The following is a 66,889-nucleotide window of genomic DNA, read 5'->3' as shown; positions in this document are numbered from 1 at the left end:
TCTAAGGAGCTTGTCTTCCTCAAGAATGTCATTTCAAAGAACATTTTATAAATTCATCAAAGTTTAATGATGAAAAAATATAGTAAGTGTTATTCAATTTATTGGAGAGACAAGGGTACTTTGGAAGTGAATGCCAAAGATTAAAATCCAGAGCAGGCCACGATCATGAAATGGCTTACAAACTTTTAGGTGAATAAAAAAAATAAAAGCATATCCAGTTTCCTGCAACAATTCATTTCTTCTGAGTTTCAGGTATAGTTTTAGTTACCCTATGATAGGAAGATCACCATTTTGGGGGAAGAAAGAAAAACAAGAAAGGAAAGAATGAAGGGAGAGAGGAAGAAGAGAGGGAGAAATGAAAGTAAACAGGAAAGAAATAGAAGAAATAGAAAAAGGAAAGAAAAACCATAGGAAGAAAAACTGAAGGAAATAAACTGACACTTTGTCAAAGAAAGAAAGAAAGAAAGAAAGGAAGAAAGAAAGAAAGAAAGGAAGGAAGGAAGAAAGAAAGAAGGAAAGAAAGAAAGAAAGAAAGACTGTAAGACAGTTCATCACAGTGTGACTGTCTAACCTAACAGCTAATGTCTGCTTTGACAGTGTTTCTTGTAAATGATAAAACTGAGAAGAGATGTCTCCAATCTCACCAAAACAGAATGGTGTCACATACGTGTGCTTTAGGCTAACTGCACAGTAATTCCTTACTTAATGTTGTCAATAGGTGCTGGTAATTTAATTGAAATGATGTATAACAAAACCAGTTTTATTACGGGTTCATTGATACAAATATGAGTCAAGTTCCTATGTCATTTCATCAATGTTATAATGAAATGACATTAAATGAAGCAATGGCATTCAAGGATCTGGTGTATAGCATATAACTTCTTTATTCTCTAAATTACTTTTCTAAAATCAACAAGACCAATTAAGTCTTATGATATACAAAAGCATTCTAGACATTTGCACAAGTATTTTTTCTTCAAATGCAAAATCCCTAAAATGTAAGAAATAAGGTTTACAGGGTCCTGTTGGATTTCCATCCAGATCCCCTTTGCCAGCTGCTATACCCAGCTGCACCCATCCCCAGATGCTCTGAGTGTTGGCTGACAGGCTTGCTGCTTCCCCTCCTTCTTAAAATGTTCCTGAGCTCTATGGGCCACAGCATCCTGCATCCAGGAGGTTATCCTCTCTATCGTCCTCCGTAATAAGCAATAAGCAGCCAGACTTGTTGCCTCCAGGTGGGACCAACTCTGTGATGCAATTTGAGCTCCACGGTCACACTTAGGATGAGACTGAAGGTGGGGCTCCAGCTGCAGCCACACTCCTGCTTAGCTCCCTGTCTGGTCCTATCCTGCTTCCTACACCCCCTTTTCCTGAGAGCACTCCCTCTGTAAAATCTCTTAGCAATGTGACCTAACACAGAAGGAAAAATAGTTTTTCCCCTTGCAAATATTTTAGGGATAATAATAATTTGTGAAGTAGTATTATTGTTGTTGTTCAGTTACATTTGTCCCAATTTTCACCCATGGCTCTCCCCTGCCCCCCTTACCCCTACCCGACTCCCACAGTCAATCCCTGCCCCATCATCCACATCCATGAGTCCTTCACACATGTTCCTTGATGGGGCACTTTTCCTTCTTTTGCCCATATCCCCCTCCCACCTCCTCTTTGGTTACTGTCATTTTATTCTTTATTTCCACGTCTCTGGTTCTAATACTTTTAAAATACATTATTCCTAGCGTGTTCTTTCGGTTTGAGTTAATTTTGTTAGATTTTAAAAAAATGAACTGGAATCACAGAAAATCTGAGTCAGAACTAAACAGGCCAGCAGGCAATTTTAAGCAATTAAATTAACTTTTCCTATATCTCTAAACTTTCTGCATGTCAAACAAGACTTTCTTTCACTGCCTTCAGATCTTGCCCAGGTGTCCTCTGGCCTTCTCAAGCCTCATTTACTGGGGTGATACCTACTTTTCAGAGGTCACTTCAGCTTGTCGCTTCGGAATTCCTGAGGTTAGATTAGGTGTTCTTTTTATGTGCTTTCAGGGTATCTCACACTTACTGCAAACTCTACACACTCCGTAGTGATTTCCTACCCACTCCCCTTACCCCGCACGCCCTGTGGGTTTCTGAATGTGAGGCAAGGACCACGTCTTATTCTTTATGCTGTCACCATTGCTCAGTATTTCATTGTTGAATGAATGCATCCTGTATGCCTATCAAATGAGTATTATATTCTGCCATTAGTGAAATGATCTGGCTTCAACATATAAACTAAATTACATTGGTCATCTTGAATTACAAATAATATACCAAACTTGTTATGGACATCTGAACAAAGAGACACTATAGCTGAGAAAACTTATGAGTCATCGAACCAATAGTTAAACATAACAGGAGTGCAACTTTTCGGATGTTTAATTCCAACAATAAAATGTTTGGGTTATTTTGAAAAGATAAATATATACATATTTGACTCAATTAAACACATATCGATTAAGCACTTAATATTGCACCAGCATCTTCTTCAATTATATTGGAACTATGGCTTATTAATGAGAACATCAAAAATAACACAAGATAAAATGTGAGTTAATGTGAAGAACATATGGCACAAGCAAGTACTGTCTGGGATCGAGGGGTTCGATGTGATGGGAGCGGAGAGCAGGGTTTTCAACTAAACATGATGAAGAGGAGAGTATGAATTTGACACAGTCAGGAAACCATAAGGAAACTGGTCTGATTGAAGTGGAGAGCATGTGTTAGGGAACAGGGAAGATACAATTAGATAGAAAAGTAAAGTTAGATGAGTTGATGGAGTATTTTAGGTTGGCTACCTAAAACTGGTCTAATGGACAAAGAGCAATTACAGATTCTTGAGAAGGGAAGTGGTATGTGTATTCAGAACAAAACTTGTGTTACCATTTCAGATAGGATGGGGAAATTCAAGGTCAACCTGAAAATCAGGAACTATTATATTAAGGTTAGAATTGGCCTATAAAGAAATGATGGATGAAATTATGAAAGTGGAGTTTATAGGATGGAATTTTATTGTGCAAGTAAATAAATAAGCTTTTATCCACAGAGCACTAGAAAAGTGGATATAGCCAATAGTTTATTGTTTAATATTTAAATTTAGATAAGAAAGTAATGAGAACTCAGTGTAATTATCTTATTTCCTGGATTCTCTTCCTGAGGAGATCTGGAAGGTTTATCATAGCTGTGGTCCAAATCCATTTACATCCTAAGGCCCAAAACTGGGGTGGGGGCGGGGGGAGAGTCTCCAGGAAAAAAAGCCAGTGGAATGAGTTCTCTTAGGAGAAGCAGAACAGGGCTCATCCAGGTCCAAAGTGCGCAGAAGAGACACAGGGAGAGACAGAGACAGTCAGCAGCCTGGCTGGGGCGGAGGGCAAGAAACCCTGTCAGGAAATCCCTGATCTGGTGTTTTAATCAGCCTGGGGCCTGTGGGCTGGTTTGGAAGAAAAAAGTCTCTTGGTTCCACAGATTTAACAACAAATGTTTCTGAAAAAAAAAATAACAAAACAAAAAACCCAAAAGATGATTAAAAAGGATTATTTTACTCCTTTAAAAAGTATGAGGTCACAGAACACAGAACAACATTCTTCCAAGCTGCTCAAAATCTTGACAGACATGGAGTCATGTCCATCTGTCCATTTCCACTTATAGAATTAGCCTCAGTGCTTCTAATTATTACCATCCTAAAACTGTGACAAAAATAAGAAAATAGACCGCAATGTAATACAGGGAATTAAAAGCTTATAAAAATAATTGGAAAGGTTAGATATTGAGGCCCTAGGGTGGGCATCCAGGAATGTTCCCAGATCCCTGCAGAAATGACCTATTGGGGAGCTACTACTTCTGCTTCAGTGAGAAAGGTGAGGAATCCGGAAGTCACCACCACAGAATTTACTGAGTTCAAAAACACACCCCTGTCACTACAGGGGATTGGAAAACCAATAGCCCCTCAAAACCCTTGAATTTGGATACTGGAACCTATCACACAAAAATCATACCTTCGCAATCACACTAACAGAAAGCAACGTAAGCAGCACAAGATGACCTCCACTTGACTTCAGCTTTCCAAATCTCAGCAAGTGCATTTAGTTGGCTGACCCTAATTTGCATCTGCAACTTTAATAGCACAGGAATTTGAGAAATGCAGCTTTTAGCTTTCCAGCCTCCGCAATGCAGAAATGCACCCTCTTTGGAGGAGAATGGCTGCCGATTGACCACATCCACCACACCTCCATTCAGAGACTAGAAATCTCTTACCCAAGGTCGTAGAACTAGTGAGTGCTAGAGCAACAAACTTGAATTCAAAGACTCTGGCCCCTTGCCCAGTGCTCTTTCCACTACATCAGTCTACAGCACTGATTACTCTCTGAAGACATTTGCCAAAGGAGACATATTTTCAAATCTTATGCTAATTATATTTTTCACTGAACCATTAATTCAAACATCTGTGAATATCATTACCTTTTAGTCTTATGTCAATTCTAGTTCTACTTCCAAACTCAGACTTAATCTTATTTTACAGTACTTGCAGTTAAACCAACACTGCAAGGGTTTAATACCTTTGAGTATTTTTCTCAGCAGGCTTGCTGCTTAATCCATTTAATGTCAGAACAACACAAACCTTATTAAAACCGAGGGAAAGGACATTATTAGAGACTGCATTAGTGGCTTCCCTTCTGCCGGACAAAGGCTGCCAATGTGGCAACATTTGGACCTTATCTTTATTTTAATTTTTGTTTTCTGCTAAACCCATACAGAAAAACATTAAAAGGGAAAGAAGCTGGGATATCAAATCCTGCTGAATTTTAGTCATGCATAAAAGAAAAACGAAAGAATGAAAATTCTCTTAGGCAAATCTTCCTAAATTTGTACTTCAATATTAAAAATATGGGACATGCAAATAAAATATTTGGATAAATGGAAAAATTTTAATGCATCAGTAATTTCATTAATATCAATTAAATCAGAACTTTAATTACAAATGCTTTTTTAAAGTTTTTTGTGAACACATTTTTATATGCACATTCAATTATCTAAGTACAGAAATTTCTTATCTGTACATTAAAAGAGGGGTATATATTACTGGATACATTTCTGTTTAGACTTACCAATTATACTATATTACAATTAAAGAAGTTAAATTCATGTTACTACATAAAAAGTTCAGTCCCTACCGAAGTTAACCTTTGACTCTCAGCTGTTTAAGAATCACTAAAAGGAGTCACAGTTTGCCTTTAAATCTTTCATATACTTTCTATACACAATCTAAAAGCACTCTAGCAGGATTCAGATTGCTGTCTTTCTTAATACAGGTGTATGTTGACTTTTTTTTTTGGTGTTGGTGGTGCTTAGCGGTGGTGACTTGCTTCAAAGGATCACATGAGAAAGCTGGCATGAATCTGTGTGCTCATAAAATCTTAGTTCATGTAAGTATGAAAAAAATAAACACATGTTTGAAACCCCTGATTTCTGAGTTTAGATAGAATTATTTACACTAAAAAATGATCTATTTGATGTTTCTTTAAATGCCAATGTACTCCAAAATAATTATTTGATTTTCATGCTTTTTTTTTTAGAAGCACACTTACTTTATCTGATTCTTCACTTATAGGCTCAGATAACCCGAATGGATTCAACCCAAAGCAGGGATTGAAACAATGTAAGAAATGTGTCCAAAACTGGGAATCTTTCTGCCCCATTTCCATCAGGACTTCTCTCCTCTGTAAAGGCAGATGGGAAGTCAATCTATGTTCAGGCAGGAAAGCAGCTCATCTAAGGTTTAAAGTTTTACAAGGGAAATTCTTGTACCCTGCCTTAGGAGGGAAGGGTGGAGAACAGGACACTCCACCCTCAGCTACATCCCTTTGATTAATTATGTAACCAGATCTCCTTTATCATTAACAACTTACCAATCAGGTAATGGCAGATTTTCCCAATGCTTAGTTGAGGGTTTAATTAAGGGGGATCCTGAGACCCTATACTTGTTTTGCATAGAATTAATGTGAACAGATTTAATTTGGGGTACAAGTTAACATTTCCTCCCCAAAGATTCTTTAAAAAAAAACAATACTACTATTTTAGCATGTATGCCTTACAGATAAAAATCTTGGTTACTGATACATTATAAAGTCTTACACAAGTCAAGGAGTGGGTAAAGAAGAAATTTCAAATTTATAGTATAAGAATAAGTGAAAACTATCTGTAAGGTTTAGAAACTATGAGCATTTAAGAATATATCACTGACTGGTAAATACAACAAAATGAGTAATTTGTGGTCAGCATAAACCAGCTAAATTCTTGAAATGGACAACTAACTTCACATGTATTCCTCAGCCCACAGTTACTGCAAAATGGGGGTTCGGGCTTCTAAGTTTGTTCTCAACCTGGAGAAGTGCAGAAATTTCCCTGGAGTCTTTTCACTTATCTTCCATCTGTTTCCTGGAATCTCAAGGGTTAGAGCAAGTTCTAAAGCTTTATCATATGTAAGAGCTGGGTGATTAATATATCAGTCCTGGCCTCACCTCTCATTGAAACAGTTATCCGGCTTGAGATAATTATTTTGCCTCTGATTTTTTAAACTTGAAGGTAAATGGCTATTTATTTTCATTGTCATATGTCTCTCTTTTTATTGGGAAAATTTCAAGTATATAGAAAAGTTGAAAAAATAATACAAGTATTTGTAAACACTTCACAGCTATATGTGCCTGAGGTCTGTCCAGAAAGTATCCAGCCATGCAACATGAAAAATAGTGACATTTATTGACCAAGATACAAGATACAAGAAACATACATAGGACAATGACACTTCAGTTCCCTTCAAAGTAGGCACCGTGGGACCTCACACAGTTCTCTCAGCATCATTAGCAAGTGTAGCACAATGGTCCTTCTGCTCTGGTAGCAGAAGCCACAGAACAAATTTTGCCATGACACATTTCATGCCAAGATCCTGCATCAGAATCTCGGATGCAGTAGATCGTGGAATCCCCAGGTCAGCTTCTAGTTCTCACACTTGGTCTACGATCTTTGTGGATTGCAGCCAGTACCCGCTCAACATTCTCAGGTGTTCTGCTTGTTGCAGGCCTTCCAGAACATGGATCACTTTCCACAGATCCTCGACCATCTCTGAAGCATTTGTGTCACACTTTTATTTGTGCTTCATTCATTGCATCGTCCTGAAAGCCTTCTGAATTATCTGATAGTTTCTGCAGAAGAACATTCAAGCTTAACACAAAATTTGATGCAGATTCATTGCTCTACTCATTTTGTTGTAGTTTTGATTTAGATTTTATTGTATTTTTTCCATTACCATTTCTTTAGTCTCCTCATATCCCCTCCCCCAGCAATCACCACACTGTTGTCCATGTCCATGAGTCCTCTTTCCTTTTTGCTCAATCCTTCCACCCACTCACCTCCCACCCCCACTAGCTGTTGTCATGCTCTCCATCTGAGTCTGTCCCCGTTTTTCTTGTTAGTTCAGTCCATTATTTAAATTCCACATTTGAGTGAAATTATGGTGGTTGTCTTTTTCTGACTGGCTTATTTCATTTAGCATAATGTTCTCCAGGCATGTTGAATGCGATGGCCACACAGTACAGTACACATGCTCAGTCAAAAGTGTCTGCCACCCACACTGACTAGTACAGTAAAGTCATCAATGTTCATGCACGTGCATTCCAGTCCACTCTCCTTGACTGCCCGGTTACATCGATGTCATGCAAACCATTCTTGTCATATTAACAATGGCTGGATTTTTTTCTGGACAATCCTGGTATGTATACATATATGTATGTGTGTGTGTGTGTGTGTGTGTGTGTGTGTGTGTGTGTGTATATATATATATATATATATATATATATATATATATATATTCTAGACTATTTTTAAATTAAATGTATTGGCGTGACACTGGCCAATAGGGTTATATAGGTTTCATTTGTACATTTCTATGATACATCATTTGTATATTGCATTGTGTGCCCACCACCCAGAGTCAAATCATATTCCGTCTCCATATACTTGAACCCCTTTACTCTTCATTCTCCCCTACCCCCTTCCCTCTGGTAATCAGCATACTGTTGTTTGTGTCTGTGAGTTTCAGTTTTATATCCCACATAAGTGACCATTTTTAGTAAGTGCCAACATCAAGATATTTCACACTTAAATGTTGGCAAGCATGCATTTCCTGAAAATAAACATTTTTCTTTTATATGACCACAATATAATTATTATGCCTAAAAATCCTGATACCCAGGCCACAAGCGTTATCAAGTAAATCAAAATCTCTGGAAGCCATCAGTATTTTTTATAGCTCCCAGGTGATTACAATGTATAATAAAAGTTGAGAACCACTGTTTACAGATTAAATTTAAGTTAAACATTTTCAAGCAGAATACATTTTTAGTTTTTAATAAGTATAAGAATGTGCTAGTCTTTTAAAGTTAACATCTAAATTATAGATTTTAAGTTGGTGTCATAATAATTTACATTTCCTAAAGTTTTTCTTATTATGTTTATATTTCTTTAATAAAATATATTTGATCTTTATTTCAGTTTCTTCTATATCATGATTGAAAATGTATAAAATATGTATTGTTATGTTATATCAACACATATGTATTGATATACATATGTATACATATTTCAATACATATGTATTGATATGTATTGTTATATATCCCAAATATATATATATATCTAAAACTAAATGACTTTTAACAAAAATTTTATTCATGTATATGTTGTTTGATAAAATATTTAACAAATCACTTAATCATAGCATGTGAAACATAAAGTTTCTTCATAATATTTTCTATAATCACATTTCACATTTATAAGAATTAAAGGTCCAGCAAGCAAAAGTCAAGATCTAAGCCTAATACCTGTTGATATTTTGATAGATTAGGTTCTCTCTTGTGTTAAAAACCTTTGTTTCTTATAACAAAGCAAAAATAAAAATAATTTTGTCTAATAACAAATTATTTCTACATTTTTATTGTAGTTTCCTTCTTTTTTTTTAAGATTTTATTCATCCATTTTTAGAGAGGGAAGGGAGGGAGAAAGAGAGAGAGAGAAACATCAATGTGCAGTTGCTGGGGGCCGGGCCTGCAACCCAGGCATGTGCCCTGACTGGGAATTGAACCTGTGACACTTTGGTTCGCAGCTCGCGCTCAATCCACTGAGCTACGCCAGCCAGGATGTAGTTTCCTTCTTAATGTTAAGATTTGCATTAGCCTAAAATATTCCTAAAATTCCTCAACGCCTATTAATTGCTTTTCTTTTGGCTCCTGACTGTAACATTGTTATAGAATATCCAAGAAAGAAGGCAGGAAGCATTTAGAAATAGCACTTAGATATGTATGTCTGTTCTTTAGGATTAGAGTCAAAGCAAGCAGTGTGTAAACTGATTAAAGAAATGAATCACACCAGTCAGTGTGAGATAAATTATATAATTTTGACTGGACTGGAAGGCACAAGACCTGAATTCTAGGCTGTCATGAGCAAGGCACCTTATCGTTCTGGGCCTGAGGTGTCTCATTTATTAAATGAAGGGCATAGCTGCGCTTAAGATCCCCAGACTTTTCCAGTTCATGGCACTCTTGGTGTCGTAGTAATTTTTCATGGTGTTGCATGCTGAGAGAAAACACTAACAATTCCACTTATTAACTAGTTATGTGCAAACTTATTATGTATGTCTATTCTAACAACTTAGTAGCTATTAAAGAAATAATACACATACATTTTCTTTAAAAAATTTACTTCATTCCTAATAGGTTGTGCATGTCTGGTGCGCACTTTATAACTTCTTAGACTCTGGAATTGGACTGGAAACCAATCCCCTCATTTCCTGCCCTTGTGTTTTATAGCAGCAACTTACACAAACCCAGCTTCACAAAGGTATGATGGCATCAAAAGGAATGAGTATGACTTAATGTTGAGGTTCTGAACTACCCAGAGCTAATGGCTGCCATGGAGTCCAACTGATGTCCCTGGGTTGGCCTTGAAATTTTTAAATATCCCATGATAATGCCCCTTTGGGTTTGTTGTGGTGTCCTTGAGGAACCTCAGTATACAGTCTGTAAGCTCTCTAAAATATTTACTGTGCCCTGGCCTGCTGGCTCACTTGGTTGAAGCATCATCCCATACCCCAAAAGGTTGCAGGTTCACTCCCTGGTCTGTGTACACACCTCGGTTGTGGGTTAGATTCCCAGTTGGGGCATGAACAGGAGGCAACCAATCTATGTTTCTCTCTCATATCAATGTCTCTCTCTCTCAAATCAATAAAAACATATCCTTATGTGAGGTTTAAAGAAATTATTAAAATAATAAAATATTTGCTGTAACTATAATGTGTGTTCTAAGATGTAAAAGCAGAATATGAGTGAAATAGATCATTCTAAGGACCTGGGATAAGCAACTACAAGATTGAAGAGGAGATAAAAATTGTGATAAATGTTCTATCTGTATGGAATGCCCTTTCTTCCCCACTTCACCTACAAAATGCCTACCAATGCCTTAGAATTCAGCCCTAACCAAATTTACCTGTTATGTATGCTCAGAGTACTCATTTTCTAGCACTTAGCACAGTTGCAATTATACATTTATTTATATAACTACTTGATTAATTCTTGTATCTCCCATTGGAATGTAAGCTCCCAGAGGGTAGGAGTGTGTCCGATACCACCACTGTTCCCACAGTGCCTGGTATATTACAGGAACATGAACACATCACTGAATGGAATGAATGAATGCATGTACTATGACAGAATAAGTTTAGCATTCATTTTGATTACTTTATTCTGGAACAGCTGCTATTTATAATAGCATTCCTAAAACATTTCTTTTGCTCATGTATTTAGCAGAGGAAAGGACCCCATAAACAGACATACAGCTGCATCTGAAGCCTCAGAAAGTAATCTTGCCTTAACTGAATTAAAGGATGACATTGCTTTCGATAAGGTGGTCAGATATTCATAAATTCTGATAGGCAAATTCATTGTTACAAGAAAAGAACATGTTACTACATAAAAATTGCTAATAGAAAACTTAAATCCTTAGCAGTGACCACAAGTCACACTTTGCAACCCATGCTCTATAATGGTGATATTAGGAGTAGAGAGCAATAGTTTCCAGAAAGTGACAACTCATTCTTTTTTCTCTTTTTTTCTCTTAAATGACATTATACTAGAAAGAATGATTTTATTGACATAGTAAGCAAAAATGTTACGGGAACTTTATGGTATTGCTATTAAAATAAAATGAATTTTAAAAATATTATCGATATTCTGTTTTTATCTGGGCTATCCAAAGATCCATTACATAACTAAGTCTCGACTAAAACTAAGCAGGATATGGCTCCTGAGTAATGAAAATAACCATAAAGTCAAACAGAAAATAAGGATATGGAAGTAGGACAAAGCAAGATAGAAAGGGATTGTACCAAATCCCTGTAAGGTCAGCTCCTGGGATTCAGTACATTTAGTGTATCCTTTTCTGAAAAGGAAGTTTAAAGTACAGAGCCAATAAATTATGCTTTGACATGCATTTTTCACACCTACAGTTTCTATGTTAGAAGGAAATTATTTGTTCACACTTTATATACCTTTTAGATAGAATGGCTATGGATGTGAATACAGAGATGAAGACATGAAAGAGAAGGGAAAATAGAGATGGTTGAATCTATGGCCCTGGAATTGCTAATCCGTAAACGACAAACTGCTCTGCATGCACTGCCTTTGTTAGGCAGTTGCTCTATTTTTTTGCCCTAAACTGAGAGCTGGCTGTCTCTGAGGCTCTCATTTTCCTAGCATTTGGGAAATTCTCCAAAACGATGCCTAATTATTTTCCCTCATCACACATCGAGGATCTGGGTTATGTCCACCCAGTTCCCCGTTGCCACTTCCCAGGTGACTTTTACTCTGTAGTCTTGTAAAGTTGAAATATAAAACAAAACCATCAACCACAAAACACTCCTGTTTCTTTGTAGCTCATGCTGTAATACCCTTATCACATTTCCTTCATCTTTCTGACCCTACAGTACCTGCAGCCTGCTCCATTTCACCCACCTCCCTCCTTTTCTCCAGCTTTGACGGGCAGTGCTGCTCAAACTTCATGTACATTTGAATCATCTGGGAGGGCTTACTAACGCTTGACTCAGTAAGGGCACTGAGAGATCTTTATAACACGTATGAGAAGCTGTGGAACTCTGAAGGAGCAAGGCAGTAGATGAGCTATTTCTGCTATTCTGTAATCTACTATAATCCTAATCCCCTGTTTGTGCTTTGGCACCTATTGCTTCCTGTTTTTTCACATCCATGGTTCCTTTACAGGTCCTTTTCTTTCTCACCTGCAGCCAATCTCAATCTCTCTCAACTGCTTAACCATTATCCCTTAAGAAACAAAACAAACAAACAAGCAAGTTAACTCTTTACGCCCCCTAGCTACCATCCTAGGTTTCTCTCTTTCACAGCCAAACTTCAAAACAAAACAAAATAAAATGTGTTTGCCAATGTCATTTCTTCTCCAATCTGAATTGCAGGTCCATTAGTCCACCAACATTGTGTTCACAAAAGTCACCAATGACCCCATGTTGAGAAGTCAGAAAAGACATTTTCAGTGCTCATTTTATTTGAACAGTATTTGTTAACCACTCCTAGCATTTCTCTACCTTGTGGTCTGTGACAGATAATCCCTTTGTTCCCCTCTTAGCATTCTAGCAACTCTTTCCTCAGTCAGTTTTGCAGGACCTCCATCTCCTATCCAGCTATTAGATATTACATATTAAAGTTCTTCAGGACCCTGTCCTTTCTTTCTAGTATACATTCACACCCTGTAACCTCCATGCTCTGGCCACCTAAATGCAAATGACTCCTGAATTTGTCTCCAGTTTATATATCTTCTTTGAGATACAAACCCAAATATCTTATGGCTTATTGACATCTTCTATTAGATGTCTCAAATATACCTCGAGCCAAAGAAATCCAAAGCCAAGTTAAGAATCTCCCACCATTACATGCCATTACCATATAGCCAGATACAATCCATACAACTCTTATGGTTTTGCCTCATCTTCTTTCCTCACTCTCATATATCCACTCCATCTTCCAATACCTACCAAATATCTTTGCATCTATTCCATTTTCTTCCTCTCCACAACCCCCTCCACAATAATTGCCATCTCTTGGCTGGGCTACTGCAGATGACTTCCTAAGGAGTACTCCATCCATTCCACTCTGCTCCTGCCTTTTTAATTTGCCCTACACCCAGATACGGTGTTATTTCTGAAACACAAATTTGACCCTTTGTGCCTTTCTCCCCTGAGCGTACTGAACTAACTGGCTGTAGTCCCTCATACCTGCTTGGATCCTTCCCCCAATAGGGACGTTGCTTGTACCGGCTCATTGGAGTTACCTCCCCAAATATCTCTTGATTTAATTAATGTGTAGAGGAGAAAATATCAGTTGGGGAACCCCTAATGGTATGGCATTTAGCTGGACAGGCTCTCTGATATTATTTAAAAATAAGGTGGAGGGGGATGGATTATGAACATTGCGAAGAACAAAACAGTATTTGCTAGAATATTTAGATACAAATGGCAAGGAGAGTTGAAGAGGATTCACAGGTTGATCTGGAGAATGGCAGAGCCAATGAAAAAGTTTCAGCTAAGGAAAATGATAACTTTAAGTTATTGATGAACTGAATTTGAGGTAACAATTTACTCGGTGGAAATGGCTTCAAGGCATTTTAAAATTTAGAAATGGGCCCTTGCTGGTGCGGCTCCGCTGGAGTGTCGCCCATAACCAGAAGGCTGCGGGTTCCATCCCGCTTCCATCCCGGTGGGGACACACGCCTCGGTTGCAGGTTTGATCCCCGTCTGGGTGCATCGGGTACATCCGGGAGGCGATCAGTCATGCTTCTCTCGCATCACTGTTTCTCTGTCTCCCTTCCATTTCCCTAAGAGCAATGAAAAAAAGAGGAATGGATATGGTGGGAGCTGTCCTCCATGTATCCTAACCTGTTTGCCCTTCTGCTCCTGACAAACAGACTCCTCTGTGCTCACTCTCGTGTTTAAGAGCACTGAGTCAGAAATTTTGGAGATATTTAAGATTTCTCTCTTCCTCTATTTCCTTATTCTTTTATATCGTCTATATTTTGCCTATTGTCCATCCTACCGCCACTTCCCCGGACTTACACCGGAGTTATTTCAATCCTAACCACGCTCTCTTCAACCAGCCTTGATACCCTGTTATCTAGTTTGCACTTTCTTCCACGTAACCTTTCCAAAACACCAGAATGTCACTTTCCTGCTAAATATCGTTAAAGGGCTTTCGTTGCCTACAAAATAAAATCTAGACCCTTTATCAAGGCTTTATGATTTGATCCTAAAATTCCTGAATGTCACTTCCAGTTCCTCCCGTTGGGCCGTACCAGACTATTTATTAGCCACAAACATCTCCTGCTTCCTTCCTTTCCATCTAATTGAAATCTGACTATAGAATAGCAATAGTTATTCTGGTTGGGGAAAAGATATTATCTAGTACAAAGACCAAAAAAAAAAAAAGCCAAGGAACCTCCTAGCTTTTAAATTCCTACTCTGATGTGGCTGTCTGAAGCCTTCCCCTCTAGGAAAGTGTGGAGTCGCGCTGGTTACCGGCCAGCTCACAGTAATTTTTAGCCGAAAGGTGAGTCACTGTCTCTCAGATAAGTGAAGTTAAGCTCCCTGTTTAGCATGTCTGTCCTTTAGATAGTCTAGCTACGAAGAGTTTGGCTACATATAATTTGTTGTCGCACCTCTTTAAGGGCTGGAACTGTGGCTACAGAATCCACCCCTTGACCTCAAGAAGATGGTTACTGCGAGGCGTCTTTACGTCTTTCGTCATCACGTGCCAGGAAGGCGGGGCCCTCAAGGGAGCTGATGGGGGCGGGCCCAAGTAGAAAGGGGCGGAGCTATAGGGACAGGGCGGGGCCAGAGACGGTCTGAGTGCTTTGGCAATTCAGCGGGTGCGCGCGGCGGCGCGGGTCATCGCCGGGAGGGTCCATTTGACGCTTGGTCCGGGAACGTCACCTGGACCACCAGCTCGGACTAGGGATAGCTACGTAGCCCAGCGGAAGCAGGTGGCACCGGTAGTGGCGGCCAGAGCCCGAGCTGCACGGGCGGGAAGCACCCAGGATTGGGGAAGCACCAGGAGTCGTCCAGCGGCGCCTCCCTTTCCCAAGGGGCCGCGGCGGCCGTCACGGGGCGCGGCACCACCGGGAGGGACCCAGGCCGGGCTTCCAAACGGGCAGCTCAGGCTCCTCCTCCCTGGCCGCCTCACCTGTGGGCCGCGCCGCGCCGCGCCGTCTCCGCCGGGGTGGACCGCACCTGCAACCACGCCTCGCTCACGGTCTCCGCCGGTCACCGCCCACCTCCCACCCCCTTCGGCGCCAGGACCCGGCAGCGCACCTGGAATCGCGGGGCTTTGGGAGCCGAGAGTCAGAGGTCCCGGCGTCTGCCCACCACCCGGGAGGACGCAGGTGGAGCGAGCGCAGCAGCTTCGTGAAATCCTGCGCCTGCTGCCGCCACCGTCGTTCCAGCAGCAGACGAGTCCCGGAGACCGGGCGGACGGTGCCTGCGCTTGGGAAGGAGGCGCCGGCGGCTGGGCACCATGAACGGCAGCAGTGCCAACATCACCTACGCAAGTCGCAAGCGGCGGAAACCCGTGCAGAAAACGTGAGTGTCCCGAGTCTTCGGCGCGGGGGCTGGGCGCTCAGGCACGCGGGTACGGGAGGAGTTCCCACCGCGTCCCCAATTGCTCGCGGTGTGGTGATTAGGTCCATTCCCAACACAGTGGAATCGAAATTCGGGGCCGGGTCGAGACAATCAAGCCTTGGATTTTTCAATTTTTAATCATTGCATTTTAAAAGTTGTCACCCAGCCCACACGCACGGTCTCACACCCCCACCCACTTGCAGCTGTTTTCTGTGGTCCTAATTTGTTGACAACCCCGGTGTGCCTGTGGGGCTGGTGGCTTAGATAACCTAAGCCCGTCTTGAAATCCCCTTCCACTCTTAATATCCTCTTAGGTTTGGTTGGAGGACGGTCCAAATTCTCTTTCCTGGCAGGGCGAAGTGTTCCAAAGAGCTAAACATGCGCCACCTGAGGAAGAGGGGCTGAGTGCCTCTGAAGGTATTTTTTGGTCTGGTGCAACTGGCTTTTTGTTGTGCTCTTATTTACTTATTTGGAAGCAATTTTGTAGTGTTCTAAGTGACCCTATCGGTAAAATGTATAGAGATGGCCGCAGGTATGAGTGTATGTAGTGCGCAAGGTACGGTGGGGGATTTGTTTTTTGAGCTGTCTTAATTAGGGAGCTTAGCACTTTTGCGGTGGTTTTAGGGTCTGTAAAGTAACAGATTTGAAACTGGGAATAAGTGAAATAGACATTTTCATTCTTGGTACCTTTCTCTAGTTCCCTTTTTCCCCTACTCCAAAGTTTTGTCAATGCTAATGGAGTGATTACAGATTTTCTTGTTTGTTTTGGTGGGATATTTGCATGAAATGGCAAATAACTTTAAAATGATTTTTTTCAGAAAAACAAATTCGTGTTTGAGACAGATTTACTTTTGTGAGTCAGCTGTATTCACGTGTTTATTTACAACTTATCTCTGAGTTAATTCACATTTTCATAAAGAGTTTTAAGAGCACATTAAATGTTCATTCAGAGCCAATCAGAAGTATGCATTCTGCCTAAAACTTAATTTCGGTCACAAACAGCATTTATATTTAAAACCACAAACTACTTTTAAAATCTCATTATTCTGGAGTTTTAATTTCCTTTTAGAATTTCAATTTGAAAATCATAGTTCTTCAGATCTAGACTTGGCATTAACCGAAGCTATTTATCTCTGTATAAATAGACTGATTAAAATTTGGAAGTATTATCCTGCAGGGTGGCTGACATTAGGAATACTGCCAAAATAGCATTTTCTGTTGTGGCAGTTCTGTGACATTGATTTGCAAACTTGCATTTTGTAGAGTGATTTTTTGATATTAGAATATATTTGTCTAGTTTGAATTTGTTCTTGATGGGTAAAATTGAGAGGCATCCCAAATGCCTGTTTTATGTATTTATTGTACATTTAGGGTGACTTATAATACAGGTGTCATGGGTTTTACGTGTATAGTCATAAAATTTGAAGATCTCCCTAATGGATTTTTAAGTTACTGAGTTTCTGTCAATGTGTTACATAACAACCTAGATGACTTTAAAAAAAAAAGTCAAGTGCCTTATTTTTGTATATATTAAAAAGTTTAACATTTTGGGCTTTAGCATTTTATTAAAGATCTGCCTTTTAAATGTATTGCATTTTCTCTTTATTTATGTAAGATGTGCTTTTTATTTTATCTTAATATTTTAACATACTTATTAATTCCTTGTGATACACTGTTGCTAAGGCATTTTCACATTACCCTTATTTTATTTTATTTAGTTAGCATAGATGTTTTTCAGCTCTTTTTTGAGCACCTTGCATTGCTTCTAGTCTCATAAATGCCTTAAAATATCACTATATTGCTCCATAAGAAAAGCCTAGTGCTGGCTAGCATTTACAGAATCACATGAAATTATTTATAAATTATTTTTACTGGATTGAAAAATTAGCTTTTTAATGCAGTTAATCAAAGTTCATTTTAGGAATGTAGCCATTAAACTTAACATTAAGTTTAATATGGATTTTTTTTAAGTTAAAGTACCCTTTGTAGCTGAGGTCTGATATATGCCAACAATGTCAGAAAAATACATCTTGTTTGAGCTGAAAATGCTATTGCGATTTAACATTGATCCTTTGAGTGAAAGCCATTTTATTTTACTTAAAGAGAAAATGTGGTGTAACATAAGTATAAGACTGTTGATAAGTTGCCCATTTATATATGCAGTTCTGTAAAGTTTTGGAATCAAGTATGACAGAATTTCAATCTGAACCTCTTCCCAACCTTCAATTGAATTAGTTAAGCAAGATAAACTCCCTCTAGTGGCAAGTCTAACATTGAAAATTATCTTTATTTCTAAGAAACACATTGTAAATGTGTTCATTTTACTCCCATTGAAGTTATGTTGTAGATAGTAGATGCTCAGTAACTGTTTCCTTCCTTTCTGAGGAATGGAAGTTAGGAAATTAAAGGATCCGGAGCCACCTTGCATGGGATCCGCGTTCCTTCCTACCTTCAGGACAACCTTTTCCTCAGAACCACAGGCATAGATTGTGCTGTAACTTTCCTTAAAATGTTGTTCCATACTTAACAACTCTGCTTAAACAAACAAAAAAAATTTTTATTTAAATCTTGTTCTTGTTTTGTTTTATTAGGAGATATTGGCATTTTTGTCAATTTGTAGAATTATGTTGTCTTGTGAAGATAGGTGAAAAGCGTGCCATTGAATTAAGTAGACTCTGTTTTTATCTCTACTGATAATAATTTTGGATATATTTTAGAAGTTTTATTAATAGAGAGTTAGTGGTATTTCATTGACCGTATTTCTAGTACGGGCTGTTGGCAAACAGTAGGTGCTGATAAATGACTCCTACCCTTAAAAGTGCTGTCAGCAGCAGTGACTGAGCCAGCCGTCAGGTGTCAGGACCGGAAATAACTTGTGAGCCTTAGCCGATTCTTTTCACTTTGTGAAAATACTCACAATGTTCATATAGTATAAAAGCATTGTTCTTACTACTTTTGCTAAGTTGCTCTTCATTCTATTTAAATCTCAGGAACCTCATTATATAAAACCTACTTAGTAGAATAAAAGTAGGCCGTGTTTTCCTGAAAATGTTTCATGTAAATGTAGTATCATACCATTTTGCAAATAGCCTGTAAAATAAAAGGATAATTTTTTTCAGTTACATAATTATTTCTACACCAAATAACTTTATTTAGGTAACTTGTACACAGTGACTGTGGAGGCTCTTACATATTGAAACTATGAAATGAGTAAGTGAAAATGTTTAGTTATTGGTAACTTATTAAAAATGGCAAAAAAGAGGAAACATACAAGTGGAAAGAGTACTATGTCTAAACTAAAAGATAAGGTCTAGTTTTCTTGATTTCTAGTTTTTCTTGAAACAAGAAAAGGTAAGGTTTTCTTGTTTTTGTAGATCTGGGCAAATTCTTGACGAACATAGCAGGACAGTCAACACCTACAACTAAAATGCCACTCTCACAACTAAAATGAGCAGAACAAAGGCATTTTATAAACTGTAAAGACTGCTAAAGATATACATGGAACAGAAACATAAATTCTATTCTTTAAATAATTCTAGATTACATTGTCTCAGAACAATCAGTTCTTTTGTAAAACAGTAAGAGGCAGTGTATGATTGTCTTCTCAATTCTGGGCATGGCAGAAATGTGCTACTTCACTGGTGAATAAACTTACACAGTGTGTGCTTATTGATGTAAATAAGACTTAGAAATAAGTATCATACAAAATCTTTAAAAACAGTACTTTCTTGCACCCTTCTGTAAAATTGTTGTTTTTTTTTCCTATATAGTGATTTAATGTAACAGAAAAACTTCTGTTCATTAGTACTTACTATGGTATAAATGTGTACTGGGCTTCATATACATTTTTTTTTCAGTTTATAATAGTACTGTGAAAAGGTAATTTTTCAGTTTCATAGGCAAAGACCTGAGGTTCAGATTCAAAATTGTCAGGCAGGAAATGGAAACACTGAATTGGATCCCAAAACTTACGTTTTTACCAACTTCACAATACTACCCAGGTGATTAAGTTCAGCAGCACATAGGGTGCATCCATGTCCTAGGTATTTCCTTCCTGTTCACTGAGCTCAAATAGTTAACTTTATGAAAGTTATGAATAACTTTATGAATAACTTTAGTTATTTACTATTTTAAGTTATTTACTATTTCCCGTACACAATTTCCATACTTGAACCCATATTTGCCTTCATACCCTTTCCTGAAAAGTCTCTTATTCCTCCTGTCTTATTGATTTGCTCCCCCCTCCCCTCCTTTAAAACATTGCTTTTAATGGCTGCATGGCACTCTGTTCTTTTAATGTTCCATAATTTAACTACTTTTCTTTTTTTTGGGGGGGGAGAGTTTTGTTTTTTTCCAACCTTTAAATATTTTAACTAGTTTTTCAGAGACTACCTTTGAGATATATGAATTTCTATGCAAATTCTTATTAGGAAAAAATTATACTTTTAAGGTTGAGCAAAACATTATGCTCTGAGATGTAGCGTCAAATTGCTCTGCAGAAAGTTTATATTCCTGTTGGTAGTGTGTCCTTGTATTTTGCTTAAGAACATTAATTTTGACAATTGACTTTCATAGATAAAAATGGTGGGGTAGGTGATTGGGATTGTGTGTGGCAGGGAGTAGTAGTGAGGTGTTTGAAGATTTTTCTACTTGAGATGTCCTTTACATGTTGGTTTGTTTTGTCATATTTTTAGTCATTTTCATGTTGCTCCTTTGTTGTTTTTTGATTGTTTTAAAAATATTCCTATTAAATAATACATGCATATTGAAAAATTCAGTAATATGTATATGCTTTCTTCAGTTTAGCATGTTAGGTGTGATCTATTGATGTTTATTGTGATAATTAAGATTAGTGCTATTTCATCTCTCTACCTTTCTTAATCCTTCCAATATAATGTTATCACAATTTTAAGTTAAATCCAGTTTCACTGTTTCATAATTTTTTAAATGATAAGCATTGTTTACTGTTCTAAGTAATACACTATGATTCCACTTGCCTTCCTCTTTTGTGTTTTCATTGATTTCTTTTCTACCTATTTTTCATCCTCATAGTTATTTGCATCTGGGTTTGGCCGTCTCTTAAGTTTAATGGAGACACACTTTGTGTTTCTTTGTCTTGTTTTTCCTTGTTTGGCTTGATTTTCTAAAAGAGAAGGGTCCTTGCAGAAAGCTATGTACTCTGACATCATGAGATCAGAAGTGACTTAGCTGTCTTTAAGTTAGACGCCGCATCTCCATGAAACCTGCCCTCCTTACTCTACCCGAGCATCACTTTTGTAGTGCTATTGAGCCATACATGATGCCTGAGTTTGTCTAGTTACGGAATATATCTCCTCCTAGTACAAAAGATAAGCTACTTAAAAATAGGCCTCTCCTTTGTGTTTGCCTCTACCAGAGCTTTCTAGTACCATAGTAGGTATTGGTGCACATAGTAGGTATTGGAGAGCTAGCGACTCTTTTAATAATTGACCACTAGACATTTCTGCTCATGTTTTAGTGATTTTGATATAGTAGGTACTTTTTATGTGGGTTTAAATGGAAATACTAAAAAAAAAAGTATATTAATACAAGAGGAACATTCTTAATGACTTGTTTAAGAATTATGGAAGTAACAGTGATTTCTAGGGCATATTTCATGTTCCCGGTTTTCAGTGTTAAAGTTGGTGCTAGAGACTATGTGCTGTTCGTACCTCATCGCCTCTCCTTAGGTTAAAAAAAATAGGGGAAAGGGACTAGCCCATCGTAACTCGAGAGCCAGCAGCAAGAGAGTGGCCACAGAATTCTGACTCATTGCAAGTGACATCCAGCCAGGATTCTCAGAAGTTTTTGCAAATGTTTTTCTCCCTCACATGAGGAAGTGAAATATCCAGCTGTATTAAATCTACCAATGAAATTTAATGTTATTTGAGCCAGAGATAACCTTTGCAGTATTATATTAAGCATGTAATTTATGACTAAATATTCACCATTTACATTCAGAGGTTAATAGGTATGCACTGAAACCATGGGGAGGCACTGAAGAACAGGTGGGTTTAAAAGCTGGGAGGGTTCCTGGCCTTTGGTTAGAGAGCAGTATCACGGTACATGCAGAGCAGGAGAGAGCCTAAGTTCTGGGAAACAGAATGAGAAGAGAGGACATTTAGGTGTAGGGCCTGGAAATAAAGATAAACAACTTATTGGTAAGTAGCCTGAAGCAGTGAGAGTGGATTAAATCACCCAGATGTAAAAGCTGATAAAGCAAACTCTGTGCTGTGATAGGTAATCTCTTGTTAGAAAATGTCACTTTACTCTTTTTTTTTATGAAATGATAGACTTTATTTGGATTTCATCAATTTTTGTGTTAATGTCCTTTTTATTTTTTCCTTTTTTGGCCGTCATTTTATTTTATTTTTTTATTATTCAAGTACAGTTCCCAGTCAGGGCACATGGTGGTTTGCAGGCCAGGTCCCCAACTGGGGGTGCGCGGGAGTCAACCACGCATTGACGTTTCTGCCTCTCTCTCCCTCTCTTTCTCCCTCCCTTCCCCTCTCTCTAAAAATAAATAAATAAAATCTTTAAAAAAATACAAAGAAAATCTCCCTTTATTCTAATAGGATAACTGAAACTATATGTTTGCGTGTCATTTGAGATTTTATGGTAAATGCCATATAAAAATATAAATACAGATACAGTAACTTAAAGTGGGTGTCTAAAGTTTTCAACCTTGTCTCAAATACTGAGCACAAGTGAGGAGCCTAACAGACACTTCAGATTGGGGTGAGAAAGATCAAGGCCGTGAAGATAACATTCAGACTGGCCCCGGGCAGCCGCTGGGCCTGTTCCCACCAGCACTTAGAGGGTGCGGGGCTCCTGAAGCAGAAGCATGGCACGCAGTCAGCTGGAGTCTTGATTTCCCAACAGTCTGGTTACAGGCTGGGACAAGATTTTTGAGGTTAAGGTTTAAAAACTAATAAATTTTTTCTTTGCCTGATCAACATCTTACAGTCTATTTGAGCAGACTTCTGAACTGCAGATGTCCCAAGTCCAATCTTAACTGGGACATTTATTTATGTTTATTTAAATAAATGCTTGCAAGTATAATATTTTGGCATAGATTTAAAGACAAATCAAAAGTCAAAGTGCTGGCATAACCCAAGTCAGGTGTAATTGATGTGCGATTACTATTTTTAATTAATCTGTACATCTTCAATGTATATGATTAAATGTGAAATATTTTCACAAAATAGTTCCAATTATTTCTCACAAAATCAAGGGAAAAGTGTGTCAAAGCTGTTACTTTAGTTTTGACACCATTGGATTTGAAATGCCAAGCCCAGTGGGTACTTCTTAATCTTGAATTTATTTAATTCCTCTGTGCATTAACTTTGTTCTATAATCTCCAAAATAGCTACCCTGTTTCTTTTCCTTTCCATCTTATTCTTCCTCTGTCATCTTTGCCCATGCCTCTTCCTCAACTGTACCTTGCATTGAGAAACAGAGTTGTTACCCTAAGCTACAAACTAGTCAGTTGCAACCTTTCCTTACTCAACGTTTTCGCCTCTCTTACTTCCAGTACCTAGTTGGTGACCAGGTGAGTTTAATTCAGTGAACACCTGAGTCTGGTGCTCAGCTTCGTGATAGGCATAAAGTGCCGTGTTCAGTTATCTCAAGCTAGTCTGTCCTTACTGTCCCTACCACTACTGCCTTTGGTCAGGCTCTTGTCATTTCTTCCCTAGACATTTCTGATCAGCAAACATTAATTGAGAGTCCACTCTGTGTCAAGTACTATGCAGAGCAGTGGGGATGCAGAAATGATTAAGGTTTTATAGTAATAAGAGCAATAAACAAGTATATGCAATATAGGTTACATAGCGCATGACTTAGGAAATTTAAACTGATGGTAAATATTCCGTCATGGGCATAATAATGTGTTGGAGCAGTGGACAGGTTTGCAGTGGGTAAGGAGGCAGTCTCATGGAGTGCAGGGTTGACTGCTGCAAAGAGCCAGCCCAAGATAGGCAGCAATACTACTTGGAGGAATAGGTGTAAGTCTGATTCTTGTACTGTTGCTGTTTCTCCCTGTGCCATATCAGCTTGTCTTCAATTTTGTTTTACTGTTTTCTCCCCAGTATTTTATAATCTTTACTGGAAAGCTGCCAAGACTGCAGGGCTGGATTTCATTTTTAATTTATGGGAAACGGTATGTGCACAGAATATTCCTTAATGGAATGGTTGTGTAAGGCATTTGCATAAGATGTGTAAGGTACAGAAAGTAGTACAGGAGGAATCCATTGTGAGTAGGCCAGGGAAGACTTTACAAAAGTGATTTATTTGAGTAGGGCTTTGAAGCTGGTGACACAGAGCAGGTGAGTAGCATATATGAAAGCACCAAAGTACATGTTGGTAACTGTAATTTCTTAGCTCTGGAATATAATGGACAAGGAACACTTTGGCTGGAAACCATGAGGGCAAAAGAATAGTTAGGGGCCTTAGAAAGACCAAAATGCACTTTGTGTTCTAAGCCAAGGAATGCAGGCCATGCAGAGCTGCTGAAAGCTTTGAATCAGAGGATGGAGCTGGGTTGGTATTTGAGAAAGAAGTGCTAGCCTCCCTGAGATCTGCCCTGCATTCTGTCCTCGCCATCTCCAGAGCCAGCTTAGTAAAAACACCACACCGGCCATGTAAATCACAGCTGGAAGCTTAAGATGATCCCCAGATCCCAAGTCCAATTTCGTATCACTTCTGTGAGGAAAGTGGCTGCGGCCTCTGCCTTGAACTTGTCTGTCATCAGACACCCACACGGCTCCTCCTTGGTTCTGTTCATGTCTGTGCAGAAACATCGCATCAGAGGCCTTCCCTGGCTGTCAGAACCAGCACCCTGTCACTGCTTCGCTCCTCACCTGGCTTTGTTTGTTTTTCCAGCCCGAAAATTACATGTTTAAGTATATACATATCCTCCCACTGGAAAGGAGCTTTGCGAGAACAATAGTTTTAGTGTGTTTTGCTCACTGCTGAGTGTTCTGTGCTGGGCATATGGTGGGTGGTCAATACTGGTTGAAAGAATGTGGTCCCAACCAGCTTCCCCCTTCTCTCTTTGAACCCCATGCTTCACATTGTAGACCAGGGAATTCTAACACAGTTCACCATTTCTCAGTCACGTTTCCTTCTGAAATCCTGTTCCTATTTCAAGATTCATTTCATATTACCAATTGTAAAAATCTCTTTTCAAGTAATTGCTCCCAGTACTTAGCTCCTGTAACACTTTTCAAATGTGTAGGAGAAGCTGTTTTCATGGATTGTGCAGGACATGACAGGTGCAAATAAATATTTGTGTTGACAGGTGATTGATCCGTAGAGAGTTAGTAGACATGCATTACAGGTAAAAGTTGAAATTCAGTTGATTAATTGGAGAAATGTAGTAATTTAGGTGTGACTTGAATTTGTTGATAAATGCAATATGATTAAGGGAAAATAGAGAAACAGTCACCAATTTCTGTTAATTATACAATTATACAAACAGTCTAGAGATAGTTTTACTCACTTGTATGTGTGCCATTTTACCAATTTAGTAATCTTTTTTGTAGAAACAGCATACATTATAACAGAAAAAAATAGAAATAGGCACGTTCTGAAGATATTACTTGTTAGGGACAGTGTAAAAAACATTAAAATTTCATATTTTTTGCACAAAGTATTATTTCTGCAGATATAACAGTGGAAAACAACTTAGGAATATTTTGATTACATCAAATTGATAGCACTAAAGCCAATTTCTGCTTTTTAAAAATACTATCATTTGAATTGTCAAAAATGCCTTTGTTTTCCTGTTGAAACTGGAAAAAAGTCTGTTATAAGAACATTCCGGATAATTCTTTATTTTTATGTCAAGTGGAAAGGTGCAGAGTCATGATCAAAAAATTACTTTGTTTTGTTTTTTACCAGTTTCTCTATTTCCGTTCCGCATGGATGTCTGATGGTCTGTCAGTTCACCTTACATAGTGAATGTCTGCTGTGACTTCCTGGCTAAGGCCTTTGTGTGCAGTAGCCCAGCTTCTCATTGCTCAGCCCAGGCTCTGCTCCTCGCCATAAGTGTCTCTTTCCTCCGTTGAAAATCATGCCAAATGCTTGGGTTTCATTGAATTTTCTGCTTGAGGGACAAACTATGGATGCTGCTAATAAAGAGCAGTCATAAAAGCAAAATTTTCCTATAATCACAGTTAATCTCTAGTATTTGTCATTCAACAAATAGAAACATCTAAAGTCAAATGTTTTCTTCTTTCAATATTGGAGGATCCCATCAGATGGTGGTATAACCATCTGCAGGTTGCAGGGGGCTTCGACAGATTGTCATGACCAGGATGAAAGGGTTCAGTGCAGGAAGCTGGGAGGATGAATGTAAGTGTTTTATTAAGGGTTGCTCGTATTTATCTGCAGCATAAATGATGCCAAGATGCTTCTTGTGGAAGATTGAAAGAAAGCATGATTTTCACGTAATTTATTACAGATTTCTTTTTTTCCCTTTCCCTCACAATGGTTGTGTTTAAAGGAGAAAAAGTCCTAGCAGATTTGTTAATTGGGAATCACTGTGCCACAAGTGTATGAAGTGTAAAGTATATGAGATATACTCAGCATTTTCCTATGATAGGTTCATGATCCTTTAATAAAATATTATAAAGAATTTTACCCATCCCCCTGTTTTGCATAATTAAGATGTAAAAGGAGCATTTTGAAAGGATTTATGTAAACTTAAAGTAGATTTCAGATGTTTGCTTAATGAGAAATATCTGAAGAGGTGCTATATAAGGCAGTGGAAATATTTGCTTTATGTATTTTAGAGTATTTTATGGCATTTTGTTTGTTTTTCAGCGTCAAGCCAGTGCCGCCTGAAGGAATCAAGTCGAATCCTTCCAAGCGACACAGAGACCGACTCAACACCGAGTTGGACCGTTTGGCGAGCCTGCTGCCTTTCCCACAAGATGTTATTAATAAGCTGGACAAACTTTCCGTTCTTAGGCTCAGTGTCAGTTACCTAAGAGCCAAGAGCTTCTTTGATGGTAAGACAAAAGGGTTTGATTTTTCTGTAATCACTTACAAAATACTTGTGTTGAATTTGGATGTTTCTGCTTCAGTGTTGAAAACTGCAAAAATTTGCCATCTGTGAAGAAGTTTTGTTTATTGCTATATAGTAAAACTTAAGTAGCAAAGCCAAGTATCTAGTATTTCCAAAAGTCAGTTTTCCAGATTTACTCACCAAACAGGTGCTGCCATTAAATGATGATGTGGTGTCATTCTTTGAAAAATTATGTACTTGGAACTTATGCTCAAATTAATAAGTATGCCAGTTCCCAGTTCCACTTCCTTTTCTAATTCACTTTTTAAGAGTCTCTCTCTCTTTCTTAAATGGAAAGAGTAAAACACATGTTAATGATTATGGATTCCCTTCAGTCTATTTATATAGATATGTCATTTTATTTAATTAAGTCATAGTCAGGTATAATTCTGCTTTGTATTGCCTCTGTGTTTATCTAGGAAAATATAATTAAAAGTTTCTTTTCCCCTGAAAAGGACATTTCACTATAGGAGTCAGTGGGATTTAATTCTGCACTGTGCTGCTGACAAACTATTTGAAAAACCAAACCAGATGGCATCCTCAAACCTCACTTTACTCGGCTGTAAAGTTAGGGATTTGAGCTAGGTGATATTTGTTACCTTTAATCATACAGCATTTCCTAGTCATGAAGAACAGTTCTGATCTGGGCAGTAAACACTGATTTGAAGATAATGATTTCAGGGGTTCATAGCAGACACTTAAATTTTCTCTGATTTGCATAAAAAGTCTTTAAATTTTTAGTTTTCATCTATAGCAGACCATCTTCTAGATGAGTTATGTGATGTTTGTGTGGTGTGTGTGTGTGTGTGTGTGTGTGTGTGTGTGTATCAGCTATATAGCCATTTTATAATAGAGCTGAAACTAGAACCCAGGTTTCCAGATTCCCTATATTGTGTTCCTGACTATGTCTCAATTACTTCTCTTTTCTGGGAACCTTCTATTTAGCAAAATCCTGAGAATTTTCCCAATATCCACAGTTCTCAAAGTATCGTCTGCAGACAAGCAGCACTAGCATCCCTTGGGAACTGGGAGAAATGCCAGCCCTTCGGCCCCCTCCCAGACCTAGGGCATCGTAAACCGGGGTGGTGCGGCTGGATCTGCAGTGCAAGCCCAGGAGCCCCTGTGGTTGGCTGTAACCCAAGGCCACTTCCAGCTCCGTGGCACGTTGTCCTGATCTCCAGTGTGTATTCCCTTGCTGTGCTTCCTGCTTGACCTGTGGCCAGGGTTCCGTGGCATGTGAGATGTGCTCTCTGCTCTTAGAGTTCACACTCTAGAAGCCAGAGAGGCATTATTCCTTGATTCTAGTAAAGATGTGTTGATGGGAGTCATTTTGCCTTTTCATTTCCTCCTGCTCTATAATGAGAAATCACACTGTGTGTTAGAAGAGAAAAAATATAGGTTGTTCCCTGTTGAGAAGTAGTGGCGTAGAACCAAAGCTGCTTAGTGAGTTTGTAGCCAGCGTGCCATTTAATACTAACATAATTACTGCCTTTCTAGGCTGTGCGTATGCATGCATCCATACATGCATATATACACACATTAATGTGTATGTATATTTAGTGTATAAACTTACATACATTTTTTTCATGATTAGACAGGTACATCCTGTTCAGTATCTCAAGCAAAGGAGTTTCCAAAGAGTGTCATAGTGTATCTGGAGTTCTTGTTGCACAGTATTTTCTTAGCTCTTCATTAAGGAGTTTGTGTATTTTTTTTAATTCTGGTTTGACGCATTTGACAGTAGACTCTTAATCCCTTATTTGCACTATCAGTTATATTATCTTGAATTTTAGGCCCTTTGCATTACTGGTTTTTGAACTTCAGTGTGCATCAGAATCACCTGAAGAGCTTGTTAAAAATGCACGTTCTGAGGCATGCCCCTTTTATGCTGATTCTACATAGTTCTATGTGGAACCCAGGAATGTGTATTTTTAACAAGCACCCTAGTGTCTGAGACAGTGATATAACTTGGCCTTGATTATACCCTGAATTACTTTTTTAAATCATTGTTTACATTTGCCTTCTGAAAGACAAATCCAAATGTACAAAATTTTAGGAAGACTATAAATGTGTTTGCTTGGGTTTCAGTGCGTATCCTAAGCCATTTCTTAGGTTGTTCAGATACAAGAGTTGGGTGGGAGGTGAGGGGAGTAATCAGTAAAAAAGATGCTAAAGTCTTGTTCAGACCACCGGTGGTCCGGGACGGGAATGCAGTCTTTGAGAGAGCAGAGGGAGTGAAAAATCTTAAGGCAATCCTTCTGACTTGAAGAAATACTAAATGGAAATGAGGAGACTTGGAGGAGGCTGATAATGATTAGGATTTTTGTATGCTCAAACCACTATTAGGGAAACAGTATAGCGAAGCGAAGGGAAGCTCTAAGTGAATAACAGGATGCAAACAGGGGGTGTGTGAATTCCTGCGGAAAGAACAATATAAACGAGTAATCATACAATCTTGTTAGAAAGGAAACTCAAGTTTTACTGTAACAATAGATATTTTTCCAAGAAAATACATCTATTTATTGCAAGTTTAAATAATCCAACTTGGATGAATCTTCTTAAACTTTGGAGCCAGGACTGTCCTGCTGAAGCAATACTTAAAAGTTTTTAAGTACAACACCAATATTTAGCCATATGTAATTAATTAAGACATTCTAAAATATAGCTTTGAAGGGTTTGAACAAGACTTAGCTATTTTTCAATTATGTTAAGGTTAGAAGAAGTTTCTCTACAATATTAAATTAAAAGTATTTTATAATAAATGTTGTAACTCAGGATTGTGGTTTATTGTCAACACTGTGCAGGCTCTCAATTGACAAAGAAGAAACAGGGAAGAAACATTTCTGCCCTCTGACGATTCAAGGTCTATTATTTCAGGAACAGACATACAGTGCATGAAAACCTTTGAAAAGGCCCATATTAAACATTTGTAATGCAACATTTAAGGAGTATTTTCAAGGGAAATAAAATACTACTTAATATATGCTAGTTAATTAGTTTGGATTTCAACTAAAGAAATAATTGAAGGAAACTTCGAATGTTTGATCCTTGAAAACTCTTGAACTGCACATACTCTAGACAGTAAAGCTCAGAATTGTTTTCCAGTTTGTACTCCATGTTTATGCTGCAGAAGAAGTAACCACTATAACATGTTTTATAACACAGTGCTTTTTTTGGGGGGGGGTGCACTTAAACATGCCATAGATTGCCCTTCTCTCACTAGAATGGAAGTCCCTTGAGAATATTGTGTTTGCTGCTAGATCTTAACCTCTTAAAACAATGCCTACCACATAGTAGGCATTTAATAAATATTTATCAACTTAATTTCACTAACATGTCTGAAAGGCAGTGTAAAATTCGTACTGAATATTCTAGGTGATGTGTTTAGAAATATATTTCTGGGGCTTGGTTTAGGATGTTTTTTACTATTTCCAGATAATCTGTTAATAGCCAATTTGCCCTTATTGGTTACATCGGTTATTTTATTCTTGCTCTATAAATATCCAGATGCAAGAAATCATTTTTTTAATTGAATTGTTGCAGTTAGAAATTTTTTACAGGGTCTCTGATGGGCTGGATCAGAGAGTGAATCGTGTGCGAGTATTTAAGGACTCAAATGTCAAGGCCCTGGACGCCCTTCCGAACCGACTAGTGTCATTTGTATCCTTCCTCGGTGCTGTCAGCGCTGCCTGTCACGTTCCCCAGCCTCTCTTTTGGCTCTTTTGCCATCGCTTTATGTTCGTCATCTTGTTCCTGGGCCACTGCACCTTTTCTTTGCTGGATATTCCTTTTGTGCTTCCCAGCAGTCTGGCAGTCTGGTTACATTTTTTATTTTTGTCAGCGTCGATGGGATGTACAAATAGGACTCTGGGTTTAATAAATCACCCCATTAGGAAATTTGGGATCTGAAAAATTCCAGAATAAGGTGGCAGTGTATTGTTTATTTCTGCACAGTGGACACATTTAGATATGCTTGAGGATTAATGATGTGTTAATAACAGAAATAACAGATTAGCTAAAATAGCAGAATCTGCTTAAGTTCCATTCAGTTCCCTCAGCAGCACTGTTCGTCTTTGTTGCCTGCTATTCTCCCCTGCTGCTTATTTTTTAAAGACTCCTTTTAATTATTTTCTTGTCCAAATCATTGTGTCTTAGACGTGTTTCTGGAGAACCTTTTTTGTTGTTAGCAAAGAACGGAAATCCAAAATTGCTGTTTTCTGATGCCGGCAATTAAACAGGGTCAAGTGCAACGTTTCACCTCTCAAGACAGATTAAATCACACTAGCAGGGAGCCTGGGGACAGCTGCGTGGTCAGGCGGAGCCCTGAGGTGACAGTCAGTGTGCACGGAAGGTCCTGGAAGCGCAGACTGGAAGAGGTCCTCAGGTCCTGGCCACTCTGTTCAGACCTTTTCACCACATCTCAGAATGTTGAGATGTCACTTTTTTTCTTAATTTAAAAAGAAAAAAATGGAACATGAAAGGAAGAAACAAATCTCAAAATGAGTATCAAACTCAAATACCATGTTACTTCTGAGATGGAAAACATTTGCTAAATTTAAATAATTTAAGAGATTGTGATGAGTTAAAAGTTTATCAGGAGGGTCTAAGATTTGCATGGGTACAACCCAGCCTTTGAAATTGGTTAATCCTAAAGGGGAGGATGGTTTCTTCCTGGCTTGTGTCTCTTCGTGCCAGGGTCAAACGGAGGTTGTGAGGCTTGTTGACCAGTCTCAGTGGGCTTGGTGATGTTTTATTCTGAGTTAGAGTAATGTCAGCATGTAAAACTTTGAATTAGGTTTCATTACCACCATTTAAAATACTGATCATCATATAAGGATTGTGTTTAAATGATTTCCCTTTTTGACAGCAACCCCAGAGTTAAAAAACTGGGAATGACTAATCCATGTTCTCTGTCAAGACCCAAGTGTCTAATGAGGTAAAAAGGCAGAAAAATGTTCTTCTGTGAGACAGTAATAGAGGTCAGTGGCATGTAGTATGCGATAATTCAGTAAAATATTCAGAGTAAGTATTGCATCATTTAAAATATAATTAGAAACTGTGAAATCTTTTACATGCTCCATGCTGAGTCATGGAGACTGTTTTGAAAATATCGAGATGCATAAATTTACTTTGTGGAATGTTTTCCCTTCCCTAAGAAACAAAAAGATGTTTTTGTGTTGTGTAAGTTACATTAAGCCTGACAAAAGTAAGTTTGGGGGTCCTTCTGGTTATTTTAAAAACTAGGTAATATAGGGAAAAATCTGTCTTCAATCATTATCCATGCTTAAAATGATCGCCAGTTTATGAAGTGTAGTGTTAATTGCCTGCAGGAATGTTTTAAATTTCCAGGAAGTCTAAAATGCTGTGTGAGTGGAGGGTGGCAGGAGCTGGCAGCAATGCACAGTGATCTGACATTCCCTCTCACTGCTTATGGTGGGTCTCTGTTGACTTTTATTTTATTTCATTTTCAATAATTTTTTCCAGAGGCAAAGGTTTAGTGATAAAGGGAGTCTTTATTCAGAAGCTTCACAGTTTTACAATAACAGCTTCCACCTGCGTTAGTCCCCCAGGCCTATCAATCAAGGCTAAACTTTTTAACACCTGAATTCTGTCATTCCCCATTTTAATTATTTATTTACTTATTTATTGTTCAAGCACTGTTAACTTTTATTTTAAATTAAACATTATACGTGCTCACTTCTTAGTCTTCCTTTGGTAGATACTTTATCAGTTCATTTCCAGTTCATTGGGTTTTGTAAAGAGAGCTATTGTTCATTTTTAGCTTGTGTGTTTCTCTGGATTTCAGTCCTGTTCTGGTATCTGTGTAACAAGAGCATTATCTTGAAAAAACAAATATGTATGTATGTATAAACGCCAAGAATGAGCTTGAACAGCAGTAAAAATGAATGAAGTACAAAGCCTTTTTAAGGGTTGATATTTATAAAGTTTAATGGGTTTGTGTCTATCACTGTACAGTTATTGCCATATTATTGACTATATTCCCTGTGCTGTACATTACATCTCCATAACATTTATTTTATAGCCACAAGTTTGTGTTTCTTATTCTCCTAATTGTAGAAGTGTCCAGTTTGTTTGTTTGACTAAAAGATCTGCAAATTTGAAATCGTCAAGTAGTAGTCAGTTTCATTTACCCATGGTATTATCCATCTTAGATGGTAATTCAGCTCTGTATTTTTTCCCTAGAAGTCACGTTCTAAAGCACGAAAAACGGTAAAATTTGTGACACCTTCCATAACTAAAAATTATAATATTTAGAGTCTTTTGAAGTTTAGTTTATGAACTTTATGTAATCCAATCCATGCAAATTGAAATGTGGATGAATAAAAAGAATAGTATTCTTACTGAGTCAGGTTGAAGTGGTATTTAAATCTTGGCTCTTATATTTAATAATATGACCTCTATGGATTAGGCATTTAAATATTTTTGATCATATTCTAACTTACAGTGTGAGATTCATTAGACTATGAATAAATTTAATATTTTATGATTCTTATAGGACACTTTCATCTCTGAGTGTTTTTGTTTGCCTTGACAAGTTTTCAAAAAAAAAACAATGACAAATACATATCAAAGATTCAAACAGTAATTCAGACTCATTACATCCTTTATTGTATGTTTTGCTTTTTCCCGTCTTTTAAATTTACTACTTTAACGGGTCTTCTCTTTGATCGTTACCAAGTGTTACATGACTCTAGGATCCTTAATTCCTTAATTGCTTCACCGTGAACAGGTTCAGTAGGTCATAAATTTACCCTTCAGCTTTTTTGAGGGGCAGGGTAATATTAAAGCTGGCCAACTTTCAGCAATTTTTTTCCTTTTTATGTTTTTCCCAAATACAGGTTTTAAATGCCTATAATTAAGTTATTTGATTTTTTTAGTATTTTCTCTTTTGTTGAATTTTTTCATTGCCATTCATCCCACTTACACTCTCTTCCACCTGTGCTCACTCCCTCCCACCAAGTCACCACAGTGTCGTATGTGTCCATGAGTCCTTTTTCTTTTTATTTGCTAAATCATTTGATTTCTTGTAATGCTTTGGGACCTGGTTAGTGGAAAATTATATCTTCTTGTTATAGTATTTTAGAAACTGTGTTCACATAATATGAAGTTAATCCCTTTAACGTCTGTAATGAAGCACATTATGATCAACCATTATTTACCAATCATTTTATGTGTTATTTTTAAATCCTGCACTTACAGCCTTTTGACTTTTTGATTAAGCAGTTTTAATCAGTAGCTCAGATTCATGTATTTCGTCATAGCTGAGATTTACATTTTAGAGTCATTATTATATAGTTGGAATAATATTTGAAACCATGGAAGCCAATCAGATTTTTAGTGAAAAATACAGAGAATAAGTGGAAAAATACTGAAGATGAGATGTTTTAAGGATGGGCAAAGGTGGAAGGAAGCAAATTTGTATGTGTGGAATGCGAAACCATGGTAAGGTGATAAATGAGTACACTGAAAGATGCCTTCATTTGGTGTTTCCAGTTCTTAGAGGGCCAAAGAGAAAATTCCGTATGAGAGTGTGAACAAAAATGAAATTGAAGTCCATAAAGAAAAATACCACTAGAGGTTCTTGGTTGTCTGGTAGCCATAAAACCATTCAGGTATCAACACTGGGTGGTTAAGAGGGAGATAAGCAGTCAAATTGGATTACTTAACCTAAAATTATCTGTATTCATTCAGTTTCTTCTAGCTTTAAATTTGCCCACGTGATGTGGGGGTGTCTTTTATGGTCAGTTTTACAGGATATTTTAGTGTCCACTGGATTCTTGACATTGTTGAGCGTCAGGTATCTAGTCTGTGTGTTAAGGAGACAGCATTCCCTCTCTTCATAGCAGCATGGTGGGGCTGGGTCGGCAGGTGGAGCGTGTGTCCTATAACCAAAGCACTGGGGGCACAGAGGCAAGTTCAACTAACTAACCTCGTAGCCTTAGAGAAGACCTTTAACCTCGCTGGTCCACGCTGTCTTCGTCATCCTCTCAGCATGGACAGTAGGAATGCTTGCTTGCCTGACGTTTCAAGTTGGTGTGGTGGATTTGTCCTAAAAAGAAGAGATTTGTGAGGGAAAGTTTACAGTTTAAGTTGTTGTATAAGCGGTAATGATTGCTTGCAGGACACTGATATTTTACTTTATTTAATGGTGAACTGTGTTGTTGAATATGCATGGAGGCCTCTGTGGACCTGGTGCTAATCCAATCTGAGAATCCCTTCATTGAATTAATTTTGTATTTTGATATAACGGTAATAATTTGCTAATAAACTTGTTTCAGCCTTTTGATATATGTACTGATTTATCTCCCCATATCCTTTTTAGAAGTGGCACACACTCAACTCTAGACACTCGGGGAGAAGTGCGTACTTTGCATTGGTCAGGATATGAACTGTGGGTGCAGGGTGCCTGCTTCTGGCTGGCCGTGTGTGCCTGTAGAGGTTTCTGTTGCTGCCCAGTGTGTCAGCCTTACATGGTGTGCTTCCATGTTCATCAATACAGAGTTGGAGTTAGGGTTACTTCCTGAGGCCATTCATAGGAATAAGCGCACTCTCTCTGCAAGGAGTGGTCCTTTTAGAAAATACAAGGGAATGAGATCCAGAACATTTGTAAGTTACTTCTAAATCCTGATGTTTTAAGTCACTAGTTCTTCAAATGTGTCGCCTGGCCCTCGGTATCACATGGGAACTTGTCAGTAATGCAAACTGTGGGCCCTCTCCTTGACCCACGGAATCGGGAAGTTCCGGAGAGGGGGGTTCAGCGCTGGGTTTCCACAGCCTTCCAGGTGGTTCCCACACCTGGAAAAGCTGGAGAATCACTGCTCCAGCTGATTCAGTTCTGCTACTTAGAATGCAATTTGCATTCCACTCTTGTAATTGTGGAATGCTAAACGCAGCTCATTCCCCACTGAAAACATAAGTTAACTGCTCCTGTTGGTTTCATTACTCCAGAAACTAACATATAGTTACAGTAGAATCACATATAACTGAGTGTCAAACTGGAAAAAATGTTACATAGCATTTCTGGAAGTCAGTTTCCATTTAATTAAGAATAGGAGTAGGTCTAAATTTAAGGATTTTTTCAGCTTCAGGATGATTTTTTTTTTTTTTAGATTTTCTAAGATAGACAGTAACCACCAGTTATGCAACCCACATTCACTCAAAGATACAAATTTACATTCACATTTAAAAAACCTGATTTTACTTTATTTTTTGCCTTAGTGATTTTTTTTGCCTAGAAATTTATAATCTTGTCAATATCATCAGAAAGTACTGAACTGTGTAGACCTAATCTTTATCTCCTAGAAACTTAGAATAGGAGGCTTCTTTAGTTTGTTTGTTTCTTCTTTCCCTCAAAAAAAAAATACTTCATTTGTGAAAGAATACTTCCTGTATTGAAAGGAAATATCTATCTTTTACCCCAAGGTATATAGAAGAAACTCTCTTTAGGTACACTTAATGTATTATTTTGGAAATTACTTAGAAATACTCATCTATACCAGATTAAAGTAAAAATGTATTCCTTGTGGTTAACAAATACTGCGTAACTTAACCCTATCTAATTTATAGATGTTTATGTAGTTGGTTGAATTTTATGATAGCTTTGCTCTCTCCTTTTTTTTAAAAAGATTTATTTTTACAGAGGGGAAGGGAGGGAGACAAACATCAGTGGGTGGTTGCCTTTTGTGTGCCCTCCCGCACAACTGGGGACCTGACCCACAACCCGACTGGGAATCCAACCAGCAACCCTTTGGTTCGCAGGCTGGCACTCACTGAGCCACACCAGCCAGGGCTAGCTTTGCTCTCTTCTATGCTTATGTCAGTGTGGGAATGAAATTTCCTTGCAGAAGTATTAAAAACAAGCGTTTTTTAAAAAAATGAATTGATTTATATCAACAGAGATTTAAAAGGCTTATGCTTTTCCCTAGCAAGACATGTATCATGTTATCATTCTGTTTAAATGCAAACTATATAGCAACAAAATACAGCTTACCACATGCCAATATTTCTTCCTCATGAACTTCTGTCTCTTACAATTCAGAGCATTTTTTTTTTGAAGAGGAAATATTTGGCTTGTAGGGAGCAGTGGACATCTGACCTATCGATGTATAAGGAAGGAACTCCCATGTCAGGAAATACAGATACAGTTAAATGCATGTGGGAATGAGACGGTTTTGTAATGCTGTAATGCATTTACACTGAAAGCCCATCACCAATTAAATTTTTACTTGTGTCATTGCTTCATCAATTTCTCAGTGAAGAAATAGCTAAAATATGTTGATAGTTTATTACCCGAATATTCCACTGAACGTTCAGTGTCCCATCTTTACACTCTGGAAGGTGTGGTGTTCCCACAGAAGGGGTTTTACAAATGTTCAGGACATGTCATGCTCCCCAGGAGCAGGATCAGCTGGCGACTTCTTTCCAGAGTTCACATTTTGTATCTGTGCACTGTCATATATTTAACTCTAGTGGTGCAATGTTACAAGTGTCCTGTGCATCTGAGTAGGCATATAATTTTCATAACAATGTACGGCCGTCAAGTACCCTCAGGTCTTTGCTGTAGACGTATTGCAGGTGTCCCAGCAGTCCTGTTGGGTGCTCATTGATGCGGTGTGTTCAGCGAGGGGAGAAGACTCAGTTATTCCTGTTGTGCCCTTGGTGTCAGCCACCCTTCATGGGTTGAAGGTATGTAAACTCAGCATGCAGCACTGCTCAGCACATGCAGCGCTGAGTTTATCTCCTCGACTGTCAGTAAGAGATTCCGGTATTATTACTCAGGTACTCTACATCATGTTATTTTAGTCCTCACAGGAATTTGTCTCCAGAGGTGTCACTGTCCTCATTTAAAGAGAAAGAACCCAAAGGTCAAAGGTAGTTAGCATGGGGGGAGCGACAGTCTGGTAGGTGGTTAATAATAGCACACACGCTGAGGTCCAGGCAACCCGGGTTTTTAATCTAGGCTCTGCCACTTAAAGCTCTGTGACCTTGGGAAAGCTTCTTAACCTCCCTAAGTCTCAGTTTCCTAATACATTGAAAGGTCAAGAATGTCTAGTTTCTCACAGGACTGTCATGAAGATTAAATAAGATAATACTTGGAAACCGCTTGGCCTACAACACATGCTCAGTAGGTAACATATTACTCCTGAGGAAATGACTGAAGGCCACTCAGACGCTAGGAAGGGGCACTGGTGCCGGCACCCTAGGTCACTTTCTCACTCTTCCATTGCTTTCTAACCAATGAAGACATGGATGTGTGAAAGAGAGTAGAGTTAACATAGCCCCTAAAAATTTTAAGAAGGGAGAGATCATCGGTATATCAGGAAAGGTCAAACTTCATGGAGAGCATAAAGTACATAGTTTGGGTTGAGACGCCAGGACATGAAATAAGTTTCCTAAAAAGTTACATTAGTGTTTTTTTAGATGGGAATGGGAAGGGAGTTTGCCCTTCCTGGACTCATCTTTGCACAATATTTACTCAAATCCTTTACTGCTTATTAACGTTAAGCATGAGAACAACAGAAATATTTGGAATCCTCCAGTGATCCTTCCTCACTTGCCACTTTCTCTACTTAAGTAGTAGTTGTGCATATTAAATATTATCCTTCCAATATTTAGAAATTGTAGGCACTGTTGTTTAGAAACAGTTTTTATTTTTTCTTTCTTTGAAGTTCCTCTAATATTTTAATTAAATATAATTCTGGTACTTAATATTTTTGATGTTCTTTTCTAGTTCTTTATTTCCATAGCTTAGATTCGCTACTTAAAGGCAGTCTGTCTGATGTCTAATTAAATTGGCTAATATCCCCAGTATAAGGCCAGAAACAAATTGTAAATTACTCTTGAGATGAATGGTCTCTTTTATGTCTTATTCATCTCCTCAGTGGCCCAATATCTGGCATCAGTTCCATTGATTAAAATTAAGTTTAAAAGATTCCTAATAAGATAATTTAGACAGTTTCAGTTTGACACTGTTAATATCCATTTTTTTAAGGTTACTTTGCTGGTTTTATAATGTAGCGGTTTTGGTTTTGTTAATTTAATGGCAAGTCTTTCTGATATTTGGCATAACTCTTAAATTGTGCTGCAATGCAGACTGGAGATTTTGGAAAAGTAGTGGACTGTTGGTAACTCTTGACACTGTGAGATTTTAGTGCATTCAAGCAAATTTGGCCATTAGAAAGCAACAACGAACTTAGAGAACAGAAAGAAAAAGGCTTTTCTCTCTTCTGGCTTTCAACGAGAAAAGATTAAGCATTTCCTTTGGTCTTAACTGTTAGATCAATTAATTCACCTCAAGCAATTTTTTTTTTTTTGGCCCAAGGAAATCTGTTCTCTGGCCTTTTGGAATTGTTATATTCAGAGGCCAAACTTTTGGCCTCTTTTAAAGAGATATGTTTCAAGTTCTGCAAAGGTGATAACTTGGCATAAGTTTCCAGTGTGACACGTGCACTTGATAATTTACCAGAATGCACATTTCAGACAAGAAAAGGTTGTACATGTGATGCTTTGCTCAGACCCAGAGGAAGTCTGCTGTTAGTAACTCTCCAGTTTTTCACCAAGCCTCATCCTCTTTCTCAAATAAAACTCTAATGAAATAAGTCTTAAAAGTAATGTCAAAGTTAGATTTATTTAATGGTTTCTCTGATTTAAATATCACCACTTTTAGAGAACAGAAAAATGGGAAGGAGATATTATGGCTATATTTAAAAGGTTATACTTTATAATCAGCCTATAAGCTCTAGGGAATATAGTAATCATTGAAGCTTCTATTTATTGAATGGTTGAGCTGCTATATTCCAGGAACTTCACATATATTTCCATTATTCTTTACAATCCTTCAGGATGGGTACTTTTTAAAAAATCCTCACCCAAGGATATGTTTTGATTTTAGAGAAAGAGGAAGGGGGAGAGGGAGAAGGAGGTGAGGGAGAGGGGAGGAAGAGAGAGACGGAAACATTGATCAGTTATCTCCTATATGCGCCCTCACTAGGGGTTGAACCCGCAACCCAGGTATGTGCCCTGACCAGGAATCAAACCTGCAACCTTTTGGTCTATAGGAAACACTCCAACCAATTGAGCCACCTGGCTAAAATGCAGGATGGTTTTTGTTTGTTTGTTTTTTCAATTACCACTTCCCCTATTAGGAGACAGGCTGTAAGAGTTAGCATATTAAGTGGCCAAGCTAAGACTTGAACTTAATGCTGTGAGATACCAACACTCACATGCTTTATCACAAGCTTTAAAATAAGATAATATTTGAGAGTGCTTGGAAACATTCTAAGTAAGTAAATGGTAGTTACTTCTGTTCAGCCATGTTGCCCCCCAGACTACAAATAGACATACACAAAGAGAAGGAGATGGGAAGAGAGAAGAGGAGAGAGAGCATTACGATATGCCACTTGTAAGAATAAAGCATTTCACCATGCTATCAGCATTTCTTTCATATGTATCATCCACGAACAGAAGATAATAATGAAGGAGAAGTCACTTCATAAGATGCCTGATACTTAGGGTTAACCATAAAAAATTAATGTGTGAATCCTTTTTGTGGAAAACCTCAACACATTCTAGTGGGACAAAAAATGTAGACTTGAGCAAATGGAAAACACAAATGTTCTTGGATAGAATGGTACAACATCATAAACATGATAATTCATAATGACTTAATTTATAGATTTAACTTGCACCTAATAATAATACTATTTTTTTACCCTAAAATTAGACAAGACTATTCTAAACATAATAGAAATCTATTTCTTAATCAGGTGTATGGTTGATTCTTTCCCCTTACCACCACTAGTTCATTGATGTTTAGATAAGTACATAGAGATAATTAAAATCATTTTTATTGGTAATGTTCTGATGAACCTTACTCTCATAAGTAGATAGGAATGGGAGGAGTATTCATAGCAGCACCATGCAGTCAAGTTATATGACAAAAATAATATAGAGAACTCATCAAAAATTATTTTTAGGAATATGTCATCTTGAGTTCAAAATCACCCATTGGCAAAAGATTACTTACTGTCATTACAGTATTTCTTACGGTTTCTCTGTCTGGTATATAGAGGTTTTCCGTCATAGCCTTTGGAAACCCCGTGTTTTTAAAACTACTTACCCTGTCATTGTTTTTCCCTTTTTCCACAGTTGCATTAAAATCCTCCCCAGCCAGCAGAAGTGGAGTTCAGGATAACGGTGGAACGAAATTTGGGGGCGGCCTGAACTTTCATGAAGGAGAATTTTTATTACAGGTAAATGTTAGGACATACAGTTCCTTGTCATTAGGGAAACACTTGTAAATGGAGAACTCACCCATCAGTCGTTGAATTATTTTCCCATGTATCTGGAGTGGGAAGTCACGCAGCATCGCACACGCACACCGCCGTCATCGGGCAGCACTCGCGTGTGAGGCTGCACTCGGCGTTGGTGCAGTGTGCCTGTGTGTGTGTGTGCTATGTCGTTTCAGCCATTTAAAAGGAGGTTGTGTTAGCAGTAAAAATGATAGCCTTAGTTGAAGTACATGTTTATGAGTGACAGTATTGTTAGTCCCATGACTGATTTTAGAGCTTCTTCTCTTGCAGGCCCTGAACGGCTTTGTGTTGGTCGTCACTACAGATGCTGTGGTCTTCTATGCTTCTTCTACTATCCAAGATTATCTGGGGTTTCAGCAGGTAAATGTGGCATTCTTACGTCATTAAAAATTTTTTTTAATTAATTTCTTTTTATGTGTCTTATGCTTTAGGGGTGTAATTTGTATATATAAAATATCAATTAAAATATGTGCTATAGAATAAAAATTATGTATTTTCAGCCAACATGTTTTTATACCATTAATTTACTACATTAAAATTTCCATAAATATTTGTGAGACTTATGGATACCGTGTTTCCTCCTTCACTTATTGAGGAATGCTCATTCATGTAAAAGAAATATTCAGGTAGGGACCAGACAGGGTTGTGAATGAGGGCGGGCAAGAGGGTATTTGCCACCCAATTAGTATGGATACTGGCGGATAGACGGCAACTATGAAATGAATAAGGTGATTTGTAAAGGTACACACGAAATACCATGGCCAATACCTTTACTTCTGATTTACAGGGATTAGGGAAGCTTTCCTGAAGGAGATGGTATTTAAGTAACTTAAAGTGTAGGGTTCAGATGGGTAGCCAGGCATGCGGGGACACAGGGAAGAAAAGGCAGAAGGACTGCAAGCAGTAGACTGGAAGTCCTTAAAGGAGGTGAACGTGCCTGGTTTGTTCAGTGTTATTGAATGCATCGTGAAGAGGTGGAGTGGTAGCTAAGGTGTTTGGTATTGGAGAGAAACGAATATAAGACGTGATTTGCACACAGTTAGCAAGTACACCTGAATGGTAGCTCTACTTAATGTATCAATAGTTCCTAAATTTTCACCTGCATAAGACTTACTTGAATAACTTGATAAAATTGTGTATCTTTAGACCCCAAAACCTGGTATTCTGATTCAGTAGATCACAGTAGGTAGGGCCCATGAAATTTAATTTCTGACAAGCTCACAGGTGATATCAAGGCTGGTGGTGAGAAGCACTGTTTACACTGCCATATAGACTGATGATTAAGCTGCGATCATACACAGTGCAGACCACCAAAGGTGTTTGTTAAGGGAAGGTGTGTGTTCCAATCTGTGTTTCAGGTGATAACTCTGGCAATTGTGTTAAAGACAGTTTAATGCTGAAACACCAAGTTGTAGGGAGATCTTCTCTAGGTAGCTAAAGTAGTGGAGTCTGGCTACTACCAGTTTATGAAGGTGTTCTTGAAGATAATTCTGCTGACCCAGAATTGTTTTCAGACTTTTTAAATTACAAAGAAAATGCACTAATGTCCATGGAAGGGCCTGTTTGAAACTTAACTGCCTAGTTTTCTTAATTACTATTTGATAATGTGATTCCTAACAGTTAAGAAATCAGAGATCAACTATTTCCCAATCTATATTTTCCTCACAGGTACACATTAGCATAGATGTTATTTAAGAAAATATTCGTGTCTGACGTGGATTGTGGTTCAGGGCAAGTTGTCACTCCTTAATGGGTAATGATGATCATATGGTGTATCAACCATTCTTTTTAGTTCCTTAGAATGGAATAAAATAGATTGCATAATGTTATCACACAAAGTGTGTTGTGAAATATTTCTCCATGTGTGTATATGCACACATGTTGTGGATGAAAAATGTATTCAGCACCGTGAGTTGCAATAAAAAAAATGTTAGAAAAATCCTGATTTAAGGGTTAAAGGCTCAGCACTGTAATAAATGCTAAGAAGCAATAGGTAGAGGAAGGATTCTAACCTGGTGAAAGGCATAACCCTGACTCTTCTTGAGTCTGCTTGTAGGAATTCAGTCTAAAGAAAACTGTTAGAGAACAGTGAAGAAAATACATAATTCTATTAAGTTTACAGAAGTCAGCAGGGTGTTCAGATAAGGTTTTGTGAAAAAAGAAATACTTAACAAATGAAAATGGGATAAAAATAATCAGAACTTAATATGTTGCAATTAAAGAGTGGCGCGGTGGCTTATGTGGCAAACAGTCATGGAGTTACTTTCGGCCCACCAAGGGCAGTGCTAGTGCCCCTCTAGTTCCTCCTCTCTGGGGGGACTGGCGAGCGCTGCGGGCCGTTTGGTTTACTCGTCACCACTAACTAATCTAGCTGGGTTCTGAAATCACTTTAATAAGTAATATTTAACTTCAAGTCAGTATTTTTGTTTTATCCCCTTGCATTTGTTTTTCCTTAGTCCGATGTCATACATCAGAGCGTGTATGAACTGATTCACACTGAAGACCGAGCTGAGTTCCAGCGTCAGCTACACTGGGCATTAAACCCTTTACAGTGCACAGACTCTGGACAAAGAGTCGATGGTAAGAACGTTTATCAAATACAGTTACGGGCCCTGGCCAGGTTGCTCAGTTGGTTAGAGCATACACTGAGGTTGTGGGTTCACTTCCCCCATCAGGGCACATACGAGGATCAACCAATGAATGCATAAATAAGTGGAACAACATAGCAGTGTTTCTCACTCTCTCTCAAATCAATAAATAAATTTTTTAAAAAGATAGCTTTGGTATTTTAAATATAATTTTACAAAAGGAGGCAGCGAACCTATATGGGCACAGAACTCCTTGGTGAAGATGGGATAATAGAAATGCATAGGTCACAAAGAGGTTGATGAACTGGGAAATATTATTTCCTTCAAAAATGAATGATTTTATTATTTTCGTTTTTTATTTAATTTTATAATGATTTTATTTGACATTAACCAAAAGTGAATCAATTTAAGGAATATTGGAGCAACCATTGATGACTGTTGAGCAGGAAGGTGTTGCCATTTTCAGTGATGCACTTTATACGATTACTCGCACTGTGCCGCTGTGCCACAGGAAGGACTGTGTACAGGGTTGCTACTGGAGGTGTGTCAGTTGTCCTGGGTTCAGAAGGCATAAAATGAAAAGGCAAAGTAGCATGTACAAGTATTAAAAAAAAAAGCTTTTCTCAATGCAGACATTGTTTTCAGAAGTTTGTGGAAATGTTAAAAAGAAAACAATGGCACTCAAAATGGAAATTTTGGCACTTATAGGTCAATAGAAATAAACACAAAACTGAACAGGTAAAGTTCTATGAGGTTCAAGTGATATTCAGTGAGTCTTAGTTTCTTTTCATACCTCCTCTTCTGAAAATAGTTATCTTTTTATCTCCTCTTCTGAAAATGGTTATCTTTTTATATCTTGAATTATAGACTCCAATTTAGAAATTAACACAAATTTCAACTATCCAAACACTTACTGCATTTTTCAGACTATAAGATGCACCCCCCAAATTTGGGAGGAATAATGGTTGTTAATGCTGCTGTTGAGTTCTATTTACATTGGTGAAATATTATGTTATTTATGTTATTAAATACTTTACCACATTTTTTGCTTCGGAATTTTTTTTCCCTATTTTCCTCCTCTAAAACCTAGGTGCATCATATGGTCCAAAAAATACGGTAATTTTACAGCAAAATGGAAAGTAAATATGTGTTGCTATTGTTTCTACAGAAGCTAATGGCCTCCCGCAGCTGGCAGGCTGCCTTAACCCAGACCAGCTGCCCCCGGAAAACTCCGCGTTCATGGAGAGGTGCTTCACGTGCCGCCTGCGGTGCCTGCTGGACAACTCCTCCGGCTTTCTGGTGAGGCGATCGCTCTGGGGCCCCGGCCTTTCCTGTCGATTTAGAGAACTGAAACAGATGACATGAAACCAATACTCTTTGGTTACATTGGAGTTCGGTTTTAAAAATCTCCTTCATCAAGTACCTTGATAAAGGAAAGTATCTTTTAAAATATTATTTCTGATTTTCAAATCTTTAACTGTCCTTTCCAAAACCCTGTCCTTTGGGTTGCGGTCCCAAAGATTGAGGGAAGTGGCATAGAACCTTGTATGTTGCCTACTGTTAGGACTTCTTAGGCGTGTGACAGAGAACTGTGTAGCCCGACTTGAATAACAGAATGCTTACGCTCTTCAGACGTAATGCCTGCTAGAGAGAGCCATCATTACCCTGGCCTTTTCCCCATGGCCAGAGTAACTGCCATGTAGGAAAAGGGCTGTACATTTGTGGTCGTAGGATCAGTGTGTGGTGGGAGATGCCGTTGTGTGGTCTGAACACCTGGGTAGGATAACCCTGGAGCAGTTTAGGCAGGGTACTGAGGGTGCAGATGGTCTGTCCTCTCTGTCGTCTGTACCCGTAAGATAGCACCCCTGCTCGGCCCCCCCGCCACCACCAAAAAAAAAGTGCTCAAATAAGTTTGGGAGACAGTTCTCAAATTTGAATGGGTTTTCTTACTGCAGGACTTCTCAGAGCCTTTCCGAAAGGGGCCTGTTATCCTGTGATCCCCAGGGGAGAGGATCATTGAGCCCTTTGTTCTTAAAAGCCATTCATCTTAAGGCTGTTCATCAAAATCCCGGAGTGTACCCCACCATCCCCCCCAAAAGACTGCACACTCCACCAGCACAGGGGAAAGAGATCACAAGGCATGTTGTATATTATGTTTGTGAATGTCAGGAATTTGAAACAGATAACCAAATCTTAAACATTAGCAAATGTGGTTTTTGTTCTTGTGTTTATTTGTGAAGATAATTTTGCTCACCCAGAGTTGGAATTGCTTTGAGATTGATCGTTAGTACTGAAGAAAAGTATTAGTGTGTATTTTCTGGGATGGAATCTGAGTATAATTGGGTCTTGTCTTTTCTTTCTTGTGCTGTAATCATACTGATAGTATTACCCCTTGTCCTGGTTATTACTGTTTTAAACAACAAAGCTAATCATGCTCAGGCTTAAATTATCTTTGTTTCCTCTGTCTTCTAAAATTATTCTTTACCTTTAATAGAGCTCTGCATTCTTTTTGATTTCATGATGAGTCACATTAATGTTTTAAGAAAACTGTATTTTATCTTTATATGAAAGATTGCCATGAGCTGTGAAATACACCATGAGCCGTGGAATGTAGCTCATGTGTGATTGAAAATTCACGGGTGCTCGAGGACTGCCCCTGTTCATTCCGTCAGGAAATACGTATTGCGTGCACAGTTTGCACTGAGCTGTGCCAGGCATCAGTGATGGGGCACTGGGAAACCAAGAAAATGACACAGGTACTCTGGTTGTGACCACTAAAACACCAGCAGTGGCGTGCTTTTCCCTTTAGTAGTCTTCACACTGTTTCAGAGTCTTTTTAATGGGCTTCCCGTGGAGAGAGGAGTGAAGGAAAGCAGTTTCACACTGAGGAACCTGGGATGTGGCCATGACCGAGCCTTGTAAAAAGGAACATTTTTTCAACTTAATTTTAATGAACTGTTTCTGATTTTTTAAGGCAATGAATTTCCAAGGGAGGTTAAAGTATCTTCATGGCCAGAACAAGAAAGCGAAAGATGGATCAGCCCTTCCCCCTCAGTTAGCTCTGTTTGCAGTAGCTACTCCACTCCAGCCACCGTCTATACTTGAAATCCGAACCAAAAACTTCATCTTTAGAACAAAACACAAACTAGACTTTACACCTACTGGTGTTGATGCCAAGTAAGTAAAACTTTTGCGGTTTTATTTCATCACATGCATATATTGTACAATGTAGTAAGATTCTCTTAGCATGTAAAATATATAGTGTAGATTATAATATTCTATGTTATTTTATACTATTCAGTATAGTCTTCCTTTTAAAATTATCAGGCTCACAAGTCACCTTATTATAATTTTTCACAATACTTGCCCCAATTTCCATATCATAAAGATGACATGCTTAATTAGTAAGATTATTGGGTTTTTTAAAGAGTTTTAAATTGTATAAATTTGACTTTCAGCCCTAGAAATTTAGTAACTTTCAGAGAATTATGGAGATATATTAAGGAGATATATAGGAATATATTAAGCATTCATGTTATAACAAAGCATATCATTGCTTTTCTAATTTCTAATATGGAAATTCAGAGGGGTTTGAAAAACCCTGCCCCTCACAAATGGAGTACAAGCATTCTACATTTTTATTAAAAATTTTGTTCTTACATAATCTATTCTGTTAGTTATCTTTAGCCATACTAACTTCATGGTCTTTATTCAGGAGAAGAAAATAGTCTAAAACTGAAATTTGCAGCCATAAGCAAGAGAGAGCAGTTATATAGATTTGGTTAATTTTTTTACCTGCCAATATAAAATTCTAAATAGGAAGACCCATTGCAGAAAATAGCATGTAGCTGATGAATTTATGTTGGTTACTTCACTTGTTAAATTTTAATTTCTTTTTTTTTAAACAGAGGAAAACTTATTTTGGGCTATACTGAAGCAGAGCTGTGCATGAGAGGATCCGGGTATCAGTTCATTCATGCTGCTGATATGCTTCACTGTGCCGAGTACCACATCCGGAGTAAGTTCTGGGGGAATGCGCCCGCGACAAAGGGCATGTGCTGCTGCAGGACGTGTTTCAGAGTGTTAACATGATGTAATGTATCTGAGGAGATGTTTCCGTCATCTTCCACCTGGTGCCACCCCACTGTGGTAAACCCGAGTTGTTCTAACTCCGCTACAGCGGCCACATACAGCAGTTCAATTAGGATGAAACTGATCATTTCATGCCATGTTTTGCTCAGGAATTTTTTGATGGTGTTATTATTCCTTCATAAATTTATGGCAGTATAGGTTATATTTTAAAATTGTATAGAAAATATTAAGCTGTGGGAAACATTCCCTATTTAAAATTAAAACAATTTTTATCTTTTTCACCCCAAACTATACTCCCTATATAATTTCATGTGTTACTAGAATTGTCTGTTCCTTAGTCTTCCCCTTAACGTTTTATGTAACTTTAGTGTGAGATAACAGCTCCGAAGAGCTATTTCCATGCATTTTGATAGTTTTAAAAAGTTGTCCAGACATTTATCATCTTTGGTGATAAATGAAATACATCTGGAGATAAGGGAGGTTTTGTTTTAGAGATTTTCTTTAATATGTTGACTTCGAGTTTGACTTCTTATTTTTCTATTCTATTTTAGTGATTAAGACCGGGGAGAGTGGCTTGGTGGTGTTCAGGCTGCTCACCAAAGGCAATCGGTGGACTTGGGTCCAGTCTAACGCGCGCCTGGTTTACAAAAATGGGAGGCCCGACTACATCATTGCGACCCAGAGGCCGCTGACGTAAGCACCAACTTAAAATGTCTGTTGTCATTGTTTTTTATGGTGATGACATTTTGGCTTATAAATGCTCTTACTTGAAAACTTAAATTCTAAGAGAGCTTACTCTACAAATAAAAATCGAAAGGTGCATGTATAAAGGACCCTCGAACAAAGACAACAGAGGGAAGTGGTGGGCAGAATGGGAACAACTGTAATTAAACAACAATAAAAATATAGATATACAAAATTAAAAAGTTAAAGGAAAATGTATAGAAAGAAGACATCAGCGAAGGGCATTGAGAAGTCAGACCTGACAGACTGCACTGAACAACTAGTGTGTAGAGTCATGGGAGGAGAACAACTGAGGGATTGAAGGAATGATTCAGGGTTTATCCTGGGTACATATGCAGGGTAAATGCAAAGCTAGTGCCATCTGTAAAATAAGAATATAACAATGCTTTGCTTATTAGCATTTGTTTTCTAAGCACAAGTTTAATTATCCTGGAAATAAATATTTTGTTAAAACACTTGCACTGTAAATTTTCTCCAGGGAATTGATTTTTGTATGGGGCTTGAGCAAGGATCAAGATCAATTTTCCCCCTTGTACTTACTGAAGCCCTTCAGTGTTTAGGAAGCAGTGCCTCTAGCCATAACTTACAGTGACAGAAAGTTTTAGTTTTATGTTTATATTTTAGGATGTAGTAGCAAATTTTTTCAGGGGTAATCATAAACATCCCAAGTCATACATGGTGAGTGTACTAATGAATTAGGCTACATTTTTAGATTATAATGAAGTTTGCTATTTTACCAACTTAAAAGAAGTTGGATGTGTATATCCATTTGACCAGTAACATTTATTGAAAGATGACTTACTGAAAAGGCACCTCTTCTCTGCTGCACTGTCTTTTGATTGGACGGTGAGTCTGTGGTTTTGTTTCAGGGCTCCATTAGGTCCCATTGGTCTGGTCATCTTTGTTTGCACTAACAGTGCATTGCTTTAATTATTCTATGACATGTCTTGATATCTGAGTGTGTGTCCTCCCCTTTTGTTTGTTTAGGATTTTTGTTGTTCTCTATCAAGATCGCTGTGGCTCTTCTTGACCCCTTTGTACTTTCGTACACATTTTAGAAGTCAGTTGTCAGTTCCCATCAGAAAATCAGGGTGTTCAGCCCTTTGGCATCTCTGGGCCATACTGGAAGACGAGTTGTCTTGTGACATTGTGACACATAATTGCAAAAAAAAATCTCATAATGTTTATTAAGTGAATTTAGGATTTTGTGTTGGGCGGCATTCATAGCCACCCTGGGCTGCATGCAGTCCACAGGTTGGACAGCCCTAAAGAGATCACACTGTAATCCTGAGATCCCAGATCTATACAGGGCATTACAATGAAACTATAGCTCATTTGGGGGGAATTAACATCTTTGTAATACTTAACATTCTAACCTGTGAACATGCTGAATGAATATATGCACCTCTGCACTTGTACTTGGGGGTACACAGTCATGTATTATGTCTTTATCTCAGTGATGATTGTGCTTTTCACATGGGTCTTGTACATCTTTAATTTTATTCCTAGATATTTGGTGTTTTGTAATGCTGTATTAAATATGTGTGTATGTGTACACATACAATGTTCAGATTGTGAATTATGTCAATCGTTAAATAAAATGCAAAACCCAGAAGCTATAGAGGTGCCTGTCCCACTCACAGTCCTACATTCTTACATGGAATTTTTTTGGGGGGGGGTTATGTTAGGTAGGGATATAACCTGAGTGTGGAATTAGTGATTGTACTGTATTTGGACAAATTCTAAATCATTTGTCTAAAAAACAATTTTATGGCACCAGTCATCAGAAATATTTGTCAAAGTAATGTTTTTGTGATTTTAGAGATGAAGAAGGAACAGAGCATCTAAGAAAACGCAATATGAAGTTGCCTTTCATGTTTGCCACTGGAGAAGCTGTGTTGTATGAAATCAGTAACCCCTTTCCTACCATGATGGATCCCTCACCAGAAAGGCCTAGAAATATTGCTAGTGGAAAAGATTCTGTTACTGAATCAGCTCCCCACAAGGATTCCCTCTGGACTAGCCTTTTGCAACAAGATAAGTCTATCTATCTCTCTCATGCTGCAAGTAGCGCACCTTTGGGCAGAGATATCCTTAATGACTATACAGACAAATGCAGTAATTGGCAAGATAGCATTGCACAAATGGGAAATGGTATCCTGAAACATGAGCAAATTGGTCAGCCTCAGGAAGTGAACATGACACTCTCTGAAGGTCCAGTAGGGCTCGTGACAGACAATAAAAATAGTGATTTGTACAGCATTATGAAACACCTAGGTATTGATTTTGAAGATATTAAACATATGCAGCAGAATGAGGAATTTTTCAGAACTGACTTTTCTGGTGAGGATGACTTTCGAGACATTGACATAACAGATGAAATCCTGACGTTCGTCCAAGATTCTTTAGATAAGTCTACCTTCGTGTGTCCAGGCTACCAGCAGCAACCACCCACAGCTCTGAGCTCGAGCTGCATGGTCCAGGAGCATCTGCAGTTAGAGCAGCAGCAGCTACAGCCCCATCCAAGGCACCCCGCCGTGGAGCAGCAGCAGCAGCAGCAGCTGTGCCAGAAAATGAAGCACATGCAAGTCGGTGGCATGTTCCCAGATTGGAGCGCTAACCAGCCCGTGCTTTTTAGTTGTCCTCAGCAAGACCAACAACAGTATGGTGTCTTTTCAGACTTACCTGGGACCAATCAAGAGTTTCCTTACAAATCCGAGATGGAGACTATGCCTTACACACAGAACTTTATTCCCGGTAACCAGTCTGTGTTACCGCAGCAGGGGACGCAGTTAGACTTTCCCATGGGGAATTTTGAACCATCCCCATACCCTACTACTACTTCTAATTTAGAAGGTTTTGTCACATGTTTACAAGTTTCAGAAAACCAAAAGCATGGGCTACATCCCCAGGCAAGCCTAGTTACTCCGCAGACATGTTATTCCGGGGCTGTGTCAATGTACCCGTGTCAGCCGGAACCTCAGCAGTGCTGCATGGCCCAGATGCAGTACAACGCAGCAGTGCCGGGCCCACAGGAGTTTTTAACCAAGGTAAGGGTTTTATCTAAATCATCCCTTTTGGATGATTCTTCTTTATTAGAAATACACAAGTTATACATCATTGATATCAGGAGTGATTTAATCTCTTACCTATAGCATTTACATCAGAGAACATTTCTAATTGTGTCTGCGACTACTATTTTTTTAATAAGCCAGTACCTTTCCAGTATGTTACCAACACTAGTATATTGTGTTTACCTGAATTATAAAGGAGAAAGAAATCAAGGGCCAAGGTGAGTGAATATGGCCTTAAGTTACCAGGTGAAATGAGTTACAAGTACAGTGTTTACAGATTTTGGGTTATCTTTCTTGATTCTTTAGAATTGCATGCCTTTTAAAAATTCAAACTTGAAAAATTATTTGAATTTTTAAAAATAATTTTCTCAGTGTTTTAATATATTGTTGAAATTGGGTTACAGGCAATAAAGGTAAGTTTCTTTGCCTTTGCCCCAGACGATCCCTGGAATTTAGTCCTAGGCTCCTTAGTGTTCTCCAGCAACCCCTCCGTCTTATCTGCCACGTCCTCCTTTTACCCTTTAAGGTGAAATACTTTTTTCTGACCTTAAAAAAGGGGTAACGCTGCTGGCTTTCCATCACGGGACTTGAGCTTGACATTGTATTTTTGTTGCTTAAATGTGTCATTGGAACCCTTCTAGCAGCAAGCACACTTTAAATTGAAGAGCACCTTAATACAAAAAAGTTAACGTGATTGTATCTGCTCTTTCTGGCAGCCCAGGGATATGGCATCTTCACATTCGTGCTTTCCATTAAAAAGTGGTTTGTTTTTAAATGTTTTGTAAGTTTAGTTTTGAAGAAAACCCTGACTTAAAATTAAGTTCATTGGTCTCTGTACTATGTATTAGAGTATAGTAATATAACAGTGTTACCTGAGTCTTTATCCCTAATTGTTTTGTGTTTTGTTTTTTTCACTTAATGTGGTCTGATTATATACAAGTTTTCTAATAGAAAATGGCAGAAAAGAAAAGGGCACTGAAGGTTTTTCTTATTCTCATTCCTGACATTTATCTTAAATGTAATATTCAGTTAGAGTCTATTTCATAACAGAGTCTATTTCATAACACCGCCATAAAGTTAAGCATGGGTAGGTAGGTACCTTATCTCCTGCATACTCTTGAGTGTATGGTAGAGAACTTACTTATGTAACACTGCATTTTGAACAGGGCTTTCATTATCTCGTGAGTTCTTTTCCGTGACCCCCTTCCCAATTTTGTGTGACTTCTTTATGAATAACAAGAATTCTGTAGTCCGGCAACTCCCCCGCCTCTGTAGGGTAGCCACTCCACGTGCGGCTAGCCCCAGATGAGATATGGTGTAAAATATACACCAGTTTTGGAGATTTAACTTGAAAAAAAAGTAAAATATACATATTTTTATTGATTTTATGTTGGAATGGTAAATTTCAGCTATGTTAAGTAAAATATATTAAAATTACGTATGTGGCTCACATATTTCTATTAAACAGCACCGCTGTAGACAATCTAAAGGGAATTGCTGGCATATGTTATGACTGGTGAGAGTAATGTATTTAAGACCAAACATTCACTGGGCAAATAATATTACCTTCCATTTGAAGACATGACAAGTTGCCATTCATGGAAGATCTAGATGATGTGGCTTTTACTATATATTTAACATATGTTTTGGAAGATCTTTGATGTAATCAGCCTTTTGAGCACTAAAGCTGTCACATTAGCTTTAGAAAAGCAGGTTTTATTGGAAGGAATTAAGGGTACGATTTGAATCCATGTGAGAGTTTCTACAACTCTCACTAACTGTATTCTGTCCATAAGCCTCTGTAGTCTGTAAGACCCTGCAGCACTCTCTGGGGCCTGCTTTATTTCCCCCTCAGTAGCAGTTAGAAAAGCCAGGCTGATTTTATTATAAGAAAGCTTTTAATAAACTTGATTCTATAATTAGGACGGTAATTATAGTGGTGCTTAGTAATTTAAAAGTACAGTACAAATAAGAAAATGGTTTAGGAAATCATACTCATGGTATAATATTTTTAGGAATAGTAGGGAAACTCTAACAAATCAGAACTAGCCTGTTTTGGAAAAGTCTTGGGTCATCTGTATTTCCAGTGTCGTAATCTCGAAGGCAGTAAATTCCCTGGTGCCCAGAATTAGACTGTGATGAAATCTGGTCAGGGCAAACTTATTACTGAGGACACATGCGGAGGTGGAGGGGGTGGGCAAAAGTAGATTTACAGTTGTTTGTATGGACGTTAACACAGGAATACACACTCTGTGTGCCTCACACTCACAGCTGTGTAAACCTGCTTTTGTTCCTCCCTGTGTAACTGTAGTTTATGATCGCTACTCTTTGAGTCATCAGTCCTATCCAAAACTGAAGGTGTACTGATCAAATGCTCTCCTGATATATGGAACGCCAAATCCAAAGTGAAACACTTCATTACCCCTCGGTATCATCTGCTGGAGGAGCCGGAAGGCTATTAACGTGCTAATATACATGTGCTCAGTGTGTTTTCATTGCATGATTTAAAATTTGGCAGCAATAATTTGAAGTTTAACATCATGTAGGGTGAAAATTTTAAAAATACATTTTAATATGTTATTTAATGGGTTAAGATACTTAAAGATCCATTCTAATCATTGCACTGCTATTTTTGTTTTCAGTTTCAAAATGGAGTTTTAAACGAAATCTATCCAGCTGAACTAAGTGCTACAAATAACACTCAGATGGCCACACATCTCGAGCCCCTTCATCATCTGTCAGAAGCCGGACCTTTCGCCAGTTTGACATCTAGTAGATTCCTATAATTCCAAGATCGATTTTTACCTTGGATTTGGTTGAAATTAGTTTGTGGAAGGTCGCAGTTACTAAAACTGTCAGTGTTGGGCAGCAGCAAGTCCACATGGAGACACTGACGTGTGTCGTTCCCACCGTTAATCCCAAGCCACATTTTAGTGTTTCTCAAAGAGGAGTTAAAAACAGACCAAGCTTACATATTATATACTGCAGTCATTCAAACAGAAAGGGTCCTGTAACAGACTGCTGAGAATTGCCACCTACATTTCACATTCTGAGTGCCACAAACTAAACAAAATTTATTCAGGGGCATGTTAAGAAAATGTTCTCTGTTGAAATTGTTTCTGTCAGAATAAAAAAATGCTTTGAGTTTTGCACTTCTGACTCCTTAGTTCTCTAAACTAAGTTATTACCCATAGTTACCAAACTAAACTATTGCCCACATTTTTTCCCCCCTGATAAGATAAGTGGTTTGGTGGTCTGCTTTTTTTGTTTAATCCTCACCCAAGGATATTGTTTATTGATCTTCGAGAGAGTGAAATGTCAATTGGTTGCCTCCCATACATGCTCTGGGGATGGAACCCCCAAGTGAGGTGTGTGCCCTGACTGGGAATCGAACCTGCAGCCTTTTGGTGCACAGAACAGCACTCCAACCAAGTGACCCAGCCAGGGCGGTTTGGTGCTTTTGTAGAAAGATAATCTCAATGATTTCCTTCTTTATTGTTAAGTGCCTCACAACTTTTTCTTGCTATAACACTGTAAGATGTACACTTTATATAAAACACTTTTAAAAAAATTAACATTCTACACACAAGTATTATTTACATTTCTTAAATTCAGTCATTTTTATTAATCCAGGCATATTTTTAACTGCACTACTCACCCACTTTCTTCAGGTAAAAAACAGTGATTGAAAAGATTATTATATAATCTAATTTCTAGACTTTAAGTGTTGCTATGTGCCTTACATTGAAAAAATTTAAAAGTACAGTGTCTTCAAATTATTTCTTGATCATTATGTAAACATTGAGACAGCGGCACTAAAATTTCAACAGTGTGTTCACAGGAAAGAGATACACCACCGTTTACCTCCACTAAAACCTCCACTGTGGTAGTTGAACGTTGTAGTAATGAAGAATCTGCTGTTATGAAGACAACCACGTTTATTGATCTGCAATGAAGAGGAGTTTTGTTTCTGGGTCATTCATTAAATTAAAGCAAACCACCCATTTCACTGTGTAAAAATTTTTTACAAACTGTTTTAGATCTGTAATCTTTTAAGGTATGTTGACTTTATAAATTTCACTTCTTAGCCCAGTGGAAACTATTTGTTTTTCTCACATTTGAGAAGCAGTAAGACTGAATATAGCGATGTTTGGTGCAGAGTATTGTTGTAAGTGAACAAATGGTGCATTGTATGCTTAATAATGAACAAAATTATTTGTAAAATATCTTGAATTTTTCATTTTAAAAATAGTCGATATATTTTATATGCACATAAATTGTCTGGGTTTTACATATTTTATCAGTCTTAAGAAATCAAATAGTGAAAGCAACTGCTTTTAGGTTGGTATTAAGAAAAAGATAGGGGTGATTAATTTCAAACATGAGGTTGTTTCTATGCTAGAATGACTTTAATTATCAGTAAGACAAATTAATCACCCTACTAACTACTGTCCTCCGGTGATTTAAAAGAAGTGCCACCATCTGCCAATCTCTCGCTCAGCTGTGATGTCTGAAGAGCACCAGGCGCGTTTGCATGTATTATACAAACACACGATGGGCTCCGAAACTGAGATGTAGTGCTGAAATACATTTTCCTTTTTTTAAGTAAGTTATTGTATATAAAAGTGGCTTCAGACTATATGTATGTCTGTTTTATGCATTTTCAGTCAAAATTTTGAATCTGTAAAGTCAATGTCAGTGTTGAAAATAATACATTTGTCTAAAACATTTCATAATTTGTTCCCAGCATGAGGTATCACTGAAGATTTAGACCCATGGTCTAGATTAATTCCATTTTTACATTTAAACTTGAATTAAAAGTCTTCCTCTGACATTTTTGTTAGTCTTCCCCTGTGTCATTGGATAAAGTGCTTAGTGGAAAATAGGCTTTTTAAGTTGTGACTATGGCGACAATCAGTTATAGACTTATAAAATAAAAAATTAAAGCAATATTGTATATTTTTATCTCTATAACATAACTAAAGCTTACCTACGAATAATAAAATCACATTAAGCCAAATATACCTTTGTCTGCATTGCTGAGCGTACCAAAACAAAGAGGGAAAGCTTTGCTTACTTCTGTGTGGAGGGAATCATTTTTAGATGGTGTGCACTTCTGAGGACCTGGATGTGTCTAATTCACACTCTTCCTGTCCCAGGTTGTCCTCGCGGTACCTGCAGATGGACTGGTGTTCTGATGTATTATAAAGCTTTCAATCACTACTATGTGCAAACCTAGTGTTTTTCAGTATTACTAAACTTTAGATGTTTTCATACCTTTTCTAGATATTTTCATACCTTTTCTCTTTCCTTCAAAATGTTACTGCTTTACATATGCCATGCATACATTTTTGTTTAAAATACAATTTAAAATACCCTATTATCAAACAGTTGTATACAGTAATATATATGATAATAAAATAATCACCAATATTAATGTTTTAATGTAAATTCTTTCTGCTTCATATAAAGGACATTAGTATTTAGAGTATAGTATTATAACTATTGTCAATAAATGCAATCTGTAACATTTAAGGATCTGTTAAGTCAGTAGTTCGTAAATTTCGTACAGGGTTGTACCCATGGATACACTGGCTTTTATCTGAATATATAAAAAAATATATACTTCCAGTAACTTCATAGATTTAAAATGCTTCTGAAGTAGACAACTCTGACCCTGACCCATGTCAGTGACATTTCCTGCTTGGGTCAGAAAATACTGCCCACCACGTACACTCTGACACACAGACGGGACGTTCAGCCTTGTGGTGTCAAATTCACAACTGCTGAACACTCACCAAGAGTTCCGTAATTAAAATTGTCTGAAGAGAAATTCCTAAGAAAAACTGTTTTATTCTAGTAGCAATTACTTTTATGTTTATCCTTTACAATCATTATTTTTTCAACAACCTAAAATAAACCTAGCAAGTTAGTGTCATAATTCTGAACATTTTAGAAAAACTAAGTTGAGTTTTATGTCAAGCAAAAATACAGATAATCATTTTTTCTCTCTGCTTTCACTCAAATGGCTTCTACCAGCACACATGACCTCAGCTCACCCCCTTCCCACCTTGCCCCGGGGGGTGTTAGGTCCATACACGAGTAGGTAGCACTCGGTTTTCTCCCAATGTGTGCAGGTGAACTTTCAGTTTCACTGATAACATGGAGGCTATCACATAAAAATCCATAGCATCCTAGGTGTGTCTGTGCCGTCACCTCAACACTCCCACTGTCCTCGGTCTCAGGCCCACGTCCAGCAGTACACAAGGCAGGGTTCCCTCCCTGCACGACTGGCACCCTCCTGTCCAGCCCTCACGCACTTGGCGTCCACACTTTCCTTGTCCAGAAATCTGTTTCCCCTTCTGCAGCCCTGGAAAAAGAGTCCTCTCTTCTGCATCCCCTCTTATTAATTTACTCCTTTACCTCCTGTCTGTAAAACAACTTGCGATCTCCTGAAATCTGGTTTCATTTTCTACCCTTCTGTATATTGTTTGGCTGAGGTTTACTTAAGTCCCTTCTTACCACATATGGATTCTGTATGGCCCTGCAACCAAACTGACTGAGTAAACCGTTTTCCCCTCCCTTAGCTTCCAGGGTATCAGTGGTCCTGCAGCCTGTCACTTTTCTGTTAGCTACTTCCCTCCCTGCACCGCCTCCTGCCACCTAGTAACACGCTTAGTTATGACCATTTGTGGTTCTTTATCTACATACTGTCGCTTTGGAAGCTCATCCCTTCTGGAATTACTACCTTTATGATGAATCCCCTCAAAATCTTGTCTCTCTTGTTTCTCACCTCTTTAAAAACATGAGATAAAAAGATAACCTTACCTCTGATGTTTATGGAACATTCTTCTCCTTTGAAAGCAAAGCTAAGCACACAGCCTCTAGTCAGACTGCTGGCTTCACTCAACACATGTCGGATGTGAATGATTGGGAAACGTTACATTGAGCTCGGGTCTCCTTTACTGCAAAACAAGGATAATGCTAATACCTGCCTCACTGCACTGTTGGGAGTCGTCAATAAATTATTTAAAAACACTTAGTGCCAAATGCCCAAAACTTGGAGAAATTTGAGGGACAAAAAAAAATAAATAATGGTAGCACTGGGTTATAGCCCAAACAGTAAGTATCTGTACGTTCATCTTGATAAATACATGAAAAAAATGAGGGAGAAAAGCTTCCTTTCAGAAAAGTCCCAAATAATATTTTAGATACTCTTCCCTCCAATAGATGGAGCTTACTAACCCTCCCTCTTGAGTGTGGCCTAGAACCTCAGCAACTTGTTTCCAAAGAGTAGAACACAGGGAAGAAACAAGAGTACATTGTAGAAATCTGGCAGGTGCTACTAAGCACGTGTTCAAGGGCAAGCAACGTCCCCATACACTCATGATAACATGCCCCCTCTAATGTGATTCTGTGACAAGCATACTTCAAAACTTGATCTGTCAAAATTACATAACCCCAGTCTAACCATGAGAAAAGATCAGACAAAACCAAACTATGGGACACTACAAAATTTCTGGGAATACTCTTTCAAGTGTCAAGGCCATGAAATACAAGTAGAGACCCAGACACTGGCACAGATCAGAGGAGACCAAGGAAACACGATTAAATACAAGATGGTATTCTGGATGTATCCTATAAAGAACACTAGGGCAGAAACTGCAGAAATCTGAATGAAGTTTAGTTTAATAGGAATAACTAATGAATTTCCTAGTTTTGACCTGTATACCACCCTTATGTAAGATGTTAACTTACAGGAACTTGGATGAAGGGAATAAAGTCTTCATATCTTAACAATTTTCATTTAAATCTAAAATTATTATACAACAGTTTATTTAAAAATCATTTCCCATACTTTGCCCATGGATTGGAAAGATTAATATTGTTAAAGTGTCCTTAATACCTAGAGTATTAAGGTCATTGTCAGAACAATTAATTCTAAAATTTATATGGAACCACAAAGACCTCAAGTAGTCAAAGCAATCTCAAGAAAGAACAAAGTCGGAGGTATTGTGCCCCCTGCTGGCAAACTATACTACAAAGCTATCATAGGTAAAACAGTATGGTACTGGCCTAAAAAAACAGATATATAGATCAATAGAATAGAATACAGAGCCCAGAAGTAAAACCCTGCTTTTATGGTCAAATAATCTATGACAAAGGAGGCTGGGATATACAATGGAGTAAGAATTTTTTTTCAATAAGTGGTGTTGGCAAGATTGGACAGACAAATGCAAAAAAAAAAATGCACTGCCTTCATATACCATATACAAAAGCAACCACAATGGATTAAAGACTTAAATGTTAAGCCTGGAACTGTAAAACTCCTAGAAGAAAATGTAGGCAGTAAACTGCTTTACACTTGCTCTTAGCAATATTGTTTTTGAATATATTTCTTTTTATAAAGGAAACAAAAAATAAATGAAACAAGCTTTTTTCACAGAGAAGGAAACCATCAACAAAATGAGAAGACGGCCTACTGAATGGGAGAAGGTATTTGCAAATGCTACATCTGTTAAGGGGTTAACTTTCAAAATATATATTAAAAAAACTCATACAACATACCACCAAAAAAAAAAATCCAATTGAAAAATGGGCAAAGAACCTGAATAGACATTCCTCCCAAGAGGACAGAGGGCCAAGAGACATAAAAAGATGCTCAATGTCACTCACCCTCAGGAAATGCAAATTTAAAACACAAGGAGCTATTACCCCACAGCTGATAGCATGGCTGTCATCATCGGTCAGCAAACAACAAGCAGTGGCGATGATGTGGAGAAAGGGCAGCCCTTCCTTGTACACTATCCACAGGATTGTAAATTAGTGCAGCCACTAAGGAAAACTGTGTGGAGATTCCTTAAAAGCTTAAAAACAGAGCTTCCATGTGATCCAACAATTCTACTCCTGAGTAGTTATCCAAAGAAAACAAAAACGCGAATTTGAAAAGGTAAGTGTGCCCCTATGTTCATTGCAACATTACTAGTAATAATACACAAGACGTGGAAACAACCTAAATGTCTATCAATAGATGAATGGATAAAGATGTGCTATATACATACACTGGAATATTATTCAGCAATAAAAAGGAGTGAAATCTTGCTATTGGCAACATGGATGGACCCAGAGGGCATTATGCTGAGTGAAATAAATCTGAGGAAGACAAATACTGTGTCATACACTTATATTTGGACTCTTAGAAAACAAATGAATAAACAAAAACAGACCCATAGAGAAAAACCTCCCCTATACAAGGGGAGGGGTAAGTGGACAGGGATAAAAAAATAACAAAAATAAAAATCATTTTTACGTTAAAAAATAATTTGTTGATTGCCACATGGCAATCAGTATCTGCCATTACTGTCGCCCTGATAGACAGACCACCCCCTCTCAGTCGGAGGTGAATCCACACTGCTCCCAACCCTCCTCGTTCTCTTTCCTGAGGGTTTGATGAGATCTTGGTTTTCAGGCTCCAGTTCTATGGTCCTTTCCACTTTGATCCCCTGACATCATCCTTTTCAATGGCCTTGTTTCCGACGGTCCTGTACATCAACAGTAATAACCTGGTTTCCATGCCAGCTAAGCACAGCCACCCCTCACACGGAGCCCTGGCAATGCCTTACTTCTGTCAGCTTGAAATCACAAGTTGCCCAAGTTCCCTCTTCTAATCACAGCCTCTTCTGCCTTCCCAGTCCTTTCTCCTCTGTTCAGCGACTAGCTCTTCACCCTCACTGTGATCTCCTGCCCTGAGCGCACATTGTCCTTATTCAGTCCATTAGCCTAGACTTAGTATCAAGATTTCAGTGATATTGTTGTTTACATTCTGGAATTACCTACTTCCTTATTGATTGATAACAGCCACTCTAACCCATGCCCCTGGCCCAACACTCTGATAAGCATTGCTGCCAGAAAAAGTGACAAAGGTGGAATAAGGTTTACCACAACCTGTTACCATGTGTGTGGCAGAGACTTAACCTACATCAATATCATCCCTTCCTTCTTGGCAAGAGAACCCTAACTTTTCCCTGGTCAGGTTGAGGATTAAAAAGACTACATTTTCCAGACTCTTTTGTGGAATAGGTGTAACTAATGTAGTTTCAGGCAAATACAGGAAAGCCAACTTTGTGTGATACTTGCAGAAGAAGTTTGCTTAAAAAGACAATGCAAATGCAGCTTCCCCCCTTCCTGCTTTCCCTCTCTTCCTCGCCAGCACACGTGGCTGTGATGATGGATAGAGAGCATGCAGCTATCTTGAACTGTGAAGACACATAGCCATAAACTAGGATGACAAAACCAAAATACGATGATCCAGGGTTCCTCATGGCTTGGAGAAACCAAACAAAATTTTATCTGCCTGCCTCTGGACCCCTTTTATATAAGAGGGAAATAGACTTCTGCCTCAGATGACCCACCTTCTCATCTCTACCGCCCACCACCCCTGCGGTATCCACGCCTTCTCACTCAGCAATGACATCATCTCCAACTTAACTCAAAACAGGTTAGGCTTGCTTATCCCTTATCATGGAAACCTGAGCAATGGGAGAAAGATTTCTCTGTCCAAAACATCACCACCACCACCACTACTATCACTACTGCTTTATTGTAAAGCAACCCAATTTCATAAAAAACCTGTGAATTGCCCTTCCCACTATCCCTTCTATTCAATGGCCTCTATGAGATGCAGAACTAGGTCTGTTCAGACTTAGATGATTTGTCTCTTCTGGCAAAGCGCTGTGTAACTTATTTTTTTTTTTACCTATTTGTGAGGCCTGGAAGCAGAGAGCTCAGGTGTTCACATAGATGCAACCAGTCCCTCTGCCTTTATTTCAGTGAGGTCATTGGTGCTTCTTGGCCTTCCTACTGTCCTGACTTCACTTGTTACTTCTCTCCTGATATCATATCTTGTTTTAACATTTTCACGTAAGCTGCCACAATTCTATTAAGGCTGTAATTCTGCTAAGGATATAAATTATTTTTTAATAAAGATACAGTCAGTCAATACAGTGATGTACAGAAAATACTGAAGAGAAATATGCAACCCATGAGTGCTTTTAGATCAAATGTGGGCCAATGAAACTTGAGGGACATTTACAGGAGAGATTGGCTCAGTAAAGTAGCACCCTACTCCTTAGGATAAAGGAGTAATGGCTGCGAATAATGGTGTCACTCCTGCCTGCCTTTCCAGAAGCTATCACATGTTTTCCATAATCATTCTCTTTGACATGGATCACTTAAAGGTATTTGCAATGTCCATAAAGTTATGTGCTTTTTTGGCCCCGTTCCCAACCATAGTTGTCTTATATCTTCTATAATCCATCCTTCACACTGTGCTTCCTTTGCTGGGCCAGACTAAACCCAAAGGGCCCAGAGTTGAAAGACCTGAGTTGATGCATGGATCCGTGTGGAACCCTCCCCTTAAACTACTCCTGTAAGTAAGTGGGCGAGACTGTGAAGAGGTGGTAATGTAGGGCAGCTAAGACAAGTAGACAGCCTAAGTGTTCCTCAATGGATGGATGGGTCAAGAAAATGTAGCGAGTATTCAACCTTAGAAAAGAAGGAACTCCTGTCATTTGCCACAACATGGATGATCCTGGAAGGCATGGCACTAAGTGAAACAAGGCAAGCAGAGAAAGACAAACACTGGATGGTTCCACGGATATGTTGAATCAAAAAAAAAGTGAACCTCATAGAAACAAGAGAGTAGAAAAGTGATTGCAGTGGAGGAAATAGAGGATGGTGAAATGGCACAAACTTTCACTTATAAAATGAGTAGAGTCCGAGGACTTAATATGTAACGCACTGACAACACTGTATAGTTGAAATTTGCTAAGAGTAGAAATGAAATGTTCTCACCAAGGAGGGAAAACAGAAGTGGAGGAGCGGGGGGAGTAAATATATGAGGTGATGGATGTGTTCATTAACTTGATGGCAGGAATCCTTCCACAATGTATATGCTTATCAAATCCTAACGTTGTATACTTTAACATCTTACAATTTTATGTGTAAGTTTTAATTCAGTAAAGCTGGAAAATAAAGACAGCTATGAATGGTAGAAGCTGACTTTATGGGGTAAGCAAGCAGGCACTGAGTTTCCCCATCAGCTTAAAAGGAATGCCCTTTTTTGTCACTGGAGCAGACCACCCCACTGGGAGGACAGTGTTGTGCCATGTAGGATACTTAGCAGCATCACTGGCCTCTACTCGAAAGACGCCAGTAACAGCCCTACCTACAGGTGCAACAATCCCAAATTTCTCCAGATCTTGCCGAATGCCCCTTGGCATGGGGGTGTGTGGCCTTGGTTGAAAACCACTAAGAGAAGAGGGTGCATTTCCAAAGGAACACAGTGTCATGGGTTGGAGACAGGCTGGGAAATGGAATTAAATGTGCGGAGAGGTCCTGCCTACCTCCTGTATCCTTCTCTTTATCAAGTGCCCGCATGAAATTATTGGGTTGGCCAAACTGTTCTGTTTAGTTTCTTCCATCATAAGATAAAAGACACACTTTTCATTTTCACCAATAACTTTATTGATTTGGACATTTTGAGTAGGTTGGCTTCTAGTGGGTAGAGGCCAGGGGTGCTCCTAAATATCTTCCAATGCATAAGACAGTCCCACAGCAAAGATTTACTTGGCCAAAATGTCAATAGTACCAAGAAACTTCATAAACCATTTTTGACATGTTCAATTAGTCATAGCCTACATGAACCTTCTCCATACACTGCAGAAGTCTCTTTTTTTGTGTTTCAGTTGCATTTTCACCTTTCCTGAAATAATAAAGCATCATATGCTGAAAATGTTGTGTATTTTCTTCCATCTTCACCATTAAAATGGCTGCACAAAAATTCACCAATTTCAATAAGTTTTTAAAATGCATGCTGATGTGACAGCTGTCACAATACAATCTAAGAAAATTGTTTCAAACGAAGTGAGACAACTAAGTGCCACCAGAGCCATCATCCGGAAAAAACTAAGTGGACTTTTTGGCTAACCCAACAGTCAATCGCCCTTTGCTCTCTGGAGCCTACTTAGATCACCTGGCCAAGAGTCAATTAGAAGGGAGCTAATTACTCATACACAGACAAGAAGAGAGGCCTTTGATGTAATAAATGATGCATGATGACTAAGGCTTGATAACATGTTGATTACAAAATAGTAGTTGGATTGGTAATGTCATGCAATTAAAAATTGTTCACCTTCATTGTTCATTTCAGCTTGCAGAAGTAATATGCATCCAATGTAAAAAGCCAAACATCGATCATATTTGCAAAAGTAGTTACCTGCTATTGCAAAAAATTTGTAGTGAAGACATGCATGAAACAAAAGTGAACATCTCCTCTCCCCCAAACGTTCTCCACCGCCAGCCATTTTCAATGGTTGCTGTATTGATGGGTATGCCTTCATATTCTATTCACATGCAGTCATTTCCATGTATTGTGTGTGCTTGTGTGTGTGTAAAGCTTTTTTACTTAACCTATTGTCAACTGCATCAGGGCTCAGGGCAGGCTCAGGCTGCTGCAAGATATCCCACAAGGGCATACTGATTATTTCGAACTAAAATCACCTGAGAAGCCGCAAGAACAGGAAGAGCTCCTGACTCTCCTCCATCCCCCTTAAATGCAGAAAATAAATCTCCATGACAGTTGCCCTCCCCACTCCTGAAGGACTGAGGCACAACCGTATCAGTAGAATTATAAAATCCGGAGTTGGGAAAACGTGTACAAACAAGCCTTGTGACGCCTTCACTAATTTACTGCCCAAGCGCAAACTTTGTTTCTATTCCTTACTCAGGAATACCCAGATCTGCCTTAAGATTCCTTTCTCATGAGCATGGACTTCCTTTGTCCTGCCAATTTCTCACAAATTTACTGCTTCTTTGTCTGAAAGTATAAAAAGATGCCCAGTGTGACCACTTCTTTGAGCCTCGCTCTACAATTCAAGAATCATACTGTGATTCTTTTGTGCACACATACTGTTTTTCTCTCCTGTTAATCCTGTTTTGTGCCTATTTTATTATTGTATAGCTACTCAGCCAGACAGAGGAAATAAAAAAGGGTAGGGTGGTGAAATTCTCTCTTGCTCCCCAACAACTGCGTGACTATACATGTAATTCAAGTTTTCCTTCTAGGATTTGGATATGATTTACTGTATCCATATACCACACACTACCCAAACTACCCCCTAGTAATGGAAATTTGATGTTTATCATTTTCTTACTATTTTACAAACAATGCAAAAATAATCAGCCTTATATACTTGGTGCACTTCTGAAATGATTTGTCTTTGATAAATTTTTAATATTGGAATTTTGGCAGCAAAGAATTTGTACATTTAAAATATTGACAGATAACTGCCAGGTTGCCCTTCAAAATGACTGTAGCAATGCAAATCCTTCTGTGTAGTGTTTTAAAATGCACAAAGTATTAACCATCATTTTACAGTTTCTACCATCATGACAGAAGACAGACTGTCCTCTCTGCAACGGGAACTTATTTAAAAAAGGAAAGTCTCAGAGAAATGAAGTTATTTGCCTGAGTTCATAGGGACAGTGAGTAGCAGAGCTGAATAGCATTCCTGGGCTATTTGGGTCCCAGATTCATGCTTTTCTCTTTCTCCAGTGATTCCGAAGCCAGGCAGAGCATCCGAAACAACCGTGAGGCTCTGAAAACAGCGCTGGTTAGCTCCCGCATCGAGGCAGCTGTATTTTTTAAGTTCTCAGGTTGACTCAGATGGTCAGCTGCGGGGAATGTTCTCGAGTCAGCGTTCTAAGAGGAGCGGACTGCCCCCGGGCTAACCTTCGGTTTACGAGTCTCTTCAGGCTGTGCCCATCGCTGTGTCTTTCCCTCGGAGGGGCGGGAGGCAGCGGCCTGGGACCTCATTACCAGGCTGGCAAAAGATAAACTCTCCCCTTGTTGTGGAGGTGCAGGGGGCCGGTCTTTTCCATTTCTACGGTCCATCCTCTTCCTAATGGAACCACGGGAGTGACCTAACATTTCGGCGAGGGCCCCACTGGCCGGCAGGGAGCTGACTGTGCAGGGGCTGCTAGCCGGGCTGACAGCATGTGTGAGAGAGGAGCCGCAGCAAGGAACAGGGCCAGGTCCCCAGGAGCCAGCGGCCTGGACGCCACCTGACCCTCCCACCTGACCACCCGCCGTGGGAACGAGGTGCAAGTCCTCTGAGTTCTCTGAGTTCTCA

General features: G+C 38.5%; 1 protein-coding gene across 1 annotated transcript; it reads left to right on the top strand.

Annotated features, from left to right (window-relative positions):
- Positions 1–15,606: 15,606 nt before the first annotated feature.
- On the top strand, positions 15,607–57,131 carry AHR (aryl hydrocarbon receptor). The gene is made up of 11 exons (XM_045827536.1): positions 15,607–15,739; positions 26,624–26,811; positions 41,037–41,140; positions 41,471–41,560; positions 43,657–43,780; positions 44,957–45,087; positions 46,763–46,965; positions 47,697–47,806; positions 48,432–48,573; positions 50,447–51,674; positions 54,341–57,131. The coding sequence occupies exons 1-11, from the start codon at positions 15,675–15,677 to the stop codon at positions 54,482–54,484; spliced, it is 2,529 nt and encodes an 842-aa protein (XP_045683492.1). The 5' UTR covers positions 15,607–15,674; the 3' UTR covers positions 54,485–57,131.
- Positions 57,132–66,889: the final 9,758 nt, after the last annotated feature.

The sequence above is a fragment of the Phyllostomus hastatus genome, unplaced genomic scaffold (genome assembly GCF_019186645.2).
Source record: "Phyllostomus hastatus isolate PE091 unplaced genomic scaffold, TTU_PhHast_1.1 phas_scaffold_78, whole genome shotgun sequence".
NCBI classification, from domain to species: Eukaryota; Metazoa; Chordata; class Mammalia; order Chiroptera; family Phyllostomidae; genus Phyllostomus; species Phyllostomus hastatus.
The sequence above is the reverse complement of the archived record's forward strand: the minus strand, read 5'-3'. Positions and strand labels throughout refer to the sequence as shown.

Excerpts from the sequence above, each read along its gene's own strand:
- AHR (XM_045827536.1), top strand. The coding sequence starts at position 15,675 with ATGAACGGCAGCAGTGCCAACATCACCTACGCAAGTCGCAAGCGGCGG. Across the intron at positions 26,812-41,036 it reads AGCCAAGAGCTTCTTTGATG|TTGCATTAAAATCCTCCCCA; the intron begins GTAAGACAAAAG and ends CTTTTTCCACAG. Across the intron at positions 43,781-44,956 it reads CTCTGGACAAAGAGTCGATG|AAGCTAATGGCCTCCCGCAG; the intron begins GTAAGAACGTTT and ends TTGTTTCTACAG.